The sequence below is a fragment of the Cryptomeria japonica genome, chromosome 11 (genome assembly GCF_030272615.1).
Source record: "Cryptomeria japonica chromosome 11, Sugi_1.0, whole genome shotgun sequence".
In the NCBI taxonomy this organism is placed as follows: Eukaryota; Viridiplantae; Streptophyta; class Pinopsida; order Cupressales; family Cupressaceae; genus Cryptomeria; species Cryptomeria japonica.
The window spans coordinates 249967543-250039631 of NC_081415.1; the positions used below are offsets into that span (position 1 = coordinate 249967543).

A 72089-nucleotide genomic window follows, 5' to 3' on the forward strand; every position below is an offset into this window, starting at 1 on the left:
GGAGAGATTTCAATGGGGACCAATGTTACCTTATGATTAGGCCCTGGCAGAGTTTTGGACCTTATAGGCGAGACCATGGTAGATGAGGCCAGAGATTGTAGATGCAAGGGTGACATGGGAGTACACACAATCTCATACCGCACATCTGATTCTACGGATTTCAAATCCTATCGAGCCTATACCACCTTTTGAGGATGATCAGAGATGATGATAGAGGAGGAGAGGAGGCAGGGGTGGAGGAGGAGGTGATGGTGATGGTGATGGTGATGGTGATGGTGATGGTGATGGTGGGAGAGGAGATGGGGGAGAGGGAGGTGGTGGAAGAGGTTTTGGTGGAGCAGGAGGAGGTGGAGCTGGTGGGGGTGGGGGATTTGGGGTTGGAGGTGGAGGTGGATTTGGAGGTGGAGGTGGTGGAGGAGGATGATTATAGACGAGAGGTAGAGGTGGGCAGCCGTTACGACTATCACAGGGTCCACTTATATAGGTAGCAACTAGAGCAGGAGGTAGGGATGTTGGTGGGAGAGCAGAGCTTATGAAGATGGGAGGGGGAGCTACAGGTGGAGGAGAGGATCCTATGGAGATGGGAAAGGGAGCCACAGGTGGAGGAGAGTGATATTTGTGGGATTTTATGATTGTATAGTTGCAGACTCGATTAGAGGATAGGGAGGCAGAGATCGCAGTCAAGGATGTCCAACTTTTTGCACAGGAGGCTGAGTTGAGGGCAGTGGTGTGAGAGAGAGATGATCTAGTGGACAGATTGAGGGAGGTGCAAGATAGATTCTGAGTATTGGAGGGAGCACAGGCACAGGGTCTAACTGAGGTGGTGTTGAGGGAGATGCGGCGAGCAGGTGTAGAGATTGACTATTGGCAGGGATTATATGAGCAGGTTGTGCTAGTTAGTCAGAAATCACTGAGCTATTCCCAGATGCGGCGGGCGAGATCGGCACGGTCTCAGAGGGTTTTGAGTAGTGGTGGTGTTATGGGTCCTCCTCGGTGAGATGGTGAGGGTGTGGGATGACCAGGAGGTTGTGGTGAAGCAGCATTTGGTCAGAGTGCTATTTGAGAGATTCTATGCATTTGTTACTTTGTTATTTAGAGTGTTACTTGGATGGCTCTTGGTAGCCGATACATTTTGACATCATTGTATTCTGATACATGTATTATTTTTTATTTGATATATGATGCGATATATGAGGAGATCTCATGTTTTGTGATGATATGATATGTATGTTTGTGATGGCATGTATGTTTTTATGCAGGATGATGTTTATGAGTTATGCTTAGATATATGCTATGGATGATTTAATTTTAATATGTACATGGTGATGATATGATTCTTATATGCATGCTATGGATGATTGGCTAACATGTGGATGCAAGTAGAGGATAGATGATGCTTTTGTAATGCTATTAATATGATGCAATGATGATGTATGCTAAAAAATGAGATTGTCATGCCCAAAATTTAGGGCAAAAACGGAATGATTTTTTTTTTTTTAAATACTAATCAATTAACAAGTTCGCTAACTCAACATGCATTAACATGTTTTCCATATCCATATTCGAGCTAACTCTGATACTAACTAAGTAACGAAATTAATTAAAAATTTATTTGTGGAAAACTAAATGATTTAATTTATTTTCTCAACAACATAATCAATAGTTTAATTAAAACAAACACATTAAAAACTAGAAGATGAAGATAAATTTAGTCTCCATTAAGACTATATTATCTAAAATCCATTTTTAAATCCATAATTAAAATAATCGTTTAAAGTGTCACTTAATTTAGATAATTTAATCTTATTTTAAAACTCCTCAAGCTAATAAAGTTAAAATAATTATTTACTTCTCATTACTCAATTCAAATCATTTCGTATTATTTGAGAAGTCAAATAATAACCCCATACAATTTTAACTTGATCCATTTCTACCTATTTACTTTATATAGATCATAATTATAAAATGACATGTTGTATACAAATATATATATGTATATATATGTGTATATAGACATATGTATATATATGTGTATATATACATATATATATATATATATGTGTGTGTGTGTGTATATATATATATATATACCTAGGGTTTTACCCATTCAAAACTCTATCAAAATCCAATACCTATCCTCAATCCCTTTTTCCTTTTTCTTTTTTCTTTTTTTTTTTTTTTTTTTTTTCATTTTTTGTAAATTTAAAACTTCCCTTAGGGTAATTTACTTATTTTACCCTAACCATATTTGGTTTGCCCTAACCCCAAGCTTCGGATTAGGGCATTCCATTTAATATATATATATATATATATTTTTTGAATGAACCTTACATTTTAATCTTGGTTCGGACTGTGCAGGGCCGAAACCCATCGAGCGGCGGCCATGGAGGAAGTTCGGCAGATTGGGGATGAGCGGCCGAAAAGGTGGAGGCGGGGGATAGTAAGCGGCGCCGCCAGTGGGACGACCCACTATGTGGGTCACGGCCCACACAGCGGCTGTGTCGTGGCCTGCACAGTGGCTATGGCCACTGGTGCGTCCCACGGCCCACACAGGGAACGCAGGCCCTGTGCATTCCGCAGCCCACACAGGGTCCACGTGCCCTGCGCGGCCCTTCTCAAAGAAAACCGCTTTCTTTTTTTTTTAATTTTTTTTTTTAATATATATATAAATACATATTTATATTACATGCAAATTTTATTTTTTTTTAAATACAAAGGTAATTCAATAAGTTAAATAAATCTATATAGGTATTTTTATATATATATAAATGTGTATATACAGTTTCATATGTATATGTTCATATATATATATATAATGGTATATATATTATTAGGTTTACATCATCATTTGTTTTGTAGGTAATTTTTATGATATATTTTATATATAAATATATATACATGAAATCTACATGTATATAATTATATATATTTATAAATAATTTATATTATTGTTTCATTTCTTAAAATAACCCGAAATCATGGAAGACTCTGATTTTTCAATCATAGGAAAGGAAGTATAGTATTAAATCTATTTAATGTAAGGATTTTTTTTTTTCCTGAAATATATTATACTATATTCCTTGTCTGATTTTTTTTTTCTTTTACAGAGAACAGAATTATAAAATTATTTTTAAATCTACAATATGCATGCAAATCTAGTTAATGCTTCTCCTATTTATTTTTTTTATATTTTAAGTGCCTAAAAAAATGGAATAAATTTCCTGCTAAACTATTTATCATAACACATCGGATATAATTTTTTTTTTGAAACTTAAGAAATACTAATTTAGGAATACATTATTCTTTTCTGCAATCAATACATTTACTGATTCTACAATTATTACAGCAACTAAATAACCATTTTTTTTAATTTAAAAGCTAACAGCAAATACAACTCATATTTTTTTTGCAATTAAAATGAAGATAAATTCTCAGATAAAAAGAAAAACACAGAATTAAATAAAACTGATTTTCATATTACAAAGACTATTGCATGCATTTCAAAAGTAACTCTTTTTCAAAACAGAAAATAGAAATATATCTAGCTTTTTACAACACTAAAGATATTCTGCAAAATCTACAGGATGTTTCTCTATTTAACTACAATAACAAATCTCATGTCTATATTTTAAATTTACAACTTGCCTCTCATTTCAACGAATGAGGGTGTATTTCTCCTATCAAAACTAATAACTGCAAATGAAATTAGATTTCTTCAACAATAATCTTCTGCAACTTTTCACTTGCCCTATTCTTTTCTCCCGACATTCCTGCATAATAAATCACAAATATGACCATGGAGTGCTCACCTCCCAGCCTAGGCTAACTAGTAGCCACCCCCGAGCTCGAAGAACCAAGCCCTAGACGGGTAACAAACATGCAAACACATAGAAGACAGGAAACACACAGATTTGAAACACACCCCAACTTGACTACACTGCACCACACTTTGGTGATGACCTTTTCAAGGGTGGTAGTGGACCAATACCCTGAGGAGAACTGCAAGTATGAAAAACAAGTAGCCACCTTATGGCACAACAAATATATCAAGAATTTCAACCCCTTATTCCTTATGCCCCCCAAGGAATTCTAGCCTTATATCACTCCTTATGACCCCCATTGCACAAACAGGCCATGCAGCAAGGGTCACACAAAAATCCCTTGTGATCACTCTCAAAACGAGAGTCTCTCACTCAAGGGTTGTCACTGCTACCACCCACAAGATCCTCCTCACTCCCAAGAGTAAGAGGTATTGAGAAAACTCCCAAAAACACAGACAAAACATAATGCAAAAATACCAAATGAAATTTCTAAAAAAAAAACATACAAGAAAACAGATTTCTTTCACCAACATACTTTCAAACACATGCAAAGAAAAAGAAGTCATTTTAAAGAATATTGAAACCAACCTTAATCTGCCTAAAGGTAGGATAATATTTGAGGAAGAGCTGCCCAATCCACGGATCTTCTTCTTCTACCCTTAGCCAAATTTTCTATTCAAATCTATTCTATTCTTTTCAAAAATTCTCTTGTCTCCAAAAATGGAGAGTGGGTGATTACCCTCAAATCTTCAAATTCTTGCTTAAGAAGCTCATTCTCTCAGTTCTCACAAGTTTCTAAAAACTAAAGAGGAAAGTAAGACGGAATGGGAAAAAGAACTCTCATTCGAATAGGAAAGTTTACAACTAGGTTCAAACTTCTAATTTCAATTTTCGCACAACTCAGAAAAGCCAAATTTTAAAGTGTCTAAAAGGTCACTTAGGAGTAGAAACTTGCCTAAAATTACCCCTAACCCTTAGATATACCTTATGGGCTTTAGGAAACCCTATTAAACTACCCCTAGGTGTTCATTTAACCCATTTTAAACCCCTCTGAAGTTTAGTTTCGGATCAAACATATGTTGACCTCTCCAAAGATTCTTTTCCCAAGGTATTTATGACATCACATTACATTATTTGAAAAAGCTATAGTTGAACACTCACCCACCAAGAGACAAAAATAAAACATTTAAACTTAAATCCACACGTGTCAAGTGACACAAATAAAACACTTTTAAAATTTAAAACATGAAATCGTCTCTTGTGGATTTTACACAATAACTTTAAATACCACTTAACACACATGAAGCATATACTGTTACGAATAAAATACAACACAAAAGGGGTGTTGTCTCTCCAAATAGACAACCACTGGCTTACGAACATACATAAGTCTAGGTTTGGTTCTCCGTAATTTTCCATGGTCACATGGTCAATTTCCTGCGCATCTCAATTTACACATTAGTACTTTCAAATATCCAAATATAATATAATTTCAAAAGAATAACAATACACATCATTACTTGCATACAATTTACATCTACACAGATTAAATACATCTCTTATCAAGCAATATCACATAAGCAATTTCATCCTAATTCACATAAACTTAACCATACATCATAGTTCTATTATCATAGTAAAGTCCTGCAAATTCAATAACAACATCTATCATCGCAATATCATCTTATCTAATAATCATGAAGTGTTTTATCTCATAAAGCATATAAGTAAATCATCAAAATATAGCAATGTTATCCAAATCCTGAAACCATATCAGTACTAAGTTTCAATATGCATCCAAATAAAGTATCCATGATAGTCAATAAATAAAAATCACTGAAATGCCAGACTGAGTCAAGGTGAGGCCTCACAGAGATGAATAATGTGATAATGATATTGTGATAGATAATACTTTCTTATGTTGATGATATGATTTTGATGATGTGAGTAAAGGATGCATGTTTGTAAGATGAATCTAAGTGAATCAAATTTTTATGCAAATGTTTATGTATGCAACTAGATGAATGCATTTAACTGGATGAACAAATGTTTATACAAATGTTATGTATATTTCTTAAATTAATGCACTTAATAATAAATGTACTTTAATGATTAAATGAATGCCCTTAAATGATAATGAATAATTGAACCTTAATGCAATTAAAGAATAATGAATGCATCGTAATGAATCTAGATGAAACTAAATGGGTTAAAATGCACCTACTAAATGAACTAAATGAAACTCTAATGATAATGAAATGAATGTATATTTAATGATTAAAGGAATGCAATAAGTAAATGTACATTAATGACTAATATGTAATCTAGAATGAAGATAGATGAATGAAATGATTTGAAAGGTATTTAAATGAAGTTAAACGTACTTAATGCAACTAAATGAAATGACGAGATGCAAGTAAATGATAATGAATGCACTTGATGTTTTTAAATGCACTAATGTGATGAATAGATTAATGAACTTAAATGAATATCTAAATGAATCTAAATGCAAGTAAATGATAATGAACTAAATGCATTTTATGCGACTAAATGATAATGCCATGCTTTTATGATATATGAATGCAAGTTGGTGAGAATTTGCAGATGAATGAAAAATGAGAGATGATGTATCAGAGAACTCCGTCATGATTTGTACCCAAGACAAAACTTATATTAGGTGCTTTCTCATAGAAGCTTGAATTACTTGCATGCAAACAATAGATATGAATAATGAATGAACAAATGGATGGGTGAGATGCAACGAAATGCATTATAAACAGATGAGATGAAATGATGATCCATAGAGTATTCATAGTGCTTTATTTTCCTCATCGAGCATGGTAGTATCATTCTTGGCCGAGGTAGCAGGAACCAAGTTTGAGCATTTCACCTATAAGCAAGCATCATAGACAAGGAAAAGTTACCCTCCATTTTGGTTTATGCGCAAATGGTTGAGGTATACGATGTAGTCAATAAGAATAGTAATCCATGAGTTTATTTTTGCATATGATCATGTCTCTTAGAGAACTTCCCACGTAGACACCATTAGTACATGCCCCAAAACTTCATTGGATCAATCTGCAAACAGCAAAAAAAAAAGATATTAGGAACCATCTCGACTACTCTAATCACTTGTGGATATACTGGAGTAGCATAGGAACCTGATATGAATAAATAAATAACAAACCGACCAAGTACTTATCACCTTAAAAAAAAAATTCTTGTCAAAGAAAATGGTACCATGTCTTGTCTGTGAGGAAGGATGCATCCTTGTGAAGACAATTGTGTGTAGATGTTTTGATGGGTTGGTTTATTTGATTAGTGGTATTTGTTTGAGTAACTCAAAATGTTTGTTGGGTGTCTGTTTGATGTGTATGTACAAAGAATATTATATGCGTTGCAATGTTTTTGATTTATTTTTTGATGTTTTTGGTATTTTCAGAGTTTTTTACGAATGTTTTTGGTATTATTTCCAGCCAACTTTGAATAAGGAACTCAATGAATCACAAGTAATGTAGAATCCACTTCCATCAATAGGTTAAGAGAATTGCTCCTAGTTTAGACACTATGAAAGCGGGATGCAGGACACATGAAGTACTAACCCAGATGATAGATCAATGACAAGCCATGGTTTGAATGATAGATGAATGGATGAAATGGATGTGATCGCAACAATTTTGGAAGAAAATGGAGCCATAGCCTTTACGAGTGGTGCTTGTTTGCTAGGTTTTCACCATCGCACTTACCCAAGGTTCCACCGTAGTGGTTTTCACGGTTTGGATGTATGGTTTTTCTTTACTATTTACTTGATTTTTTTTGTATTTTCTTTAGGACATTTTTCTGAATGTTTTTGATATTTTTTGATATATAGGAGGAGCCTGATTCTCTGCACAGCTTATGTATGAAACCATTTGAGGTGCACGTTGTTGATTGGATTTGCTAGCGGTTCTCCTTTTGAAGTTGCCAACTAATATGCCCCAGACCTAAATACAGCAGTGATAACATATGGACCCAGCCAATTGGATTAAAACTTGCCTTGATGTTGTTTGTTTGGTTGGTTATGAGGATTCTCCTTGAGAACAAGATCACCTACCTCTAATGTACAAGGTTTAACCTGATGATTGTAGCCTTTGCTCATTCACTGCTGATAAGCTTTTAAGTGTTTGTATGCAGCTTGTCGTCTTTCATCAAGCAGTTCCAAGTCTTGGAGACGAGAGACTCGGTATGCTTCATCATCTATGAGATTGTGTAAGGAAACTCGTAGAGATGCTATCTCAACCTCAATAGGCGAAATGGCTTCTGCTCCATAAACCAATTGACCATTGCCTTGTGCTAATAGGGGGTGGAAAAACAGCGTTGGATGTGAAACTTCTCACAGAGTTCACGGACATCCTGATTTTTGAAAGGAAGCCCATTATCTGTGATGATGGACATGGGTACACCATACTGGTAGATGATGTAATTAAGGATGAATGAGGCGATATGCTTGCCGATGACTTGGGTAAGTGGAATGGCTTTGATCCACTTTGTGAAGTATTCGGTGGCGGTAATGATAAATTTATGGCCGTTGGATGAAGATGGATGGATTTTACCCACAATGTCAATTCCCCATTGACAAAAGGGCCATGATGTTGTGATTGGTTGTAATTCTTGTGCTAGTGCATGTATCAAGTCTCTGTGAACTTGGCACTTCTTGCATTTTCTGACAAAATAATAGGAGTCCTTTTCCATGGAGGGTCAATAGTATCCAGCGCGCATGATTTTCTTGGCTAGCGAAGGACCGCTTGAGTGAGTCCCACAAATTCCTTCATGTACCTCTTCCAAGGCCTTTGTTATCTCATCTTGTTCCAGACATCGAACGAGAGTACCATCAAGACTTCGCCTATATATGGTGTCGGCAATGATGGTGTATCGAGCAGTTTAGCGGATAAAGGTTTTTTTGTTGGTTATTGGATTGGTTGGGAGGAAGTGTGTGATCACGGAGGTAAGTGAAGAACTCACCATACCATGAGGATTCGAAACCGACTAGGCGACATATCATTTCAGTTTCGGGGATATCGTACGCAGGGATCCAAAACTGTACTACCAAGAACTCGTAGCTTGTTGAATTTTGTGGAAGATCCATGAGAGATGCAATTGTAGCCATTGCATCGATAGCACAAATCTGATCTCTAAGCACTTGCTCAAATGTGATAGTTGTAAATGATTCTTTGTAACTATCCACCATCCTTTTATATGGGATGAGCTTATCATCCTTAGTTTGGTACTCATCGATGACTTGTCAGATGACTAGTTGAGAATATCCATATACCTATAGCTCTTTTATATGCCATTGTATAGCCAATCTGGGCCTTGTGATCAAGGCCTCATATTTTGCTATATTATTGGTGCATGGGAAAGTGAGCTTGTATGATTTTGAGATGTTGTCACCTTGAGGTGTGATAAAATGAATACCTTCCCCCGAGCCATGTCTAGTGTATGAGTCATCAAAACATAGCTTCCAAGGTTGTGTAGTTGTGATCACAAATATCTCTTCTTCTCAAAAGTTGGAAACAAGAGGATGGTCACCTGCGAGGGGTGCATCAGCCAACTGATCTGAAATACCTTTCCCTTTGATAGCCTTGTGGTCTACATACTCTATATCAAACTCACTCAAGATCATAACCCATTTGGCCAAGTGGCATGTTAATGTTGCCTTGCTGAGTAGGTATTTGAGTGGATCTATTTTTGCAATGAGTTGTACCTTGTGCATTAACATGTACTGCCTCAATTTGGTGGTTGTCAAGATAACTACTAGGCAAACTCGCTCAATAGGTGTATAATTGAGTTCATAGCCTATCAATGTGCGAGAGATATAGTATACAACACATTCTTTTCCTTCTACATTGTGTTGTGCTAGCGGTACTCCTAATGTCGTATTTGTAGCTGAAATATATAGCAATAGAGGTCTACTTGGATCTGGTGGGATCAGCAATGGTGTATGCATTAGGTAGTCTTTAAGCATTTGGAATACTTGTTGGCACTTTGTATCCCATTGAAAACGAATATTCTTGTGTAACAGATGCGTGAAAGGATGACACTTATGAGTCAATTGTGCAATGAATCTTCGAATTGATTGTAGTCGCCCTTGTAGTGTCCTTAACTGATTGGTGTTCTTTGGAGGTAGCATGTCCATGATTGCTTTGACTTTCGTTGGATCTACTTCAATGCCTTTGCTTGAGACAATGTATCCTAGGAGCTTCCCTGAGGTTACTCCAAAGACACATTTCTTTGGATTAAGATGGACATGATATTGCTCTAATTTGTCAAAGACTTGACCCAGTATTGCCGAATGACCCTCTCTTGTTAATGATTTAGCTAGTAAATCATCGACATAATCTTCCATTATGGTGTGCATCATATCCTTAAAGATGGTAGTCATAGCTCTTTGATAGGTTGCCCCTGCATTCTTCAAACCAAATGGCTTCACATTCCAACAGTAGGTTCCCCATGGGCATGTGAAAGCAGTTTTATGTTAATCCTCTAGAGCAATCTTGATCTGGTTGTACCCTGAAAAGCCATCCATAAGAGAAAGCATTGCATGACCCGCTGTGAGATTGAAAATCATGTCGATGTTTGGTAAGGGGAAGTCATCTTTAGGGCATGCTTTGTTCAAATATTTGAAGTCTATACAGATACAGATGCCCCCACTGATGAAACCAACATCCAAGAGCTTTTTGAGTTCCGCTTTGACAAGAACGACAATTTGTGGGTGCATCTTCCTGAGCTTTTGTTTTACCGGTTTAGCTCCTTCTGCCATGGTTAGGTGATGCATGACCAAATCAGGATCTAAGCTAGGCATGATATGTGGGAAGAATTTGATTATTAATCATTATAAGCCTTGAAGGGTTTTGGTGATTTATTTAATTAATTATTACTACTTATGAATAATAAATAATTGATTTATATATATAAGTATTAAGGTATTAAAGTAGTAAAAATACCTTGTTGATTTATTAATAAATTAATATTTTGGTTACTAATGAATTAATTAATATGAAATCTTGGTTTATATAAATACTAATAAAAGCTTTATTTTAGTAGTTAAATGAGTTGTATTTTCATGCTGAAATAAATTAAATTGTTTATTAAATTTAATGGAATTTTTAATTAAAATTAATAAAGTTTCTAAATGGGATGTTTTTGGATCTTTTTGGTGCAAGCGTGAGTTCTTGGGGAAGTTTCCATTCCTCGAGGAGATTTTTGGGGGAAAAGGGGGTTCTTAGAAGGAAAATTTTGGGCAGAGGTTAGGGTTGGATTTTGGGGAAAAAAGGGGTTCTTAGAAGGAAAATTTTGGGTAGAGGTTGGGGTTGGATTTTGGGTAAAAAAGGGGTTCTTAGAAGGAAAATTTTGGGCAGAGGTTGGGGTTGGATTTTTTGCCTTTTGGTTGTTGTGTGTTGTCGGGGCAGGAAATGAGAGGCTTCTCCTGCAGATTCATTACCAGGAGTGTGAGATAAGGTAGGGGCTTAAAATTCCTTTTGCTTTCCGAATCTTTGAAAAGAATATTGTATTTAGTTTTTGGAAAAATTGTCTGTTTACGGATAGTGTTGGAAATTTTCCTTTGAATAATATAAATAAATCTTGTTATTGTGAGTTTTCTAGAAAGTTGTTTTTAATTTGAAATCTTCTGTGCTAAATGTAGACTATGTGAATGGGGGGTTTCAATTTATAAATCTATCATATTGGTTGGAATTAAAAACTACCCTCCAGATTTTTAATCTAAAATTTTAATATGGTTAAAAAAAAGGGATTTTTCCTATTTATTTGAGGATGCCTGTGTCTAGTTAATTTTGATACATGATCTTAATCATGAGATTTTGTTAGAATTATTAATTTTATTATTTCTATTTTATCACCGGAATTTTTTTGTATTGGGAGGTTTAAATCATATTGTATTTATAAAATAAAATTTTGATTGAGGAGAACCTACACATGCAATTGCAGTCCGCCATTCACTTTGAAAATGGTTATTTATTTATTTATTAAATTAAAAAGTTTTTAAAATGTCATATATATATTCAAATAAATATATTTATTTAGATAAATGTAATTTCAATTTTTGGCATGGTTATGTTGGTTGAATGTTTTGATAAAATAAATATATTATTTAGTTATAATCTGGAAAAGCAACCCATTTGACATATATAGTTTTATGTTGATAAATGTACTATATGTTGATTAATGTTAGTCATATCTTGGTTAATATAATTATATCTTGGCTAACCATTGATGCACTCTAGGTAATAAGACATATTAGGTTAAAATAAATGTATTTAGTTTAAACAATATTGTAAGTGTAATTTGTATAAAAGGGTTTTAGTTCTTGAAGGATTGATTTGGTGTATTCTGTATCTGAGGGGGTGTTTGATTATTTGCTTTAAATATTTGTTAGGGAAGACTTATTGGAATTATGTTAAAAGGGAATGTGCATACTTTATGTTCTAAATGTTTGATTAAATAAGCTTATGATGTTAGGAAATAAACTTGTATCATACATTATGTCTTGTTGTTGTCATTCTTGGTAATTTCCTCTTTGATGAGGTTTAGTATAGTTGTGTTGACTCATTTGTTGACGAATTAACTCTAGATAGTTTATCCCTTGCAAAAGTTGAAAGTGGTCGAGTTATAGATTACTATGCATGTTGTTTCATGAGATTAAGTAACCATGTGCTTAAGTACTTAATTATGATATATAACCTTCAGAATTATAATAGATTCTAATAATTGATTATAATCATATGTTTTATGAAAGTATTTAATCCTAAAAGGATATTTATATTTGAGGAGTATAAAGGTGATGCATAAAGTTATAATTTTAGATTTTGGTTCCTTATTATCGGGTGAAATGTGTTTTGTATTTGTAAGTGATTCTTGTACTTGATTTTTGATTGGTAGAAATAGTTAGTTGAGTGTGTAAACCTTCTAATTATAGCCATGTCACCTTTTACTTAGCATTAAGTAATGCTTGTTGTTAGTTGAGTGCTAATTCTATATGTTAGAGGCTATCCCTTTAAGCAATAGCTACTCCAAATATATTCTTGTTTGAATATATAAATTTGAAATTAAGATTCTTTTGTAGATTTAAGTGTGAGTGTTTTAGTAATGCATTTCCTTGGTAGTAATCTAGTTTGAAACGTGAGATGTAAGTTATAACTAGCTCTTTATTTATTCTTAATGCTCCAAGGTACCATATCGACTTTCTTTAATGTTAGAGTCGGTGTTTTGGGACCCTTGGTGTAGTTTCATAGGGAAAACTTTTGTCAGATAACCTTTATGTCAAGTTATCTAGGGTTTTTCTCTGTTTCACCTAAGTGGTGGCAACGGACGAGAGAACTATTTGGGGTAGGAGGCTCTAGAAAGGGTTGCGTACCTACTTTAAATGTGATTGTTTTAGTCGAACTACAAAGTCTATGCACTCACGTAGACAAGGCCATTTGCGATGAGCCCTCAAGACTGTATGTCTAGCCCTTAGGTCTGGCTCTTCTGAGTTTTCTAGTCATGTCTCTCCTCCTAGGTTATATGCTAACCCTTGTGATTTCTATAGAAATATTTGTTCCAGTTATTTCCATTAAATATATATCTAACAGTTGATAGTTCTAATGTGCGCATCTAGCGATGTAGGTTTGTGTGCAGGAACGTGGGGCAGGTCGAGTCATGTACTGTACCGAGAAGAAAAATCTTAGGTATGAGTGACATGTATGTTATTTAAGTATTGCTTTAATCAAAATTCATTATGTTGCAATGCATATGATCCTAATCTTTTAGTAATATTGTAATATGCGGTTGTTTATTAAAAAAATTATTGCTACTTATAAATGTTTGCTTGTATAAAAGTGGGCATTCAAATTCTTTGAAATATGAAAATAATTATTTATACTATATTCATTTTAATATATGTAATTTCAATCTTTTACATCAATACAAGGATAAAATGGGATAAATAAGTCAAACAATTATTACAATTCCCCAAAACTAAAACAACTTATGTTTGTATGTCAAATATTTTTTTAGAAAAAAGTAGAGCATGTAGATGTAAATAAATTCACGTGTTTTAATATAGTTATTTATTTTCTACACACACGTCAATTTGAGTACATTATAATGCACTTTTATTATCTCTTCGAAAAATATGAACCTTTTTTGTTTATTTAGACACATGCCGCAAAAGAAATACCACATTTTGATTGAATGTCGGTTTTCACACATGCAAAATAACTACTAAAGTTTAAACATACACGAAGCTAGTTCACTTCACACATGGAGTTTGTTTAAACATACCAAAGTATAAATACACAAAGGTCTTCAGATGCCTAAGTTAAACATGTTTCACAAAAGTTACTTTAACGATATGTAAAGTAAACACTTAGTTCAAACATGCAAAGGTACAAAACGCATAGAATATGAATAAAAAAGTTCAAACATGCAATGTATGTGAATCTCAAAATTTGAACACTCTTCGTGTAGAGTGAAAGTTAAACCACACATGCACATGCCAAAGTACAAATATAAACAAAGTTGTTGTAAACATGTTTCACAAAAAGTTACTTCAACCACACATAAAGTAAACACTTGAGTTTAAACATGTTAAATTACAAACACACACATTTTGAATACCAAGTAAAGTTCAAACATAGCAAGGTACAAAACAATAGAATATGAAAAACAAAGTTCACACATGCAACATATGTGAATCTCAAAGTTAATACACACTTCATGTAAAGTTCAGTGAAAGTTAAAACACACATGCACATGCCAAAGTACAAATATAAACAAAGTGGTTGTAAACATGTTTCACAAAAAAATTACTTCAACTACACACAAAGTAAACACTTCGGTACATGTTAAAGTACAAACACACATTGTGAATGCCAAGTAAAGTTAGTACACTCTTCACATAGTGAAATGAAATTAAAAGTTCAAACACAAATGCACATTGCAAAGTATAAACATAAAACTAAGTGGTTGTAAAGACGTTTCACAAAAAGTCACTTCAACCACATACAAAATAAACACTTAAGTTTAAACATGTATTAACACATGCATAGAGTGTCAAACTTCAAACATCATTTAACACTAAATTTTAAAGATGCAACTTAAGTGAATGTCAAACTTGATACCATCTTCATACAAAGTAAAAGTGAGCACAAAAGCATAGTTTGTTCATACATACACTTAAGACATATACAAAGTAAATGTTAAAGTTTGAACATTAGGATGAGTAAATAATAAAGTTTACTATACTCTTTACACAAAGTGAATGTAAAAATTTCAAGAAACTTCATGCAAAGTTAGTTCTCTTTGCATGTAGTTTGTTCAAATACGCACTTAACACATAAGAAAAATCTAAAGTTAGTAAAAGTTTTACACAAAGTGAATCTATAAATTCAAATACAAACACACCACAAAAAACTAGTTCAACTACACATTAGGTAAACTTATGGTTCGACATACACAAAGTAAATGCCAAACTTTAAAAAATAGACATTACAAAAAATTAGTTCTACCATAAATGAAGTATACACAATAAACACACACAATGTGAATGTGAAAAGTTAACATGCTTCACACAAATTTTATTCAATGTTCAAACACATGCTTCAATAAATAATAAATAAATCAAATGTTAAATACAAACAGATCCAAACACACACTTCACAAGTAGTCAATGCCAAAGTGAATTACACTAAACAAACAAATTTGAAAGTCACTTTAAACAAACGTAATGATGTCAAAGCTCAAATACACACTTCATATTAACAATAAATGTAATCAAAGTGAAAGCCAGCACTACAATTCTTACAATTAGTTACTATATTACATTATAATTGAAGGATGTTGTAATACTTAAATAATTAAGCTATACTGAAAATGTCATTTCATTAAATTTGATGAAATAACAATTTTAAAAAGATGTTGAATTTTATGCAATAAAAAATAATATAAAAATTAACACATAACACTAGACTAAAAAGAATGTACATGGCCAGTGACCATTCTTCACAACCCTGGGAAGGGGGCCAATTCAACCCCTTCCAAATAAAAATTTGACATTAAACAACAAATATATGTACATATCAATTTACATAGATTTCAGTAATTGATTTACATAGTAATTGATTTAAAAATATTATGTAAGCAAGACAAGAAAAACTTTGGAAATACCAATAATATCAGTTTCTAAATGATATTCTATGGTATTGTTTTAGTATCTTGCCTGTTGGTTATTGCCGTACTTGTCCAGATTTCAATTTTGGTGGATATTAAATCTATTGTAATCATTTCAGATGTTAAAATTATAAATGTTTCATGCATGCTAAATGCATGAATAAGTTAGTCATTTGAAGTTTGTCATTTGAAGTCTACTTAAAAAAAGCCATCCTCAAACAGAATCAGTTTTTCAGATGTTAAAATTACAAATGTTAGTCATTTGAAGTCTACCTAAAAAAAGCCATCCTCAAAGAGAATCAATTTTTGAGATGTTAAAATTACAAATGTTAGTCATTTGAAGTCTACCTAAAAAAAGCCATCCTCAAACAGAATCAATTTTTCAGATGTTAAAATTACAAATGTTTCATGCATGCCAAATGCATAAATAAGCTACGTAGTCATTTGAAGTCTACCTGAAAAAAACCATCCTCAAATAGACAATCATTTTCTAGATCATTTTCTATGATATTGTTTCTAGTGATCTTGTTTGTTGGTAACCATGTATGTAAAATGCATAAATAAGTTATGCAAATTATTTGTTTAAAAAGAGATAGGTGCAAAACGCAAGGGACAGAGAAATCCGTCAGAAGTTGTAGACATGCAAACTGTAAAAATAAAATAAAAAGGGTAACACACCATTGGTGCACACAAGCCCTTTATTACACAGAGATAACAAAGTCCACATACACACAAAATGTGGAAGCATAGTCAAGGTGCAGCTCATAATGCTAATAAAAGAATAGAATAAAATAATTTCAGTGTATGCACAAAATGGAAGTATAATCAAGGTACAACTCATAATGCTTCAAAACAAAAGAAATAGAGTAAAATAATTTCAATGTATCCACAAAATGTATTTGGCGAAAAGGCTATGTTGGGAATGCAGCAGTCAATCCAAATGCACACAAAGATACCTAATCTTTGAATTTTGAAGCATGAATTATATTGAGGGTTTGGAGAATGTATAAGAATCAATTAGAATGACGATGACATGCCAATGATTTAAGCACCGAGCAACATTGAAAACACAAAAGAATAAAAAACTACTTCAAGTCATGCAAAAAGAGCATTGCAAAATAGAAAACCCAATAGATTTAAGAAAATACAAAGACCAATATAAAAACCCAATACATTTATAAGAACATGAAAGCCCATATACAAGAAACATGAAATCCACCGTGCATGGATGATAGAACCTCAACAACATGGTGACCAAGATACTGTTAAAATAGTCAAGCAGAGTCGATCACCTCTGTCTCTGCCCTGTTCAGAGAAAAATATTATATATAAAATATTATATAGTTGATATATAATGCCTTGGAGTGTTAAACTAATTAATTGTTAGATACTAAGAAGAGGATACCAAATTTCATGCTTCAAACGGAAAGTGATGTAGAGGATACCAAATTTCATGCTACCATATTCATTAAATAGTATGATATTGTGATAGATAATACTTGCTTATGTTGATGATATGATTTTGATGATGTGAGTAAAGGATGCATGTTTGTAAGATGAATCTAAGTGAATTAAATTTTTATGCAAATGTTTATGTATGCAACTAGCTGAATGCATTTAACTGGATGAACAAATGTTTATACAAATGTTATGTATATTTCTTAAATCAATGCACTTAATAATAAATGTACTTTAATGATTAAATGAATGCCCTTAAATGATAATGAATAACTGAACCTTAATGCAATTAAAGAATAATGAATGCATCGTAATGAATCTAGATGAAACTAAATGGGTTAAAATGCACCTACTAAATGAACTAAATGAAACTCTAATGATAATGAAATAAATGTATATTTGATGATTAAAGGAATGCACTAAGTAAATGTACATTAATGACTAATATGTAATCTAGAATGAAGATAGATGAATGAAATGATTTGAAAGGTATTTAAATGAAGTTAAATGCACTTAATGCAACTAAATGAAATGGCGAAACGCAAGTAAATGATAATGAATGCACTTGATGTTTTTAAATGCACTAATGTGATGAATAGATTAATGAACTTAAATGAATATCTAAATGAATCTAAATGCAAGTAAATGATAATGAACTAAATGCATTTTTTTGCAACTAAATGATAATGCCATGCTTTTATGATATATGAATGCAAGTTGGTGAGAATTTGCAGATGAATGAAAAATGAGAGATGATGTATCAGAGAACTCCGTCATGATTTGTACCCAAGACAAAACTTATATTAGGTGCTTTCTCATAGAAGCCTGAATTACTTGCATGCAAACAATAGATATGAATAATGAATGAGCAAATGGATGGGTGAGATGCAACAGAATGCATTATAAACAGATCAGATGAAATGACGATCCATAGAGTATTCATAGTGTTTTATTTTCCTCATCGAGCATGGTAGTATCATTCTTGGCCGAGGTAGCAGGAACCAAGTTTGAGCATTTCACCTATAAGCAAGCATCATAGACAAGGAAAAGTTACCCTCCATTTTGGTTTATGCGCAAATGGTTGAGGTATACGATGTAGTCAATAAGAATAGTAATCCATGAGTTTATTTTTGCATATGATCATGTAGCTTAGTGAACTTCCCACGTAGAGACCATTAGTACATGCCCCAGAACTTCATTGGATCAATCTGCAAACAGCAAACAAAAAAGATATTAGGAACCATCTCGACTACTCTAATCACTTGTGGATATACTGGAGTAACATAGGAACCCGATATGAATAAATAAATAACAAACCGACCAAGTACTTATCACCTTAAACAAAATTTTCTTGTCAAAGAAAATGGTACCATGTCTTGTCTGTGAGGAAGGATGCATCCTTGTGAAGACAATTGTGTGTAGATGTTTTGATGGGTTGGTTGATTTGATAAGTGGTATTTGTTTGAGTAACTCGAAATGTTTGTTGGGTGTCTGTTTGATGTGTATGTACAAAGAATATTATATGCGTTGCAATGTTTTTGATTTATTTTTTGATGTTTTTGGTATTGTTTCCAGCCAACTTTGAATAAGGAACTCAATGAATCACAAGTAATGTAGAATCCACTTCCATCAATAGGTTAAGAGAATTGCTCCTAGTTTAGACACTATGAAAGCGGGATGCAGGACACATGAAGTACTAACCCAGATGATAGATCAATGACAAGCCATGGTTTGAATGATAGATGAATGGATGAAATGGATGTGATCGCAACAATTTTGGAAGAAAATGGAGCCATAGCCTTTACGAGTGGTGCTTGTCTGCCAGGTTTTCACCATCGCACTTACCCAAGGTTCCATTGTAGTGGTTTTCACGGTTGGATGTATGGCTTTTCTTTACTATTTGCTTGATTTTTTTTGTATTTTCTTTAGGACATTTTTCTGAATGTTTTTGATATTTTTTGATATATAGGAGGAGCCTGATGCTCTACACAACTTATGTATGAAACCATTTGAGGTGCACGTTGTTGATTGGATTTGCTAGCGGTTCTCCTTTTGAAGTTGCCAACTCATATGCCCTAGACGCAAATACAGCAATGATAACATATGGACCCAGCCAATTGGATTAAAACTTGCCTTGATGTTCTTTGTTTGGTTGGTTATGAGGATTCTCCCTGCGAACAAGATCACCTACCTCAAATGTACAAAGTTTAACCTGATGATTGTAGCTTTTGCTCATTCATTGCTGATAAGCTTTTAAGTGGTTGTATGCAGCTTGTCGTCTTTCATCAAGCAGTTCGAAGTCTTGGAGACGAGAGACTCGGTATGCTTCATCATCTATGAGATTGTGCAAGGAAACTCGTAGAGATGGTATCTCAACCTCAATAGGCGAAATGGCTTCTGCTCCATAAACTAGTTGACCATTGCCTTGTGCTAATAGGGGGTGGAAAAACGGCGTTGGATGTGAAACTTCTCACAGAGTTCACGGACATCCTGATTTTTGAAAGGAAGCCCATTATCTGTGATGATGGACATGGGTACACCATACCGGCAGATGATGTAATTAAGGATGAATGAGGCGATATGCTTGTCGATGACTTGGGTAAGTGGAATGGCTTCGATCCACTTTGTGAAGTATTCGGTGGCGGTAATGATAAATTTATGGTCGTTGGATGAAGATGGGTGGATTTTACCCACAATGTCAATTCCCCATTGACAAAAGGGCCACGGTGTTGTGATTGGTTGTAATTCTTGTGCTAGTGCATGTATCAAGTCTCTGTGAACTTGGCACTTCTTGCATTTTATGACAAAATAATAGGAGTTGTTTTCCATGGAGGGTCAATAGTATCCAGTGCGCATGATTTTCTTGGCTAGCGAAGGACCGCTTGAGTGAGTCCCACAGATTCCTTCATGTACCTCTTCCAAGGCCTTTGTTATCTCATCTTGTTCCAGACATCGAAGGAGAGTACCATCAAGACTTCGCATGTATATGGTGTCGACAATGATGGTGTATCGAGCGGTTTGGCGGATAAAGGTTTTTTTGTTGGTTATTGGATTGGTTGGGAGGAAGTGTGTGATCACGGAGGTAAGTGAAGAACTCACCATACCATGAGGATTCGAAACCGACTAGGCGACATATCATTTCAGTTTCGGGGATATCGTACGCAGGGATCCAAAACTGTACTACCAAGAACTCGTAGCTTGTTGAATTTTGTGGAAGATCCATGAGAGATGCAATTGTAGCCATTGCATCGATAGCACAAATCTGATCTCTAAGCACTTGCTCAAATGTGATAGTTGTAAATGATTCTTTGTAACTATCCACCATCCTTTTATATGGGATGAGCTTATCATCCTTAGTTTGGTACTCATCGATGACTTGTCAGATGACTAGTTGAGAATATCCATATACCTATAGCTCTTTTATATGCCATTGTATAGCCAATCTGGGCCTTGTGATCAAGGCCTCATATTTTGCTATATTATTGGTGCATGGGAAAGTGAGCCTGTATGATTTTGAGATGTTGTCACCTTGAGGTGTGATAAAACGAATACCTTCCCCCGAGCCATGTCTAGTGTATGAGTCATCAAAACATAGCTTCCAAGGTTGTGTAGTTGTGATCACAAATATCTCTTCTTCTCAAAAGTTGGAAACAAGAGGATGGTCACCTGCGAGGGGTGCATCAGCCAACTGATCTGAAATACCTTTCCCTTTGATAGCCTTGTGGTCTACATACTCTATATCAAACTCACTCAAGATCATAACCCATTTGGCCAAGTGGCATGTTAATGTTGCCTTGTTGAGTAGGTATTTGAGTGGATCTATTTTGGCAATGAGTTGTACCTTGTGCATTAACATGTACTGCCTCAATTTGGTGGTTGTCAAGATAACTACTAGGCAAACTCGCTCAATAGGTGTATAATTGAGTTCATAGCCTACCAAAGTGGGAGAGATATAGTATACAACACATTCTTTTCCTTCTACATTGTGTTGTGCTAGCGGTACTCCTAATGTCGTTGTAGATAGGAATTTGGAAACCATGAAAGCAATATAAACATTAGCCTAGCTCAATCACGAAAACTAAATTGCAGTGATAACAATCCTAAAAACATTCAATAGAGATACATGAAAAACAAGACATTCAATTCAAATGCAAACCATCGCAAACGCGAATGTCTCTTCAAGAATTCTCCATTGTCCTTCTTTCTCCTTCAAATTGCTTTGTTTTGTGGATCTCACCTACAAGTGCCTAAGCATAATATGAAAGCAAGATTGACAAGACAACATAAAGATACTAGAAGCGTGATTGATTTGGCCCTTTTGATTGAAGAAATTCATCCAATTTATAGATAAATTAGAAAAAGACAAGATTAGCGTGAAATTGATATTAGGGGCAATTAATTTCAAAAATGCCACAATTGAGTTGAAGGAAGAAAGTTATGACACCCTCTATGTCATAAATTATGACATATTGCCAATGCAAAGGTTAGAGGACTAAAATCCTATGACATCTTGCTATGCCAATAGTATGACGCATGAGAAAGCACAAAAATAGGGAAAGACTAGAGAGGAAATGATTAGGTGGAAATTGAAATTAGGAAATTAGAAAATGAGGTAGAAATTAGGAAATTAGAAATTGATGAAATTAGAAAATTAGAAATTGATGAAATTAGAGAATTAGGTGAATTAATTAATAATTTTTCACTCATTAATTAATTCACAAAAAGAGAGGGAATTAATTAGCCAATTAAATAAATATTTAATTGTAACAAGAAGACTTAGGAAAAATAAATAAATTATTTATCCTAGAGGTAAAATGACAAACAAGATTAAATGAATAAATCATAAAACCTTAGAAGATGAATTAGAAATGCAAGGACGACAATCAGGTCTTGAGAAAAGATAATTGATGTAGGGTCGATTTGATCATGATTCTGACTTGATAAATGACCAATGCTGATAAACGATTTGATTGATAAAATATTGAGATTGGTTGACAAATTGACCAATATTGATAAAGACTAATTGATCCAATATTGATAAAGAGACCAAATTGATAGGCGCCAATTGACGAGGAACAATGACTAATTGATCCAAATTGACATGATTGAGAAGGACAACGATCGATGACAAATCGATCGCAAAACGACAAGATTGAAAATGACAACAATCGATGACAAGATTGAAAATGACAACGATCGATGACAAATCGATCGCAAGATGACAAGATTGACAAAAGGACAAACCCTAATTCGAAAGCAATAAAAATGAGGAATGCAGAAGAAGGACTCAATGCTCGCAAATGATAAAGACCAAGTTTGCGACATAGAATAAATGTTAATGCGACGCAAAAACCCTAAAATAAGGCAATGCGCAAATGTTAAAGTATGACTCCGCAAGCGTTAACCATTTTTAGATGTCTACATTTTGCCCCTCTTTGAGACAATGCGATTTCAAGCATTATTTCAAAGAACAATAATGAAAATGCCCCAGACAATGACAATGACATATGCATGCCCCCTCGAGGAATTGGTTGAAAACATCCAGAAAAGAGGCCAATTGATCGATAAGAATGATAGAAAATGATAGGATCAAATGGATTGAAAATCAAGGATCGGATACACAAATGACAAGCAGTGGAAGGTGCAAAAGACCGCGACCAGCATAAGATGGAGAGGGTGCACGTCCATCTAGGTACTGACAAAGAGCTATATAGGAGACAAAGAGAAAAGAGCTCATTTGCACTAGCCAAAGTGGAAGACTTGTTGCTCTGGAAAAGGACCCTTGCATAGAGATGGTGAACATTCCAATGGCAGATCACCTCGGAGAATGTGTACGCACCTACAGACGACCGGACGACGCGGGAGCAGCGGTATGTATCTCAAAAACCCATATTGTCAATTTCATGAATTTTGCTTGCTTGTGGGACATTGCGGGGCCCACAGGGAATGAAAAAAAAGACTTATGCGCCTGTGTGGGCGCATTCTGCGCTTGTGTAGGATGTTATGCACCTGTGTAGGGTACACAGGTGTAGCTTGATGCTGCATAGGCGTAGGACAGGGTACACACGCGCAGTTGTGCACTTAGGACCCTAATTTGACCAAAAACAGCACGCGGATGATCCCGAAAAGGGGGATAAGGGTAGGATAGGTCAAAATAGATAAGAAACACCCTGATTTGTGGATGAAACGAGCAAATGCAGCCCTTAGGATCAAACCCTAAAACTGACAAAGTGTGCCCCAATTGTGATGCAGAGTCGACAGTATCCACTGATTATGCGAGAGAACAGACCTGACTGCTTCATGTTGTGACATAGACTCAGGAGCACAGACAGAGATACATTAGCAGGACTTGGATTATACTATATCACATTCATGCCCGAGATTAGGGCAAACACAGGACTGCTGACCGCATTGGCAGAGTGATGGCATTCAGAAACCTCCTCATTCCATCTGCCGACAGGAGAGGCAACGGTGACACTAGAGGATGTATGGCGTATCCTCTGCATTCCGATTCATGGGGAGATGATAGAGTATGACCCAGCGACAGGGAGAGATGCTTTGTGCAGATTATTTGAGTGTGACACAGATGATCTGGATATCATAGAGAGGGAGATTGGCTGGGAGACCATAGCAACAGAGTATGATCAGCGATATGTAGTGATAGCTATGGTTATAGCATGCCTATTAGCTGGAGACAGACGAGGACATGGATTCCCAATTGGATGGGGAAGAGTGCTAGAGCAGATGGTGACAGAGGGGACTGTATACGCATGGGGACCATGTGTGCTTGCCATGCTATATTTTCAGTTCCATCAGATAGCATATCAGGGAGTGCAGACTTTAAGCTGTGGGGTCACACTGTCACAGGTATGGGCATTTGAGCACATAGCCATATGTCGACCGATTGCAGAGAGACAGGTAGTACCACATCGACCATATGTGTACTGCTATGGGGGTACGCTGAGACAGGGTCCTTTCGGATACATATTGTACTAGCGACATGAGCTAGACATTGAGAGAGTTCACATGGAGGCCATATTTTGATTGCCCTGGATGGTCAGATGATAGTGATGAGCTACTATATTGCAGACAGGAGAGATATCTGATTGGGCGACCAGTGAATCGCCAGAGAGTGATTGAGATGTATCTGCCAGAGAGATTCAGACGATAGTTTGGAGAGAGACAGGATGTATCGAGAGGGACTGCACACTTTGCCCGATCTTACAAAGAGACGAGTCAGTGGGGGAGGATGATTTAGCCACACATAGCATATGCCGACTTCACACAGCTACAACAGAGACAGTGGGATTGGAGATTAGATGTGGAGGATGTCGGGACGACAGAGGAGTATGAGCGATGGTTTGCACGACGACGGCCTGTGCCATTGACAGATCCTAATATTCTGGTACCTAGGAGACAGGAGGACTTCCCACTTGCTGGAGAGGAGGAGGGAGATGATGAGGACAGAGATGAGGACGAGGGAGATGACGAGGACGGAGGGGATGATGAGGAGGATGATGAGAACGGAGGGGATGATGAGGAGGATGACGAGGATGACGAGGATGAGCCAGATTCAACCGATCAGGAGTCATTGCAGGATATACCCATAGAGCCGGAGATAGCTAGCATAGAGGAAATGTTGATATGTAGGGCCACCATAGCGAGTCAGCATGATCACATTATGACATTAGAGAGATAGAATGCTATCTTGAGGATAGAGCAGGATCAATTCAGAGCAGATATAGCCAAACTGACAGTGGCTCGAGATACAGCAATAGCGCAGGCACAGCAAGCAGAGCAGAGAGTGACTGAGTATATTGGGTCGATTAGGGATGTCAGTGCACATGAGATGGCACAGATCTGCGCCTGTGTCAAGGGACGTGCGCCTATGTCAAGGCATTCTGCGCTTGTGTCAAAGGGATCTACGCCTGTGTCAAGGGTTCTGCGCCTGTGTCAAGACATTCTGCACCTGTGTAAAGCCAAAAACAGAGGTGAAAATCAGTGTTTTTACTTGCAAATTACTTTGTTTTGCATTCTGTTCTTATATTCTGGTTTTTTTGGTATTGATTCTCTGTGCAGCACCTTGGCATTACATGTGACAAAGACTAAGAATGAAACTACTAACAAATCTTATGCAGGATGCGGTCAAAGACTTTTGTTAAAAACATTTTGCATGTGATTTTTAAAGTAGTTGCACATTTAGTTTCCTAAAGGTTAATGAACACCATGCATGTTTTGATTGCTTTTAGTTTGATTGCGTGTTTTAACCCTTAGAATTGGGCCTGCCTCCCGATTTGCCTGGCACATCGCACAAGCATTAGAGAGAGAGAACGACCCTAAGTGGTGACGGGCTAAAACCAAGCTCTTCCAAACCACTCTAAATAACTGTGGATGCAACAAAAGTTGTAGACAACGGGTGTTGGAATGGTATTGTGATGATTTATTCGTCGGATCAATACCCACCCAAACAAATGCCTTTACTAGAAACTCTTGTTTAGATGCCAAAAACCTTCTATCTGTTGTGATACGCACATGCCGAAGACACCTCTCATGTACTCCTTAGTTAGAGATAGCAAGTTCTTGGGAAGTGATGTTGATGCCCCTTGAACTTGATGCTTGGTATGCCCGAGAAGTGAGTGCACTGTAAGGGGGAGCCAGTGCTACCAAGCGTCTAGCTATCCGGCTAAGTGTTGTATTTCGGGTAGAGGATTCAATAGATATTGCCCTTGCCAACCATAGGACTTGTTGTAAATGTGCTTGAAAGTCAAACAAACATTTTGTCTTCTATGATTGTCAAAGGTTAAATCAAAAAAACAAGTCTTCAAAAAGTGCTCATAATCAACTTGGATTTTAGGAATCAACAACATTCAACTCAAAACACAATCCAAACAAAGGTCCAAGTTTGTCTAAGTATTCATCCAACATTTAAACATGGTCGTCAACACATTAAATGTCTTTGTTTCAAAACTCATGTCACTTTAGGCTAGGTCTTGCATAGTCCCACTTAGGTCCTAGGGCATATTGTCATCTCCTTTCATTTTAGTCCTTTTCATTGCAAAGCATCCTCATTTTGCACTTAGGTCCAAGATCATTTTCCCTAGGTTTGCATTTTATTGTCATATTCAAGTCATACTTCCATTTAGGTTGCATAGGTTGCATTTCTTATATTCCAAGTCATTGGTTTTCATATATCCTTATCATTGCATTGTCATATCATATCCTTCGATCATTTTCATATCATATCCTAAGTCATTGTCATAATCATTGTTTTCTTGTGTGTAGTCTCAAAAACTAGGTTTTGTCATACTTGAGTAATCCAAATCTTTGAATAAACCCTAAGTCATTGCTAGGAAGTCTAGACCTTATCAAACTTTTGTCTTTTTGTCATCCATGTCATTTGGTCAAACCTAGCTTAGTATCCAAGGATATAGGGGAGACATTGTCATTTTGTCCTTTTGTCACTTGGTCCTTTTGTCCTTTGAGGTTTAGACGTCATTTCAATTTCCTAAGGGTCTCTTTCTTAGATTTGCATTCCAAAAAGTTTGTCAAAATCTTGAAAAACAACAAAAACATAGGTTGCATTCTTGCCATAGATTGCATTTTCATCTATTTAGTTTGCATATCATACATCATCCTTTAAAAGTTCCATTTGCATAGTGACATGCCTGTTGAAACAAGGTCAAAATCTAAGAAGATGGGCGAACCAACATATCAACCCATTGACGACATATCAAACTCACAATTGCAACCTAGTCAATCATTACAAATTGAAGGTTCGTCAAACACATCGTTACCACCATATGGAATGGTTCAACTTGGACCACCTCCATTATATGAACCGGTGTTTGTACCCATGAAACTAGGATATGGGAGTGTTCCACCAACACCAAGAGGAAATACACCTTTTGATTGGAATCAACCAAACCTGCAACATGAAATTCAAACATTACATGAGGAACAAACTCTTTCACAAGGATTTGGTTCACATCAAGGCATTCAACAAGAAAAAAATCTGAATATTTTACCAGATTCTTCATCAGATTCTGATGCTTCCAAGGATGTTGATATGTTCCTTAAAGATTTGAAGTTGACAAAAAAGATGGATAAATTCTTGAACAAGGTCTTTAAGATGTTCCCACAAAAATACCTTGACATGATGAGTAATGTGACCTCCTCAAGTGAGCAAATCAATGTGCAAAAACAACAAGGCAGTGAATTGTTAAGTTTCTCTCCCCATCCAAACGAAGAAAATGTGCAACAAGAAACTCAACACACCTTGATGAGTAAACGTGTTTCAAAAACATTGACAGTGACTATTCCTCAAAAGTCACCATTCGAAACAATAAACAATCTGTTATTTAATACAACACCTGTAACACAAGATCAAATGATGGCCACTCAAATATTGACAGTTGTCCCTCAACAAGAAATGGCTCCTCGCATGCATAAAATTGGATCAAAATCTAAGACGCAAGAAAGCTTTACGACTGGAATGCCCGATCTCACCAATGTCCAAAACAATTCCACAATGCAACAAAGTTCCTATGTCCCATTAAGTTCAATATATTTGCCAAATCCTCAAGTACCTGTTATGCAAAATATTGTGACAGATCCTTCGATAATGGCAACACAAAGAGCTACAAATAGTGGTGTGCACCAACAACAAATGTTGCAACAATTGAGGAATGCACAAAAGGCACACTCGAATGCGCAAACAATTAATGCACAACAACAACAATATCGCATTCAACAACAAGTTGCAGCATCTTCTGCACCCTTACAAGTTAATTCAAACTTGCAAACACCACAGTGGACTGGACAAACAACACAGCAAGTTAATGCAAGTACCATACCCCATCTACAGGAGAAACAACAAAAACCTCCCAAACAAAGTTTTTTGCAAATGATGGGATTTACATCACGTCAACAACAATTGGCACAAAGTCAACAAATTCCGATTCGTCAGCATCAACAACAACATGTGCCTCCATATGTGCCAGGTAAAACAAGTTATCATACTTCACAACCACAATTGATGTCTGTGCAATATCAACAACACCCTCAATTGCAATATCAACCTAGGCTACAAACGATGATTCCACCACAAGAAGCATAGCAACAAGGTCAATATCAAGGCATGACACAACCACAGCAACAAGAGTTGTACCAAGAACATTATATGCCAGAGACACCAAAGACAGCAATTTCTGAGCATCAACAGCCAATGGAGAACACGATGTATCGACAAAGAGTACCCACCAGGATCAATGATGAACTTCCAAAATCTTCACTACCTAACGCATTTGCACAACAGCTTGAGAAGTTGCAACGACAAGTCGACGCATTGGAAACTAAAGGAACAAAGAAATTGTACACAGATCAAGATTTATGTCCTAATCCATTTGACAAGAGCTTGTACATGCCTCCCTTCCCTAACCATTTTGAGGCACCTAATTTTGAGAAATATAAAGGAATGGCAATCCAAAAGACCACATTCGAGCATTTTTCGCAGCATGTACTGAAGTGAGTTATGAGGAAACATATTTAATGCACTTATTTGCACAAAGTCTCACAGGACAAGCCATGGATTGGTATTCGCATTTGCCAGGGAATATAAAGACTTGGTCAGAATTGGCTCAAAAGTTTATATCTCACTTCGCATTCAATATCGACAATGAAGTGACTATGTCAGATTTATGCAACACCAAGCAAAAGCAAGGTGAACCATTAGTGATTTTCTTGCAACGATGGCGAAGCTTGTATAGTCGTTCTTCCCTAGATATACCTGAAGAACAACAAGTGAATTTATTTATTCAAAATTTGGTCCCAGAAATGATGTATGAACTTAAATTGAAAAGTCCCAGTACCATTGAGAAACTCATTAAGAAAGGGATGAACATTGAAACTGCTCTTGTAGCTAAGGGAATCATTAAGCTTAACAAAGACAGTGACAACACAAACAATTCAGGGGACAGAAATAGATTTTGGTACAAAAACAAGAATGTCACTAATGATGGAGTTGTTGACGCAAGAGCAGTAAATGCAAATCAACCCACGTTCACAATAAAGAAATTGAGTGCTCCTAATATGTCAACTATGGAACAAAATCAAACACCAGCGAGAAATGTTACTCAACAACCGCCATATCAACAATATACTCAACAATATAATCAACAACAAGGTCAGCAACAAAACCAGCAACGGAAACCTTTCCGATCAAGGGATGGGCCTCCTCGACAGTTTACACCATTAGGAGAGCCTATTGAGTCAGTAATGAAACAATTAATACAAGCAAAGTTTATCAAGTTACCAGATATCAAGGCAGAACTATTGGTAAAGCCGCATTGGTGGAATGATAATGCATATTGTGAATACCATCGGTCGAAAGGACATAAAACTGCATCATGTTTTCAATTGAAACATATGATTCAAGACTTGTTAGATCAAGGAGTAATTGAGATAGATCCGCCCAACGCGACCTCTAACACTGATCATACGATTTTCAAAACTCCTTTGCTTGATCATGACAAGGGTAAAGCATCTTCTTCAAACTCTACCCAAACAGCAAATTATGCAAATACTGGTTATAACAATGTCATCAATTGTTTTCGAGCGTCAAATGAGTATGTTTCCACCCTAAGAATAAAGGGACAAGATCCTTCTTGCGCAGTCACCACTCGTCGATCCAAAATAGTCCTGAAAGGAGCTCCTGCAGTTCCTCCCAAATCAACTCCTGCGAGTCAGTATAATCTCCTCAATCATCTAGGAAAGACACCTGCACAAATATCAATCCTTGAGTTGTTGAAAATGTCCCCTATGCATCGCGCAGTCCTAGATAAAGCTTTAATTGAGTCCACTATCTCGACAGACATTGATGTTGGCCAGTTTCAAGCCCGAATTGGACATCTAGCTGTTTCCCAACACGTTGCCTTTTCTGATAACGATATTTCACCTGATAAGCTCCCTCATAATGATCCTTTACATCTTAAAGTCTTTGTCCATAATTGCAAGATCCGACGAGTCTTGATAGATGGCGAAGCAGGTCTTAACATTTGTACCTTAAGGGTAGTCATTGGCCTTGGTTATACAGAAAATGACATTGATTCTTCCAAAAGAATTACAATCAAAGCATATGATGATGTTGAGCGTCCATCTAAAGGGGTCATTTCATTCCCTATCAAAGTTGGTCCAATGACAGAAAACACTTTCCTGCAGGTCTTAGACCTTGATTTTCCTTACAATATGATTCTTGGCCGATCGTGGATCTATGCAATGAAAGCAGTTCCATCTACTTATCATCAGTGTTTAAAATATCCTTACAATGGGACTGAGATAACAATTCCAGGAGATCGTAATCCATTTCAATTTTGTGCTAATTTAAAGGATTCTCCTAAGCAACAAGTCCCAATCAATAGGGAGGCCCACCCACATAATTATGTGGATCCTAATGAATTGTTAGATGCTGTCAAAGGAAAATTGAAGATACAGGACCAAGGATGCGAAGAGTATTCAATGGCTCAAACATTCCTCATTGGGAATTTACCAATATCTCCAAAATCACATGGCAAACCACATTTGTTGCAAAAGGAACCCAAGATAGTCATTCAATATCAGCCCCCCACTACATTTACCAGATGGGGTGAACTTGACAAGGAAACTTTAGATGATGATGTCATAGATTGGCTTTATAAGGATCCAACTGAGACACCACTTGTCAGGTTGCCGGTGGAGCGGTATGGCAAAGGGTTTACTATGCTGCAAAAAAAGGCATATGATGGTTGTAGTGGCTTGGGCCCTGACAAGAAAGGAAGACTAGAACCCATTATACCCAAGATGTGACCTCCAACTTTAGGGTTAGGTTTTGTACCATTGCGAATTGGACCCTCGTTTACGAAAGTGACTACATGTAAAAAGGGGCGTGACTCTGATGATGAAACAACACCTGATGATACCCAACCTGAAACTGATTCCAACGAATGGGAGTGGAGTTCCTTTTCTTCTAGCTCCTATGCCCTTGACAATGTTTTCCTTGACCCTGATGATTTGCCCATGGAAGACAAACATGAAATAGCTCCCCCCCCAAAACGTGTCCTAACACTTGGATAGAGTCATTCTGGGACCCAAGCTCCGAATCAGATACGAGCGGTTCAGACAGTGATACCACGGATATTTACATCTTTACCATCTCAGCCCTTTCTCTCCTTAAAACTGATGATGACATGCCCCTTGTCTATCCACAGCTTATCCAACATGACCAAAAAGAACCACTCACATTGGATTGTTTTCAAAATGACGAAGCAATTGCAGAATTCCTTGGACTACGAGAAGGCATACCACAAGGTGATCATAAGGCAGGATTTACAATTGATTTAGATTCCACTGCATATTTTGGGGAGTCAACTCCATCTTCTAGTGATAAAAATGAAAAAGAAAAAGTACAAAATCAAAAAGATAAGTCTTTGAGTGAAAACCGTAAGGTGCTCTCTGACCATGAAAAAGTAAAAATAAAAGACGTACCTGCGGGTGAAAACCTCTCTGAGGCGCCCAAAGGTGGAAGATTGGACATACCCCTATCAAGTCAGGATAAATCAACATTGCTTGTGGAAATGACCGAAGAGATAAATTTGGGTACACCTGACAACCCTAAGGTCATTCATTTCGCTACTTCTTTATCAAAATAGGAAAAGATAGATTTTGTCAATTTCTTTCTTGAGAAAAAGATCAGTTTTGCATGGTCCTATGCAGATATGCCCAACCTTGATCCAGAATTAGTCCTTCATCACTTGCCATTAAAATCAGATGCTAAGCCTATCAAACAGAAACTCAGAAAGATGCATCCCCAGGTGGCTCTCTTGGTTAAGGTAGAACTAAAAAAACTATTAGATGTGGGCTTTATCAGACCCATTGATTATGTAGACTGGATTTCAAATTTCGTACCAGTTAGCAAAGTAACTGAGGGCATCAGAATCTGTATGGATTTTAGGGATCTCAATAAAGCATGCCCTAAAGATGACTTTCTACTGCCAAATATCGACATCATAGTTGACATGACTGTCTGATATGAGATGCTATCATTGATGGATGGTTTTTCTAGATATAATCAAATTCGCATTGCTCCTGAAGATCAACATAAGAGTGCATTCACATGTGCTTGGGGTACTTACTGCTAGAATGTGATGCCCTTTGGTCTTAAAAATGGTGACGCAACATATCAAAGAGCTATGACGACAATTTTCCATGATTTTATGCATGCTTTGATGGAAGACTATGTTGATGACCTATTATGCAAATCTGTCAAAAGAGATAGTCATTTAGCCATCCTTGTCCCAATCTTTGACCGAATGGAAACTTACAAGCTCAGACTCAATCCAAAGAAGTGTGTCTTTGGTGTCACAGCCGACAAATTATTAGGGTACATTGTTTCTCACAGAGGCATCGAAGTCGACCCTGCCAAGGTTAAAGCAATAATGGATATGCCTCCTTCCAATCTTCGTCAACTAAGAAGTCTGCAAGGAAAGCTACAATCAATCCACCGATTTATAGCTCAATTGGCAGACAAATGTCATCCCTTCCAGCATTTATTGCATAAAGGTGTCGCTTTTAAATGGACTGAGCAATGTCAATCAGCATTTCAAACTCTTAAGGATTATATGTTGTAGCCACCTATTCTAATGCCTCCTATAGAAGGGAAGTCATTCATATTGTATATTTTTGCAACTGAAACGGCACTGAGAGTTCTCTTAGCCCAACAAGATGAGAACGACAAAGAACGAGCTATTTATTATATCAGTCGGACCCTAGTAGGCTATGAGCTGAATTATTTAACTATTGAACGGGCATGTTTAGCAGTGGTCTTTGCAACACAGAAGCTTCGACACTATATGTTAAATCATCAGACATTGCTAGTTGCAAAAATTGATCCCTTGAAATACCTGCTTAGTAGAGCAGTTTTGACAGGTCGCCTAGCAAAGTGGGTTATGATCCTCAGTGAGTTTGATATTGAGTACATTGAGCGCAAGGCAATAAAAGGACAAATCATAGCGGACCAACATGCAGAGGCACCTCTTCCTGATGATCATCCAATGTTGACGGATTTTTTGGATGAGTCAGTCTTTGCTCTCACATCTTCTAATGAATGGAAGTTATATTTTGATGGATCCCATACCAAATTCGGGTCCGGAGCAGGTATATTGTTTGTCACCCCTCAAGGTGATGCTATTCCCAAATCCTACAAAATAACTTTCCATTGTACCAATAACATTGCCGAATATGAAGCTCTGGTCACAGGACTTCGAGTAGCGATCCACTGGAATATCACACATTTGCAAGTCTATGGAGATTCTCAGTTAGTCATCTGTCAAGTGAATGATGACTATGAAACAAAAGATGAAAAGCTTATTCCTTACAAGCATATGGTAGATTTCTTCAAGACAAAATTTACGGCTATCCATTTCAGTCAAGTTCCCAGAATTCAAAACAAGTTGGCAGATGCGATTGCCACTATTGCTTCCATGATAAATACGCCCCATAATATGGACAGATGTGAATTTTTGGTCGAACAGTTGCTTATCCCTTCTTTTGAAATTTCGACAGCTGATGTGATGTGCGTTCTTGTTGGTCCTAATTCCCTGTGGTACAATGACATCTATAAATATTTGAAAGCCCAAACCTTACCACCTAACCTTTCTTTTAACCAATGTCGAGCCTTCATCCGCCAGACCCCCAAATATGTCATCATCACAGACACCCTTTACTGTCGTTCCTTTGACCACACCCTCCTCAGGTGTTTGGATTTTGACGAGGCACAAACGGCTTTACACGAGGTTCATGATGGTATATGTGGGGGCCATTTCAATGGTCTGAGTCTAGCTATAAAGTTGATTCATGTTGGGTATTATTGGCCCACTATGGAAAATGATGTTCATGATTTTGTCAAGAAGTGTTACAAATGCCAAATCCATGGAAATTACATTCATGCGTCAGCCCAAGAGCTTCATTCTGTCATATCTCCATGGCCCTTTTCTCAATGGGGATTGGATCTTATTGGCAAGATTCACCCGACATCTGCAAATGGACACAAGTTTATCATTACAGCCACAAAGTACTTTACAAAATGGATCGAGGCTATCCCTATGACCTATATCACCGGTGTGCAAATTTCAAAATTCCTACTGAATTATATTATATGCAGATATGGGGTTCCTCTTGCAATAGTCACAGATAATGGTCGTCCATTCAAGAATAAAGATGTCAAGGAACTCTGTGAAAAGTTTCACATCCAACACCGTTTCTCCAGTCCTTACTATCCACAGGGTAATGGTCAAGCCGAAGCATCAAATAAAACCATTATTAAGATCTTGAAAAAGGTTGTCAATGACGTTGGTCGAGATTGGCATGTACAGTTGAATCCAGCACTATGGACTTATCGTACTTCTATTCACACACCTACTAGCGCAACACCTTATTCCTTAGTGTATGGTGCGGAAGCCATTTTACCCTTGGAAGTGGAGATTTCCTTTTTGCGTGTTTCCTTGCAACATTTGATTGATGATGAGACGCACAAAGTCTTTCGATTGCATCAGTTTGAGATGTTGGATGAGAAACGTCAGACAGCCTTGACACATTTGCAAGCATATCAAAACCGTCTTCGTTGCTCTTATAATAAGAAGGTCTAAGGGCGACACTTCGAAGTGGGAGATTTGGTCTTAAAGGCAAACCCAAAAGAATGCACAATCTAATGACATCGTCAAAGGAAAGTTTGAGCCTAATTGGGTTGGACCTTTCATAGTTACTGCAGCCTATGGCTTGGGGGCATATCAACTTGCCACCCCAGAAGGTGAACCTCTGTCTGATCCTGTAAATAGCATGCACCTTTGCAAGTACTGGACATAGTTTTCTGTCAACAGTTCTTCAAATATGATCCTGAAGAAAATACAAAAAATTCAAAAAGTGAAAGAAAAAAATCAAATAAATCAAATAAAAGTGAAAAGTTGAAAAGAACAAAAGTAAAGAAAAATAATTCACCCTCTAGTGAAAACCTGTCAAACAAGTGCTTTGGGCAAGTACTATGGTGAAAACCTGCCAAACAAGCGCCATGTGTAAAAGATTATCGCTTTGTCATCTATCCTGACCCCTAGCTATACTTTCCCTCCGCAGTTTTATCACGCTTATCTTTGTTCTGACCCAATGTTCTTTTCCAAGCCTGTGATTGGTCAACATCATTGTCTTGCATACTCAGGTTCCAGTCCTTGTGCATATTTTTCAGTCCTGGTCGTTGTATATATTTTTCAAATGCTCATTGGGTGCACGCCCCTTGTCATGATCAATTACTGGAGCTTTCAAAATTGCAAAATGTCCTGAAAAAAAAAAAAATTGTAAAATGTCCTTAAAAAATCATAAAAATTGCAAAATGCCTGAAAAAATAATAAAAATTGAAAAATGTCCTGAAATTTTTTTTAAAAAAAGTCAAATAAAGTCCTGAAAAAAACGAACAAAAACATTGTAAAACCTCGAAAAAAAAACAAAACAACAATATCCCCTTTGTGCATAGACAGATTGCTGAGCATACATCCAACGACAATCAATCACACACTGTGCTTTACTAAAATCATGCATTAACAGATGAACTTTTCAATCAAACCAGACATTCAAACTGATCAAAATTGTCATATCAATCAACATCAATATCATTTGTCCTTGTCACTACTATCATGGGTCTTATACAGGGTGTGGTATACTCGAAACTAGATTGTGTCCTGTCTTAGACGAGGTCCCGCAATCCTTGAAACCAGACAGCATGATCATTCTTGTTTTCCACCTTTGACAATGACGATCACAATGTTTATTTGACTTGATCGAATTTGTGAGTCTTATATTTTTACTCATTTATCTTTGGCTTCGATCATGTTCCTATGTTGCTCGATAATGTCACTGAGTGATTTAGAGTGACCGGGATGGTTCATGATTCGTTTCCTTTTTTGTTGTGTTTGCTGTTTGTGGAATGTTTGTCACAAGCTGGAGCAACTATATCATTGGGTGTCTGTGATAAGTACGTTCGCTTTGTGAACGTCGCACATACCTCGACCCTTGATGTATGCACCCTATGATGCTTCACTCATTCCTTGTGTGTGATGTGTCTGTCTTTTGCAAAAGGGGTTGCGTTCCAGCTCTGGCCTTCAATGCCATGATGCTTTGCATCCACTTTGCTACAATAAATAAAGGTTCTCACCTACTTATGTGCATTTGTGAAAGCAAGTTTTTTCTTCATCTCTAACTGTCCTCTGTCTAATTTCTTCTTACTAACATTTCTTTCGTCAGTTTGGGCAGTCAGTTCGATCTAGTTCTCCGATCTCCAAAAACATAAGCTGCATCTTGCATTCATTGATTAGTGCGTTTGCATTATATCACACCTATATCAAGCATTTTATCCATTTCATATTTGCATCAAAACCACATAAAAATATATTCATACATGTTCCACAAGGGTACATAAACAGTGCATAAGTTATCCATACATGGAAAGTAAACATATGTCATAACACATTTCATCCCATGATATAGATGCATATCATATCATATATAAAACAAAACAATATCGGAGTACAAAATTGGACTGTTTGTCCTAAGTATGGCCCGCAGGCTGAGAACATAATGTCAAGCTATATATGTCTTTGTCATAAGGAGCATGTGCTTCTGTCACTAGGTGCTCCCTCTATCCTCCTCATCCCTGCCATGTCTCAAGGATGATGTCCCTCCTGTCCCTGGTCTTGGCTGTGGTGGTCTCCTAGGTCCACTTACCCCCATGCTGCTCATTGACCTCCGAGAACGTGGCCTGCTCTCTGTCCTCGATCGTGCCCGATATGACGCTGCTCTCTGCTCTGGTGGAACTGCACTCTCATATAGTGTCCTCCAATGGCGTATCACCTCTCCGGTCTCTACCAACATCTATGCCATCTCACGTGCACTGACATCCCTAATCCACCCAATATACTCAGTCACTCTCTGCTTTGCTTGTTGTGCCTGCGCTATTGTTGTATCTTGAGCCGCTGTCAGTCTGGCTATCTTTGCTCTGAACTGATCCTGCTCTGTCCTCAAGATAGCATTCTGTCTCTCTAATGTCGCAATGTGATCATGCTGACTCACTATGGTGGCCCTACATATCTCCATTTCCTCTATGCTAGCTGTCTCTCACTCTATGGGTATATCCTGCAATGACTCCTGATCGGCTGAATCTGGCTCATCCTCCTCGTCCTCGTCATCCTCCTCATCATCCCCTCCGTCCTAGTCATCCTCCTCGTCATCCCCTCCGTCCTCGTCATCTCCCTCGTCCTCATCTCTGTCCTCATCATCTCCCTCCTCCTCTCCAGCAAGTGGGAAGTCCTCCTGTCTCCTAGGTACCGGAATATCAAGATCTGTCAATGGCACAGGCCGTCGTCATGCAAACCATCGCTCATACTCCTTTGTCGTCCCGACCTCCTCCACATCTGATCTCCAATCCCACTGTCTCTGTTGTAGCTGTGTGAAGTCGGCATATGCTATGTGTGGCTGAATCATCCTCCCCCACTGTCTCGTCTCTTTGTGAGATCGGGCAAAGTGTACAGTCCCTCTCGGTACATCCTATCTCTCTCCAAACTGTCGTCTGACTCTCTCTAGTAGATACATCTCAATCACTCTCTGGCAATTCACTGGTCACCCAATCAGGTATCTCTCCTGTCTGCAATACGGTAGCTCATCACTATCATCTGACCATCCAGGGCAATCAAGATATGGCCTCCATGTGAACTCTCTCAATGTCTAGCTCATGTCGTCAGTACAATATGTATCCGAAAGGACTCTGTCTCAGTGTACCCCCATAGCAGTACACATATGGTCGATGTGGTACTACTTGTCTCTCTGCAATCGGTCGACATATGGCTATGTGCTCAAATGCCCATACCTGTAACAGTGTGACCCCACAGCTCAAAGTCTGCACTGCCTGATATGTTATCTGATGCAACTGAAAATATAGCATGGCGAGTACACATGGTCCCCATGCGTATACACTCCCCTCTGTCGCCATCTGCTCTAGCACTCTTCCCCATCCAATAGGGAATCCATGTCCTCGTCTATCTCCTGCCAATAGGCATGCTATAACCACGACTATCACTACATATCGCTGATCATACTCTGTTGCCATGGTCTCCCAACCAATCTCCCTCTCTACGATATCCAGATCATCTGCGTCGCACTCAAATAATCTACACAAAGCATCTCTCCCTGTCACTGGGTCATACTCTATCATCTCCCCATGAATCGGAATGCGGAGGATACACCATACATCCTCTAGTGTCACCGTCGCCTCTCCTATCGACAGATGGAATGAGGAGGTTTCTGAATGTCGTCGCTCTACCAATGCGGTAAGCACAGGATTAGGGCAAACACAAGACTGCTGACCGCATTGGTAGAGCGACGGCATTCAGAAACCTCCTCATTCCATCTGTCGACAGGAGAGGCGACGGTGACACTAGAGGATGTATGGTGTATCCTCTGCATTCTGATTCATGGGGAGATGATAGAGTATGACCCAGTGATAGGGAGAGACGCTTTGTGCAGATTATTTGAGTGTGACGCAGATGATCTGGATATCATAGAGAGGGAGATTGGCTGGGAGACCATGGCAACAGAGTATGATCAGCGATATGTAGTGATAGTCGTGGTTATAGCATGCCTATTAGCAGGAGACAGACGAGGACATAGATTCCCTATTGGATGGGGAAGAGTGCTAGAGCGGATGGCGACAGAGGGGACTATATACGCATGGGGACCATGTGTACTTGCCATGCTATATTTTCAGTTGCATCAGATAGCATATCAGAGAGTGCAGACTTTGAGCTGTGGGGTCACACTGTTACAAGTATGGGCATTTGAGCACATAGCCATATGTCGACCGATTGCAGAGAGACAAGTAGTACCACATTGACCATATGTGTACTGCTATGGGGGTACGCTGAGACAGGGTCCTTTTGGATACATATTGTACTGGCGACATGAGCTAGACATTGAGAGAGTTCACATGGAGGCCATATCTTGATTGCCCTGGATGGTCAGATAATAGTGATGAGCTACCGTATTGCAGACAGGAGAGATACCTGATTAGGCGACCAGTGAATCGCCAAAGAGTGATTGAGATGTATCTACCAGAGAGAGTCAGATGACAGTTTGGAGAAAGACAGGATGTACCGAGAGGGACTGCACACTTTGCCCGATCTCACAGAGAGACGAGACAGTGGGGGAGGATGATTCAGCCACACATAGCATATGCCGACTTCACACAACTACAACAGAGACAGTGGGATTGGAGATCAGATGTGGAGGACGCCGGGATGACAAAGGAGTATGAGCGATGGTTTGCATGACGATGGCCTGTGCCATTGACAGATCTTGATATTCCGATACCTAGGAGACAGGAGGACTTCCCACTTGCTGGAGAGGAGGGAGATGATGAGGACAGAGATGAGGACGAGGGAGATGACGAGGACGGAGGGGATGATGAGGAGGATGTCTAGGACGGAGGGGATGATGAGGAGGATGACGAGGACGAGGAGGATGAGCCAGATTCAGCCGATCAGGAGTCATTGCAGGATATACCCATAGAGTGAGAGACAGCTAGCATAGAGGAAATGGAGATATGTAGGGCCACCATAGCGAGTCAGCATGATCACATTGCGAGTCAGCATGATCACATTGCGACATTAGAGAGACAGAATGCTATCTTGAGGACAGAGCAGGATCAGTTCAGAGCAAAGATAGCCAGACTGACAGCGGCTCGAGATACAACAATAGCGCAGGCACAGCAAGCAAAGCATAGAGTGACTGAGTATATTGGGTGGATAAGGGATGTCAGTGCACGTGAGATGGCACAGATGTTGGTAAAGACCGGAGAGGTGATACGCCATTGGAGGACACTATATGAGAGTGCAGTTCCACCAGAGCAGAGAGCAGCATCATATCGGGTACGATCGAGGACAGAGAGCAGGCCACGTTCTCGGAGGTCAATGAGCAGCATGGGGGTGAGTGGACCTAGGAGACCACCACAGCCAAGACCAGGGACAGGAGGGACATCATCCTTGAGACATGGCAGGGATGAGGAGGACAGAGGGAGCACCTAGTGACAAAAGCACATGCTCCTTACGACAGAGACATATAGTTTGACATTATGTTCTCAGCCTACGGGCCATATTTAGGACAGACAGTCCAATTTTGTACTCCGATATTGTTTTTTTTTATATATGATATGATATGTATCTATATGATGGGATGAAATGTGTTATGGCATATGTTTACTTTCCATGTATGGATAACTTATGCACTGTTTATGTACCCTTGTGGAACATGTATGAATATATTTTTATGTGGTTTTGATGCAAATGTGAAATGGATAAAATGCTTGATATAAGTGTGATATAATGCAAACACACTAATCAATGAATGCAAGATGCAGCTTATGTTTTTGGAGATCGAAGAACTAGACCGAACTGACTGCCCAAACTGACGGAAGAAATGTTAGTAAGAAGAAATTAGACAGAGGACAGTTAGAGATGAAGAAAAAACTTGCTTTCACAAATACACATAAGTAGGTGAGAACCTTTATTTATTGTAGCAAAGCGGATGCAAAGCATCATGGCATTGAAGGCCAGAGCTGGAACGCAACCCCTTTTGCAAAAGACAGACACATCGCACACAAGGAATGAGTGAAGCATCCTAGGGTGCATACATCAAGGGTCGAGGTATGTGTGGCGTTCACAAAGCGAACGTACTTATCACAGACACCCAATGATATAGTTGCCCCAGTTTGTGACAAACATTCCACAAACAGCAAACACAACAAAAAAGGAAACGGATCATGAACCATCCCAGTCACTCTAAATCACTCAGTGACATCATCGAGCAACATAGGAACATGATCGAAGCCAAAGATAAATGAGTAAAAATAGAAGACTCACAAATTCGACCAAGTCAAATAAACATTGTGATCGTCATTGTCAAAGGTGAAAAACAAGAATGATCATGCTGTCTGGTTTCAGGGAATGCGGTACCCCGTCTAAGACAGGACATAATCTAATTTCGAGTATACCACACCCTGTATAAGACCCATGATAGTAGTGACAAGGACAAATGATATTGATGTTGATTGATATAACAATTTTGATCAATTTGAATGTCTGGTTTGATTGAAAAGTTCATCTGTTAATGCATGATTTTAGTAAAGCGCAGTGTGTGATTGATTGTCGTTGGATGTATGCTCAGCAATCTGTCTATGCACAAAGGGGATATTGTTGTTTTGTTTTTTTTTTTCGAGGTTTTACAATGTTTTTGTTAGTTTTTTTCAAGACTTTATTTGACTTTTTTTAAAAAAAAATTCAGGACATTTTTCAATTTTTATGATTTTTTCAAGACATTTTTCAATTTTTATGATTTTTTAAGGACATTTTGCAATTTTGAAAGCTCCAGTAATTGATCATGACAAGGGGCGCGCACCCAATGAACATTTGAAAAATATATACAATGACCAGGACCGAAAAATATGCACAAGAACTGGAACCTGAGTATGCAAGACAATGATGTTGACTAATCACAGGCCTGGAAAAGAACATTGGGTTAGAACAAAGATAAGCGTGATAAAACTGCGGAGGGAAAGTATAGCTAGGGGTCATGATAGATGACAGAGTAATAATCTTTTACACATGGCGCCTGTTTGCCAGGTTTTCACCATAGTACTTGCCCAAAGCGCCTGTTTGACAGGTTTTCACTAGAGGGTGAATTATTTTTCTTTACTTTTGTTCTTTTCAACTTTTCACTTTTATTTGATTTTTTTGATTTTTTTCTTTCACTTTTTGATTTTTTTGTATTTTCTTCAGGATCATATTTGAAGAACTGCTGACAGAAAACTATGTCCAATACTTGCGAAGGTGCATGTTATTTACAGGATCGGACAGAGGTTCACCTTCTGGGGTGGCAAGCTGATATGCCCCCAAACCATAGGCTGCAGTAACTATGAAAGGTCCAACCCAATTAGGCTCAAACTTTCCTTTGATGATGTCATTAGATTGTGCATTCTTTGGGTTCGCCTTTAAGACCAAATCTCCCACTTCGAAGTGTCGCCCTTAAACCTTCTTATTATAAGAGCAACGAAGACGGTTTTGATATGCTTGCAAATGTGTCAAGGTTGTCTGACGTTTCTCATCCAACATCTCAAGCTGATGCAACCGAAGGACTCTGTGCGTCTCATCATCAATCAAATGTTGCAAGGAAACACGCAAAGAGGAAATCTCCATTTCCAAGGGTAAAATGGCTTCCGCACCATACACTAAGGAATAAGGTGTTGCGTCAGTAGGTGTGTGAATAGAAGTACGATAAGCCCATAGTGCTGGATTCAACTGTACATGCCAATCTCGACCAACGTCATTGACAACCTTTTTCAGGATCTTAATAATGGTTTTATTTGATGCTTCGGCTTGACCATTACCCTGTGGATAGTAAGGACTGAAGAAACGGTGTTGGATGTGAAACTTTTCACAGAATTCCTTGACATCTTTATTTTTGAATGGACGGCCATTATCTGTGACTATTGCAAGAGGAACCCCATATCTGCATTTAATATAATTCAATTGGAATTTTGAAATTTGCACACCGGTGATATAGGTCATAGGGATAGCCTCGATCCATTTTGTAAAGTATTTTGTAGCTGTAATGATAAACTTGTGTCCATTTGCAGATGTCGGGTGAATCTTGCCAATAAGATCCAATCCCCATTGAGAAAAGGGCCATGGAGATATGATAGAATGAAGCTCTTGGGCTGGCGCATGAATGTAATTTCCATGGATTTGGCATTTGTAGCACTTCTTGACAAAATCATGAACATCATTTTCCATAGTGGGCCAATAATATTTGTAGCTAAAATATATAGCAATAGAGGTCTACTTGGATCTGGTGGGATCAACAATGGTGTATGCATTAGGTAGTCTTTAAGCATTTGGAATACTTGCTAGCACTTTGTATCCCATTGAAAACGAATATTATTAGTGATGTAGAATACTTGCTAGCACTTTGTATCCCATTGAAAACGAATATTATTAGTGATGTAGAGGATACCAAATTTCATGCTACCATATTCATTAACTCAATTTAGATAATTTAGCTTAAATAGTTATTTCAGATCTACCTAAAAAAAGCCATCTTCAAACAGACAATCATTATCTACACATTTATTTCTGTCTTCCTGCATTTCAGATCTTTGTTTGTAATTTGTCCAGCTAATCCCTGAGCTATGAATTAACAGTGCCATCTACTCTTCTATCCATTAATGCCTCCACTAAAAGTTCAAATTTATCTTAGATAAAGATTGAAGTCATTTATATCCTACTAAAATGGTTGAAAGTTCAAAAGTCTATAATGCGAGGTTGTTTGGAAATTCCAATGTTTAAAGTACGAATAACTTTAGACCCCAACTACTCTTTTTGGATCATCTACTTAAAGAATTTAGATCTAAATTGGCAGCTATATATTCTAGATCTGCCTCCAAACTCAGAAATAAGATATAAGATATTTTCATTGAGATCTTAGGGTTATTTGTGTGACGAATCTTGAGATTGACACTTTCTAGGGAATCTATTTTTAATTTTTTTGGTCAAATGGAATAAACCTTCAGTAATAAAATAAAATCAAGATGTGCAGATCAAACAGAAAAATAGAATTAGTAATTACTGTTAGGTGGATTTGATAGCTGTAAGGATTTTCAAGAGAAAGCATTTCTATAGTTTCAAAATTAATGAAATTATCATTAATAAGTTTAATAATAAAAGAAATTCAATCTATAGATCCAAATCAAATCAAACAGTCAGCATTCTGCCATCCATAGGGATACTAATTAATCTGGTATAAAAGTTATATCTACCTCAAATCTATATTTAGATATTAAATAGAATGACACATCAAATCTAGTTGACTGGATTGAGAATTCCAAGCTAACCAGATTTAAGATGAGACTATTTAAACGTATTACAGTTAAATCTATTAGAAATATGATCAAAATAGTAAAGGGAAAATTAGTACTTTTCAATAGATCTAGGCAGAGTTATAACAATAAATTAGTACTTTTCAATAGATCTAGGCAGAGTTATAAAAATACCAAATCCTGGACTCTGTAAAAACTAAATGTATTAATAGTAAAAACTAAATGTATTAATAGTAAAAACTAAAAACTAAATCATTTTCTGGATGATTTTCTATGATATTGTTTCTAGTGATCTTGCCTGTTGGTAACTATGTATGTAAAATGCATAAATAAGTTATGCAAACTATTTGTTTAAAAAGAGATAGGTGCAAAACGCAAGGGCAGAGAAATCTGTCAAAAGTTGTATACATGCAAATTGTAAAAATAAAATAAAAAGGGTAACAAACCATTCGTGCACACAAGCCCTCAATAGAATAAAATAATTTCAGTGTATGCACAAAATCGAAGTATAGTCAAGGTAAAACTCATAATGCTTCAAACCAAATGAAATAGAGTAAAATAATTTCAGTGTATGGATTTGGTGAAAAAGCTATGTTGGGAACGCAGCAGCAGTTCCAAAAGCACACAAAGATAGCTTAATCTTGAATTTTGAAGCATGAATTATGTTGAGGGTTTTGAGAATATATAAGAATCAATTACAATGACGATGACATGCCAGTGATTTAAGCACTGAGCAACATTGAAAACACAAAAGAATAAAAATCTACCTAAGTCATGGAAAAAGAACATTGCAAAATAGAGACTAATATAAAAACCCAATAGATTTAAGAAAACACAGAGACCAATATAAAAACCCAATACATTTTATTAGTACATGGAAGCCCATATACAAGAAACATGAAATCTCACCGTGCATATGGAAGCCCATCGACAACATGGTGACCAAGATATTGTTAAAATGATCAAGCAGAGTCAATCACCTCTAGCTCTGCCCTGTTCAGAGAAAAATATTATATAGTTGATATAATATTATACATTTTATTAGTACATGGAAGCCCATATACAAGAAAAATGAAATCTCACTGTGCATATGGAAGCCCATCGACAACATGGTGACCAAGATATTGTTAAAATGATCAAGCAGAGTCAATCACCTCTAGCTCTGCCCTGTTCAGAGTCAATCACCTCTAGCTCTGCCCTGTTCAGAGAAAAATATCATATAGTTGATATATAATGCCTTTTGAGTGTTAATCTATTTGATTGTTAGATACTAAGAAGAGGATACCAAATTTCATGCTTCAAATGGAAAGTGATGTAGAGGATGCCACCATATCTGACTAGAATTACTAATTCAATTTAGATAATTTAGTTTAATACTTCAGTTCTACCTAAAAAACCATCCTCAAACAAACAATCATTATCTCTACACATTTATTTCTGTCTTCCTGCATTTCAGATCTTTGTTTGTAATTTGTCTAGCTAATTCCTGAGCTATGAATTAACATCTACGCTTCTATCCATTGATGCTTCCGCTAAAAGTTCAAATTGATCTTAGATAAACATTAAAGTCATTACGAATAACTTTAGACCTCAACTACTCTTTCTGGATCATCTACTTAAGGAATTTAGATCTAAATTGGCAGCTATTTATTCAACATCCGCCTCCAAACTCAGAAATATGAAATGCATCTAAGATATTTTCATTGAGGTCTCAGGGTTACTTGTGTGCTACGAATCTTGAGATTGACACTTTCTAGGGAATCTATTATTTAATTTTTTTTATCAAATGGAATAAACTTTCAGTAATAAAATAAAATTAAGCTGTGCAGATCAAGCAGAAAAATAGAATTAGTAATTACTGTTGGGTGGATTTGATAGCTGTAAGGAATTTCAAGTGAAAGCATTTCTATAGTTTCAAAATTAATGAAATTATCATTAATAAGTTTAATAATAAAAGAAATTCGATCTATAGATCCAAATCAAATCAAACAGTCAGCATTCTGCCATCCATAGGGATACTAATTAATCAAATCAAACAGTCAGCATTCTGCCATCCATAGGGATACTAATTAATCTAATTAATTTGGTATAAAAGTTATATCTAACTCAAATCTATATTTAGATACTGTTATACCAGATTAAATAGTATGACACATCAAATCTAGTTGACTGGATTGAGAATTCCAAGCTAACCAGATTTAATATGAGACTATTTAATCGCATTACAGTTAAATCTATTAGAAATATGGAAAAATTAGTACTTCTCAATAGATCTAAGCAGAGTTATAACAATACAAAATGCTGGACTCTCTAAAAACTAAATGTATTAATAGTAAAAACTAAATGCATTAATAAAAGAGAAAAAACCAGGAAAAGAAACATGTGTTCTGCATATGGTGATGCTGCATTTGTTAAGGTTATCTACCTTCCAAAAATCCCAACATATTGTTGAAAATTTCAAATGTTTTGGCTGCAAAAGGTTTTAGAATGAGGATTTGGAAGCAGATAACTCCAGGTACTACAATGCAGGATAAGAGACTCTGCCTTTGCATTCTCACTTCAATTATGTAGAAATCTCACAATTGTGACTGATGAGAAGGAAAGAGAAATCTCTTTCAGGTGACAGGGAAACAGCAGTTGTTCTGTACCGGCTTTTGGGTAAGGATGTCTATCTTAGAAAACAGAGGAAATATATTATAGTTAGCTGATAGGCTATATCTTGATTTAATTATTTAGGCCTCTAATCTCAACTCAACTCTTAGTTTTATGAGAGGATACGTTGTCAACATAGCAGTTGAAAGCATACATACTTATAACTTATAGGGATTTTCAGATATGCAGGTTCAAATTAATAAATTTAAATTGCTGATGTTTCAAACAGAATAAGCATATATTTGAATCTCCTTATACATACATGTAATTAAAGATACATATATTAAGCGAACAGAAGTGAGCGTAAGAGAATATTTCGCTTATACCTGTACTTATGAAATACTTTAAAATTTCGTGAGGTTGACTGGTGAGCATTTTCTCTCATGTTCTGAGAACATGTATAATATGTTTTTTGCATATGCATAAACATGAAAGGGTATTCTTTGCCTTATTTGACTACTATAAAACTACATGTTTCCATTTTTTTTCATTCTATAATAGACCCATGAAATTCAAGGAAGAAGTCCATCGTTAGCTGCGGGAGATATAATTTGAGGTAATACTTTATTTTATTTAAGAGATTTGATTTGATTTGTTGCATATTTGATTTTCTTCTGTGTGTTGTTCACCGAGACGTTAAGTCCAATAACGTTCTACTCTATTCCCACTTCAATGCGAAGTTGGAAGATTTTGGATTGGAAGATAATGAATGCTTTCCTCAACTATAGCAGGAACACAGTGCGCCCTCTCAGGAATTTCCAGTGCAGAATTAAATGTGTTCTGTATCTGATTGTCTCAATTGATTTTACTTTTCCATTCGCCAGTTTCTTCATCGCTGACATTTCTTTACTTATTCCACAGGACAGAAATGACAGATTGTAATATCTATTTAGATTTTATTTTAATTGCCAAATCTAATTTGATTTTGCTAAGCGTCCTATATATCTCTTTAAATGCAAATCTGATTTGGTTTTTTTTTGCTATATTACAACAAAAAGCACTGTTCTATGGCGTTTCATCTTCATCCAAAGAAAAATGGGAAAAAATTTCCCAAATGATCCAGCAGCAGTTTTACCTTCACACAGTTTTACAAAGATTGATTTTGGTTCATCTCATTTTTTTTTTAAATTTTGTGGTAGGGTTTCTTAAATTCTTTGTAAACTTATTTTATTTTTCCAAATCTGTTTGTAGCTGAATCATTTTTTTGATTTAGTTCTTTCTAAAAAAAATTTGTTATTAGCATGCATTTTAGGAAGGTTGTCTCATACAGAGAACAAAATATCAAGAAGTTATACCTAGGTCTAGATCTAGATATACCTATATATAACCAGTGAGCAATGGTGGTTCTATAGTGTTCGTTGGAGAAGCTTGAATTGACTCTGGCACTGATCCATTCATAGGGCCGCTTGATTATCATATTCAACCCAATTAATTGGGGTGGGTAGGAGATATAGGCAACCTTCTATATATACGGCAATAGGATGAGGAGGTCAAGTTTTTATATCAATGTTTTGGATCACACTCCATGATCCATCATCACGATAAAACAATGCTAAGAGAGTCAATATATGATAAAAAAACTTGAACAAGTCTAAAACAAGAAGACAACATCATGAACTGTGGAAATATTATATCATTAAAAATGTTGTGTCAAGATTGCCTAATCAAACAAATAATAAATAAGATGTCTCCTTAACAAGTTAACTTAAATATACTTTCCTATTGGTATAACCCTTGCACCCCTTCTGGTGCAAGTGCTTGTATTAATACATGTAATGTATTTGCAGAGAATTTTTTTGTGTTGGTGAATTTTTTTACAAAGACCCAATTTATTATCCATTTTGCTTTCGCCACAAACATGGCCATGAAACGTATTTATAATTTTAAGCATGTAACAGTCTAAAAATAAGCATTCTGACCACAATTTTGTCCACTGAATTCCTTCCATACCAGTGCCAGCAAGGAAATGCAGCTATTCCTCTTTTAGGTATTGAATATCAACCAAAACCAAAACAGTACTCATTATCTAAAAATAAGCATTCTGACCACAATTTTGTCCACTGAATTCCTTCCATACCAGTGCCAGCAAGGAAATGCAGCTATTCCTCTTTTAGGTATTGAATATCAACCAAAACCAAAACAGTACTCATTAACAAGAGAAGAAGAGTTTGATCATACATCCAGTGCATCCATCAAATAGAATAGCAAGGTTGCCAAGTCCCTGCAAAATAACCTCAGCAAGGGCCACACAAAACCTAGTGTCATCTTTGCAGAAATAGAACAAGTCAGACAGACACAAACAAGAAGACTGAGGAAAAATAGAGATCAGGGGAGATAAACCTTGAACTGAAAAAGAAAGAGAGAAGCCCCTACTCATAAAGTAGATGAGCGAGAACTCAAAATATCCAAACAAGGAAGACTAAGGACCAAATGGAGACCGAGGGAGATACAACTTGCACTGAACAAGAAACAGAGGAAACCCCTACGCATAATGCACCGTGCAAATCACTGACACCTTCAACAAAACATGGGAACAATTAGCAGAATTGATTGAGGTCCACATCGAGAACCTCGAATTCAACTTGCCCTAGAGCTCATTGGCTTAGTCACTAGACGAAACAATGGCTTCCTACCACTCTGATTGCCTTTAGAAAACATAACAACTGTAGCCTCGATATAAATGATCAGGGAGACTACACAGTCAGAACACAAGACATTAGTATACATTTGAGTCCTAGGTTCTGCAATCCCTTCAACCCTTCCATTAGGAAACCCATCAGATTCGTTTTTCAATTATTCAAATGAAAACCATCTTAGCTGGAAATTTAGAAGTAAAATTTCACATAAATTAGTGAACAACATCGAATCTGGTAATATTATTATAATTACTACTCTCATAAGCACAAAAAATTGCTCTAAAATCTCAATGGTGTTATTCTAAGAGGTAACTGAAGTCTTAACAAGCGTTTTTAAATTTATGAACCCTTTTCTCACAAAGCAAACTAACAAGAAAACCTACTTAAAACATATAAATTCTTCGAAATGAAAGAAAAAACGAGAGCAGAGTAAAAGATGTACTCACTATTTTCTGGCCACATCTCCAATCAGCCACTCCAGAATGTAGAGTTCTTGCTGTCGACTACTCCGTGCCCATTAAAAACTGACAACCCACAGAAAAAAGAAGATACACGAAATACCAAAAAACTATAAAAATTGGAAACCAAAACTCAGGAAAGAAAAATTCAAAATAGGCATGGCCACGCCAAAAACACACAATGGAAACATATCAAACCAAAAAGAAAACAGAACGGGAAATCTGTCCTGCTTCTCAAGTATACCGCCCATTTATAAGAAATTTAATCCTTCCTTTTTTCAACGGTCACTGTTTTTTACAACGGCCATTGCACTATAATTTGAGCGCCGTTAGGGAATGTTTTGAATTGAATCTGGACACGCTCCTTTGGGTGCCGTTAGGGAATGTTCTGAATTGAATCTGGACACCCTCCTTTAACGTTTGGAAAAGTGTTCAAATCGACTCCAAATGGAATCTGCACAACATCCTTTACGGCCATGCACATGACTTTTTAAAAGATGGAGGCATTTGCTGCATTCTAGAAGAAAAAAATTGAGGGATTTAGTAAACTTTTAAAGAAATAAAGTTTCTTAAATTTATATTTATATTATATATAAAAATATACTTTAAGAGATTTAAAATTTTTAAATTAACAAAAAAATTCAACATTTTTTTCTAATTATCAAAACATGAAATATAGAGTTTACCAATGAAAGAACTACAAATTAACCAAACACATCTTTGTTAAAATGTGACCTCTTTATTTGCGTATTCTCATCATATTAGCCTTGATTTACCAAGAGACTTAAAGATTTCCTAAAAAACTTATGTTTTGACCTTGGTCCTTTTCCTTATTTCTCAACTCACATCTTTCCTTGGTATATTTACAAGTGAACGATATTTCATAAGGCTATTTTAGAGTCGTTCCACCTCGAATCCTTTAAGAAACTAGTGACAAACAACTACCTTTCAAATTAATATCCAAATCTCTCTCTCTCTCTCTCTCTCTCTCTCTCTCTCTCTCTCTCTCTCTCTCTCTCTCTCTCTCTCTCTCTCTCTCTCTCTCTCTCTCTCTCTCACACACACACACACATATTCAAATTTATGAAATTGATGTATACATTTAAAATATTATGCATGATTGATGCATGTTTAAGATTGATGTGCGTGTACATTTACATATTGATGCATGCATGTTATGTTCTCATGTGCACGATGTATTCAGTTTTTTAGATCTACTGCTAGATAATATGAAATTGATTGCAACATTTATGATCTTGTGAAAGCTAATTTTATATTTTATTTGAGATCGAGCTAGAAATTTGTAAGCGTAAGTACATTTAGAATTTATTAAATTGAATTTTAGTACATGTACATATAACTATTATCTTAGAATTAGTTTGAATGTATCGAGCGATTGTCTAGGGCTTGACATTAAATTATCCTTTAGGTGTACCTATCTATATTATCTAGATATCATGGTAGATAAGGCAATTCAACCACAGGAACTGTTTTCATGAACAAACATTGAGAGAGAGAAATTGAGAGCCTCGATAAATAGTAGTAGTAACACAAGTGTTTATAAGAACATTTTTCAGAGTATTCTTGACAGCCTTGTGAAAATTAGGGATGACATTTAGGGCACTAGTGCTTATTTTGTAGATGCTATACAGGCTATTCTTGTCAAGAAGTGACAAGAGGTTTGTAGGGGTTTGTCCCTTTTTCAAGTTTAGGTTTTAGTGTCTAAAAAAACTCTAAAAGAATGTTATTTTTTGTCATATTGGGGAAAAAATGTGGTGAAGGGATATCGGGTCACTAGATGCAAGGATGTTGCAATGGCTGCCAAAATATACCCATGCTTCCTTGCTGCACATGGTCGTTATCCAAGTAATGACCAGATTCCACTCTATTTTGCACAACAATTGTTTGATGAGGTTCATTGCAACATAATGTTAACTACATTGATTTGACATCATATCTAGGTTAGGGTCGTGGTAGGCTTGCTAAGAAGGACCCTTATCATCGAGTTGGTCAATAGATTCCAACACATAAGGTTGTTGTTGGTCAGAGGGCACCCGCTATTGCACCTTTATTAGTGCCCACCTCTGGGAGGCCATTGATAGAGTTGGTGACATTGCAGCTATGACCACTTCAATATCTAGTGATAGAATCGACCAATATTTGATGAGTCATTGACGCTATAGATCTTCATGTGCAGCACACCCTGGCGGTAGCTCAGATGATCCTTATGGTGGAGCGAGCATCCCTTTGCTTGCTAACCTGGAGGATCATACAGGAGACATGGTATGTGTTACTCTTATTAGTTTAGTTGAGGATCTTTTGGATGCATATGCATTCATTGCATTAGAGCATCATATCCCTATAGCATAGGTCAGAGGTCGTGTGGGTTCTATCTATCATGAGCCACATTCAGGGTCTCATCAGTCTTTTCAGCTAGGTGGCCCCAACATTAGTGCACATTAGGATCCACCTATAGACCATTTTGTTGTTGACACAAAGGGAGAGGCACAGGGTACAAATCCTTTAGAGAGTGCAACACATCGTACGTCTAATCTTGGCTTGGAGGATGTTGACTTCAGCATGATGACGACAGGTTATATGGATTTGTTGGCACGTTCAGAGTCGATGTTGATGCCATCTCAGTTGCATAGTCCCCTGCATTCATCATTATTGGGACACGTGATGGCCACACATGATGTAGATGTATATTTGAGCCTGGATGAGACTACGCAACATCTTGATATTTTAGTGGACACGATCATGGCTAAAGGGTTCGAGTACTATCATCTGCCACCTTCTACACAAGTAAATTTTATTTAACATCATGTTCATGAGCTACAAATTTCTAATTTATAATTTAAATAAGTCTTAACTAAATTCAAATTTGAATCATGTAGATCTATATATTTTTGCAAGTGGAGATATCTCTTGTTACTCCTACCTTGAAGTTTGATCGTGTACGTCAGCGAGACTCAGTTGATGATGCGACCACCAATGGACATGTGAGTTTTAAATTTAGACACATACATACATTCTTTTAAATGATTATAATTTATGAATTTAATGTATATTTTATTTAACATTTGTGTATATTTATTGCTTTATCTGCAGGGATCGGTTCATCCTCAAGAGCAAGATAGTCATTCATAGGATCACACCACAAGGAGTCGTCATGATGACCAAGGTGCCAGTCGTCTAGCTAGGCATTTGATGATCTTAACTTTATATGTTTGACATATTGTTTGATACATTACATACATTTGATGATATAGTTTATATACATTTGACATGTTTGATGATCTAGATATACATTTGATGATCTTTGCTTTATATGTTTGACATGTTGTTTGATGTTATACATGTACATTTGATGATCTACTTTATATGTTTTACATGTTTGATGATCTATATACATTTGATGATCTAATGTATATCTTTGACATGTTGTTTGATGTAAATACATACATTGATGATTGAATATGTACATTTATACATATATACATGTATGTACATGCATGCATTTAAATAGATTAAACATACATGCATATATTTGATGAAACATTAAATGATGATCTTAAATTATCCCCTTAAGACATGTCCTAATTATATCCCCTTGAGTTCCATTTTAAATTTTAGTGCTTTAAATAGTCAAGAGCTATATTTGATACAATTTTGAAATAGATGAACAATATATTAAATTTAATTGCACAATGAAAATTTCATAAAACTTCATTATTAAAAATGTCATGCTTAAGAATTTAAATCATCCCCTTGAGCCATTTAAAAATCATGTCTAGGTAATGACATCCCCAAGATGTACATGATTATAATTTTGAAACAGATGAACAACCTATTAATTTCATAAAACTTCATTTTTAACAATATCATGCATAAGAATTTAAATCATCCCCTTAAGACATTTATAAATCATTTATAGGTAATGGCATCCCCTTATTCAAGGTCCATTAAATAACAACAATGAAAATTTCATAAAAATTTAAACAATATCACATACATGCAACATAAGAGTTTAAAGCATTCCCCTGAGTCATGTCCTAACTACATCCCCTTAAGGCATTTATAAATGTCAAATTGTTCAACCTTCACAGAAGTTGCAAACATATATACATTATTTTTAGGTCATGTCAAGTGGTTCAACCCGCTCTTAGATAACATGTAATATTCTCTCATGATCATCAGTAACTAGCCTCCACTTTCGAATGCCATGTCTTGCAACTGGATGAAGAGTTAGGATGCTAAGAATTACAAGGTGGCTATATGGATAGACCTTGTGTTGAACAACTAAGAGGGGGGTGAATCAGTTCTTAACAGATTATGAAAATTTAAGTACACAAAACCTTTTACCGGAATGCATAAACCAAATACCGGAATAACAATAATATCAATTAAGAACCAACATAAACCATAAGCCAAACACCATGCATCCACAACACATAACACCAAGATTTGTACGTGGAAAACCTGGTAAAGGGAAAAACCACGGTGGGAAGCCTACCCACTGTCATATAATACTTCTACAGTAAGTATGTGATTACAATAAGGGGCCTACACATGTAGGAAGGCCAACAACCTAGAGCGCACTACTCATTACAAAAGGAGCCTCACTGACTACAAAAGATATCCAGACTAAAATATGAAAATAAGAATGAACTGGAAGAATAACATCTTCTATGCCTGAGTATAGTTCTGGTTAAGGTCAATGTTGGAGGTCTTAAACCTCTTACACAAACCCAATTCGATCACCTATGATCGACCAAATCCTTTGCATATGATTACAAATTTATCCGCACATTGATAATCCCATAACCATAATCTCATGCCACGCATATGATCTACAAAGAGATCTTACATCATATTTATACCAACTCGAGACCTAAACAATTAGGTTGATCACCTAAAAGATAATACAATAAACCCGCAAACCAATGATAAACCAAGTCGGCCTAAGACTGAAACAACATTAACCAAATAATAAATCCAACCAATAACACATCGGGAGCATCCACCAACACGTTACATAAACTAGTCCATAGCAGAATAAGATCAGACCTAAAATAGGTCGCCATAAGCCAAATGAGATACCACCAATCAAATGGAAAATTTCTAGAAGTTGCACCAACACCACTTATCGAATTCATCAAAATATCTTCAACCAAACACTACCGGTAAAACCCTTAACAGTAACCAAAAGGCTTACTAGAACATATGACATATTCTAGATCACCAAATCCTAAACCAACTGAATGTGACATGCATCTGAACCACATGAATAACCGAACCAAACCAATTTCACCAATTGGAACATACCGGAGACAAATCTCCTGATCATCATCAAAGTCCAACCACTCTACCGGAATCCGGTAGACAACCAAATAAGATAGTGTTGACATCAATGACAAACATCAATGCAACACATAATCAATTCCTCCAAATTTTCAACAATCTCTCCCTTTGGTATTGATGACAACACTAGATGTGAAAAACATCTAAGTGCCAATCAAATGCCAAACAAGTCTCCCCCAATGGAAGACATCCAACAAATGATATATCAATGAAGTTCTAAACCAAATAAGCAAACCAAATACCAAACTCCTCGTGTGACTGATATATCTATTAAGATTTGTTTTTCACATGTATATCTCTCCCCCTTTGACATCAATGTTGGAAATCTAACATAAACATCAAAGAAAAACCATAAAACCTCTGAACCATACAACTAACTACTCCCCCTGAGTAGTATCACCATCTCATCAATACAGAATGAATAATAGCTCTGATAAATGCATACTAGACTGATGCCAATCAACATCACTCAAGTATTTATCGGAGGGGTAGAGACCCCCAATCTGTCTCTAAAATACTCAAATGATTCCTTGGGCAAAGGTTTAGTGAAGATATCTACAATCTTCTCTTTAGTGTTCACATAAACCAATCTGACTTCATTTGCTTCCACCTTCTCCTTCAAAAAGTTTTTTTTTTTTAATAGATAAAAAACTGCAGAGGGGCAGTACCCATTTCTATTATCTATTAAAAAATTTACAACCTAGTTCAAAAAGGAGCGATAGGGGGAAAGAACTAGGGGAAGAAAAGCCCCTACCATAACTCCAGAAAAGCCAACATACTTGAAAGTTGGATCAAATTTTTAATATTGAGCACGACTCGTGGCCTTCAGCCTTCCGCTATGCTAATACAAAAGTATCTATATTATTTACAAGAAGGAAGGGGGATAGTAGGCCAATGGCCATGTTCCTAATCTAAATTTTTCATATTCTTCATATTATAACATGGTGGTAGTCGCAGAGGGAGTTATAGACCCTTATTTTAACAAAAATAAATTAGAGGGTCTAAAATCTAGCCTGGAGCGAGATCAAGAAGCCTCGCCCTAAGTACTTCTTAGACCTCCAGTGTCGGGGGTTGCTTCCTCGTCTGAGCTCGAGTCAAGGGAACTGTGCTCCTCTACTAGAGTAGCATCCAAGATGATGGAGCACTCTTTCCCACATGTAGCGTGTGCTGTCAACTGAGCTTTATCTCTGGGATGTCTGTCATCGTCTGGAAGCCACTCGTCTCCACTGATGAAACCCCAGAAATTAGTGTCCTCAATGTCCCCATTTTCTAGAATACCAATGTCCCTTCTCCCAACTAGGGCTTCATCATGCACATACTTGCATCTCCAAACTGAAGAGAAACCAGTTTGCAAGCCAGCTGCTTTCAGAAGGAAGGAGATGTTCCTCTTCTTTTCAGGCCAAATCAATTTTAAAGTATAGAAATCTAGAGAGTTCACTATAACATATTTTCTACCTTTGCTCCATTCCCAAGGGACATATAGAAATTTTGTGGCAAATGGGTTATGAGATTACCATCCACATTGTCCAGCGCTGCATCTATAGCTCCTAACCACTTGTGTTTGAAGGTCATCTCAGTGATCTTCTTCACCAATTGCTTTGATACACCCTTGTAGAGAAGCATTGCTAAAAATAACGCAGCAATATCAACATTTGTTTTATATCTATGGTATGCCTTAAGAAATTCTTCACCTAGGACTTTTTTAACGCTATATAGAATCAGAGGATGCTTAGAGTTGAGAACCTCCAACAATCTCTTATACATAACTTCCCCTAGGAAGGCCATCTGCCTACAGGTAGCTTCCAACAGGATAGGTGTTTCCATGTCTTTGCATAGAAAGAAACAAGAGATGAGGTGTTTGAATGAGGGATTTTACCTCTATTTAATGTGACATCCCATCCATTATCTCAAAAATCGAGAACAATCTTACTCGTGTCGCACAAAGTATTCCTAGATTTTGATAGAATGCATCATTATTAATACATCACGCCGTCATAAACCTTATTTTTGAGTCATTACTTAGTGAGGTAGTTTGTGTCACTTGATGATGAGATTATCACGATCCTTAGATGTCGTGACCATCACATAATGTCAATTTAGATAGTCTATCCGCTTCTACATTACCCTCCATGTATACGTGGCTAATACGGAACTCCTCCACTTTCACCAGTAGTGCCAAGATCGGTCATAGCCACTGATTGAGGTGCCAACTTGGCATCGATTTCTGATGAATGGCATTAACGATATTCAAAGAGTTGCCTTCCAGATGTATTCTTTGAATACCTAATTCCACCCCCAATTGCAGGTTGCGCAACACTGCTCTGAATTCTGTTTTGTTGTGTGTTGCCACGCCTATGTCTTCTGCAATTTCATTGATGCATATTCCCTTGGAATATCTCACTATACAACCAATACCACTCTGGCCTGGATTTCCAGAAGACACACCATCAAAGTTAATTTTGAGCCACCCATCCTCAGGAGGTTCCCACTTAACATACAGCCTTAGATTACTAGCTGCCTGTTGATTCCCATTTCCAAAAAGGGTCGAAATTATAAGGCCTAGTAGGGTAATTCTTAATTTTGAATCCTAGTCCGTGAACATATTCTATTTCAGAGTTTTATACTTAGAAGCTTCATTCATTAGTTCTATAAGACTCTTTTCAATTTTCCCGCATAAGGAAACTAATGTCATTTCTTTGTCATGGAAAATTCTTCGATTACGCTCCTTCCAAGTTTCCCATATTATTAATGAGGGAAGGATGTTATAAATATCTCCAAATAGTGCTTTTTGTTTTTGTTTTGGGCCTTATCTGGAACCATTCATCTAAACCTCTTGGGAATTGGCATTGCAGCTTTAGCTTCCCCATGAAATACCACCAACATTTGTTGGTATATTCGCAATGCAGAAGGAGATGATCCATATTTTCCTTCTCTTGACGACATAAGATGCATCTGCTTGGACCCAAGATTCCATTTTTTGTCAATCTATCCCCTGTTAAGATATTTTTTTGGTAGGCCAACCAAGCAAAGGACCCTGCTTTTGGGAGTAGGTGTTTATGCCAAAAGAGATTTACCGGCCATTCTTTTCTGTCTATTGCACCTTCTTTAAACTTGTAACCGAAGCAAACCTTATATTTGCCACCATCTTATAATGTCATCTTCAGGAGATGGACAAATTATTCTTTCCTTGATGATTTAATTGAATAAGTCTTTCTGATCTTGATCAAGGTTTAAAGGATCTACAGACTTCCAATTCCATTTGTTAAAACCATTCTCATTAGAGATAAAACCATAGTCACGGACCTTGTGGCCCCAGAGGTTACATGTTTCTCTCATTACCGTCTACAATGTTGGATTTAGGCTTAAGATATTCATACCACCCCAAGAATCATGCCAAAAGGATGTACTTTTTCCATTCCTGATTTCCTAGGAGGTCTAATCATTGATAATATCTCTACAATCTAGCAAAAAATTCCAAATAGTCGATCCTCGAGTTGGATTAGCAATTGTGATTATCCTTTTGGGTTCCATTGAGTCTAGGTATTTCATTTTGAGAATCCTCACCCATTTCTGGCTTCCACCCTTACAAATCTCCCAGACTAATTTGGCTCCCATGGCAAGGTTCATTGTAGACACTTGTCTGATACCAGCTCCCCCTACTGATTTCGGTTGTGAGATCTTTTTCCAAGCAATTAAAGGGAATTTTCCTTTTTCCTCCGAGTCATTCCATAAGAAATTCCTCATGATCTTAGTCAGCTCATCTTCTATAATTGAGGGTAACCTTAGACATGCCATTGAAAAAACCGGAAGTGCTGACAACAAATTTTATCATCATAAGCCTTCCAACTGATGATAAGCATTTTCCTTTCCATATTTCAAGTTTAGACTTGCATTTTTCTATTAAATGCTTCCAATAGTCTATCATGTTGCTTCCTATAAATAGGGGTGTTCCAAGAAATTTCCCTGGAAAATTTGCAACTCTGAGATTCAAAATTCTCAAGAGTACACCTTGTAGGGTCGGATTAGAATTGATAAAGAAGACTTCTGATTTACTCCAGTTGATTTTTTGGCCTGAGGATTTGCAGTAATCATCCAGGCATGTTTTAATTGTTATTGCCTCCCTTCTACTTCCTTCTCCAAAAAGGATCGTGTCATCAGCAAATTGTAAATGTGTTGATTTTTCAATCCCATTCGCCACCTTGACACCTTTCCAGTGATCCTCCAGTTGAAGGGCTCTAATTGATCTTCTAAGAGCTTCAACCATGATTATAAACAGAAATGGAGACGTTGGGTCACCTTGGCAAATTGTTTTTGATGCATGGAAAAAGCCATGTGATGAACCATTTATTAGCATCGAGAATTTAGAGGAAGCTAAACAGTTCTTAACCCATGCAATCCAATCATTGCAAAAGCCAAACTTTTTTAAAACATCCGTTAAAAATTCTCGATCTACCATATCATATGCCTTTAAAATGTCCAACTTAAGTATCATGCAGGAAGCCTTTGTTTTTCTTGCCGTGTGTAAACTTTCATGGGCAGTAATTATTCCATCTACAATCGACCTACCCGGAGCAAAACCACTTTGTTCCATTGAGATGACCTGATTTAAGATTGGCTTCAATCTATTGGCAATAATCTTTGTCACAATCTTGTAGACTGTGTTGCAAAGAGAGATTGGTCTGAAGTCGCTCATTTTATCAAGGTTTTTCTTTTTTGGGATAAGAGCCAAGAAAGTATGATTAATTTCTCCAAGCATAGTAATCTTTTTCCGAGATTCCTCTACTGCTCGAAATAGGTCCAGTTTAATAATGTCCCAAAAATTTTGAAAAAAGGCTACAGAGAAGCCATATGGGCCCAAAGTCTTATCCGGATTAAGTTGGAAGGTTGCTTTTTTGACCTCCTCCTCAAAGATTACTTTGAAAAGTTCTTTATTTTGGCTCTCCTTGATCAATGAAGGTATTGAGTTTAGGATTCTATTTTTTTCTTCTTGGTCAGTCTGACTAACTCCATTCATGAGGTTTTCAAAATAGTTTATTGCTTCCTGGGAAATTTCTTCTTGATTATTAGTAGTTCTCCCATCCAATCTTTTTATCTCAAAAATTTTGTTTCTGTTTCGATTGGCTATAACAGACCTATGGGAAAAACTTGTGTTTCTGTCTCCATCTTTAAGCCATAGTTCCCTAGATTTTTGTCTCCAATGAATTTCCTCTCTTTGAAGGATCCAATTTAGATCTGATTTTAGACTATTCTCCTTTTGGAATAAAGTCTCATCCATTCCAAGGTTAATGACAAAGTTAGTCACATCTTCTAATTTTCTCGTGATTCTGATTTTTTCCTTATGGATATCCTTGAATTGATCTAGATTCCATTCTTTGACCTTTGTCTTTATATACCTGAGTTTCTGATTTAGCTTGAAGAGCCTAGAATGATTACCAAGTTCAAGCTCATTTCACCACAACGAAATGAGATCCTGGAGAGATGGATCTCTAAACCACATCTTTTCAAACCTAAACGAGGCACCTCCCACTAATTGCCCCCTCGAGATCGTCAAGCTTATGAGATAATGGTCAGAGTCGACCAAAGACAGAATTGATGATTCTATCAGCCTGTTTTGCCCCAACCAATTTCCACCCATCAAGAACCTATCCAATCTCTCTGCAATATTTGTGAAACCTATTCTCCTATTAGTCCAAGTAAAGGAACCATTCTTGGGAATAATATCCATCAAGTGGTTTAGGTCCACAAAGTTTTGAAAATCTTTTTGAGTAGTGCCAAGCCTCTTTATGCCTCCTTTTTTTTTCGATTTAACCAGAATAGCATTAAAATCCCCGACCAAAATACAAAGTCCATCATTGATATATTATTTGTCTTAGAGTGAAATATCAGATTCTTTGATATGTCAATAGTAATAGAGTTATAATAGTGAATAACTACCGGTTCATTACAATCTATCCTAATATCCTTCAACATTTGCTTTATCCATAGAACTTGTGTACAGTTAGTAGCAACAACAACATACTCAGCTTCAACAGTAGATAAAGAAGTACATGATTGTTTCTTGTTGGTTCATGAAACAGGTTTCTTTCCAAGAAAGAAAGCTTCACCGGATGTTCTTTTTTAGTCACCTATATCTCCAGCCCAATCTGCATTTGTATATGCACATAGTGTAAAGTCATCATTTTTAGGATACCATAAACCATATTCAGTTGTTCCCTGTAATATATCGAAAATCCTTTTCACTACACTCTCATGATTCTCTCTAGGATCACTTTGATATCTTGATACAATACAAACTACATTCATTATATCTGGTCTAGTCTAAGTCAAATATAACAAACCTTCAATCATAGACTTATACCTTGTAGGATTTACCAGAGTTGATACATCTTTCTTTGTCAATTTCTCACTAGTAACCATAGGAGTACCAACCGGTTTAGAATTTTTTATACCAAATTTCTTCAACAACTCTCTAGCATACTTAGTTTGACAGATGAAAATACCTTTATCAGTCTGAGTAATCTTCAAACCTAAGTAAAATCTCATTTCTCCAATTATACACATCGCAAATTTATTCTTCATATTATCGAAGAATTGCATACATAACTTATCCTCACCTCCAAAAATGATATCATCAACAAAGATCTCAACACTCAATATGTCATCATCAGTGATCTTATAATATAAGTTATTGCCAACATTACATTTAGTGAAACCAAGCTTCAAAAGATATCTATCAATCTAGCATACCAAGCTCTAGGGGCTTGCTTCAAACCATATAAAGATTTCCTCAATCTACAAACCATGTTTTTGTCATCTGAAAGTGAAAAAACATCATGTTTCTCAATGTAGATTTCCTCTTCATGATCTTCATTCAGAAATGCACACTTAACATCCATATGATAAACCTTGTATTTCTTATGGGCATCATAAGCAATAAATAATCTCATAGCTTCAATCCTAGCTACTAGAGCAAAAGTTTCATCATAATCAATTCCTTTCTTCTGAGAATATCCTTTACAGGCCAATCTAGCCTTGTTCCTCACAACTTGTCCATCTTCATTCAATCTATTCCTAAAGACCCATTTAGTTCCAATAACATTCTTATTTTTTAGGTCGGGGAACTAAAGTCCATGTGTTGTTCTTTTCTATCTGATCCAATTCCTCTTCCATAGCTTTTATCCAACATTCATCTTTACATGCTTCATCTACTGACGCCAGTTCAATTTGAGAAATTAAACACACCTCTTCAGCTGCCAACCTTCTTGTCATTACTTATTTTCTCTTATCTCCAATGATTTGATCTTCTGAATGATTCAACCTTACATACCTAGGAGTCTTCTAACTTTCTGTTTCTCTTCTCTGATTTTGTTATGGTACATGTGCTACTAGTTTAGTTATAACCATTTCCACTTTCGGTTCTCTCCTAAGTTCCGATTTGACCTTTGTACTGCTCATCCACCTTGACATTAGCGCTCTCCACAATTCTCTGCAATCTTTTGTTATAACATCTATATGGTTTTCTTTCATTAGAATTGCCAAAAAATATTCTGTCATCCCATCTAGGATAAAACTTTCCAATGGACTCATCTCTTTTGATATAGCATTTACTACCAAAGATTTTGAAGTACTTAATTGTAGGTGTATGACCAAACCATAACTCATAAGGTGTCTTATCGGTGTCTCCTTTGATATGAACTCTATTGAATGTGTATACCATCATTCTCACAACTTCTCTCCAATACATATGAGGCAAATTAGCTTCCATCATCATAGATCTAGCTGTATCCAGGATTTTTTTCTTTCTTTCCACAACACTTTTTTGTTGAGGTGTTCAAGATGCAGACAATTGCCTCCTTATCCCATGTTTCTCACAATAACTGTTAAATTCATCGGATGTAAATTCACCACCCTGATCGGATCTTAAGCATTTGATTTTCAATCTTGTCTTTGTCTCAACCATAACTTTAAAGATCTTGAACTTTTCAAGGGCTTCAAATTTCTCCTTTAGAAAAGTAACCCACATCATTCTAGAATAGTCATCAATTATTAGCATGAAATATCTATCACCCTAAAAACTTCTTATTCTAGTAGGACCACACGAATCAGTATGAATAAGATCGAGAACATCATTAGGTTTGTCTTGTATACTCTTAAAAGAAGTTTTGACTTGATTACCCATTTGACATTCCTTACATATCGGATTAAGAGGCTTCACAATATACGGTATATCTCTAACTACCTTAGTTGAACTGATTTTTACAATGCAATCAAAATTCACATGACACGACCTCTTATTCCATATCCAACTCTCATCAATATGTGCAATCAAACATGTCTTCTCATCGAAGTTCAAATGAAAGATGTTATCTTTAGTTTGAGTATCGGTTGCAATCTCCAATCCAGATCTGTTAATGATTTTGCATTTTGCATTTTCCATCCTTGAGCTGTAATTAAAATCCCTTATCCACCAACTATCCTACACTCAAAAGATTATGCCTTAAACCTTCAACATAATAGACATTATGAGTGTTATGCTTACCATCCAATGACATAGTTCCTCTTTCTCTTCTCATGCATGCTTTGTCATCTCCATATCTGACCAGACCACCATCAAGTTCTTGCAAAGATAGAAACTTCCTTTTATCTCCAGTCATATGATGTGAACATCCACTATCTATCACCCATTCATCCTTGTCTTCAAATTTAGCAGCAAGGGCCTTCTCTTCATTATGAATGATAGGTTTTGGAGTATCTTCCTTGATAACCAAGAATACCCATTCCTTTCCATTGTCGGATCCACTAGTTGAACCTTTTGTCAGTTTATCATCAGAATCATTAGTTACACCTTCCTCCAACATAGTAGCATGATTTATCTTTGTTCCTTCTATACTTATGCTTGTTCTGATATTCATGGTTAGGCCTAAAAGATATTCTAGCTTTCTCTTCAAATCTTGAATTCCTCTCAGGACATCTAGATGCAAAATGACCTATCTTATTACATGCAAAACATTTGAAAGGTGATTTTCCTTCATAATTACTTCCTGCTAGACCCTTAGGTACTCTTTTAGCAAATAGGGCTTCAAGTTGCTCAAACTCTTCATCTTATTTCTTCATATCCTCCAGTTCCTTCGCATATAATGCTTTCCATTCACTCTTGCTGGTTGATGATGTAGATGCCTTGAATGCAGAATATGTCTTTGCAACTCCTTGAGGACCAAATTCTTCAAGCTCAAAAGCATATAACTTTCCAACCAGTGTATCCATGTTAACATAAGTGTTAGACATAGTTCTCAACTCATTAATTGCAGTAGCCTTCATCTTGTAAGCCAGAGGCAAAGCTCTCAATACTTTAGAAACAATCTCATCTTCACTTAGAGATCCACCATAGCATTGAATTCCCAAGACAATTTCATTAACTCTTTCCATAAAAGTTGTAATTCTTTCATCTTCCTCCATTCTCAGGTTCTCATACCTTACCCGGTAACCATCAAGTTTAGCAATTTTAATAGTGGGGTCACCTTCATTCAGAGTCTCCATCTTATCCCATATAGCCTTTGTAGATGATTTGTCCGTTAATCCCATTACCTGCTGATCTGAAAGGGCGCTCAAAAGGGCTTCTCTAGCTCTACAGTCATTTTCAATGCTCTTATCCAATTCTTTCAAAGGAGGGTTGCCAGATGCTGAATTATAAGGGGTATATCCTTTTTTAGTGATCTCCCAAATCTCCTTGCTAAGACATCTCAGATGAGTCTCCATCTGAAGCTTCCATACTCTGTAATTTGTTCCTTCAATTCTAGGGTTGTCCTTTCAGTAAGCAATTGAAGTTGAATGATTACTCTCCATAAGATCTTCTTCAAGTAGTTAAGCTTTTGCAGAGAGGACCAAGCTCTGATACCAATTGTTAGGATAACCGGTGAACAACTAAGAGGGGGGTGAATCAGTTGTTAACAGATTATGAAACTTTAAGCATACAAAACCTTTTACCAGAATGCATAAACCAAATACTGAAATAACAAATATATCAATTAAGCACCAACATAAACCATAAACCATGCATCCACAACACATAACACCAATATTTGTACGTGGAAAACCTGGTAAAGGGAAAAACCATGGTGGGAAGCCTACCCATAGTCAGATAATACTTATGCAGTAAGTATGTGATTATAATAAGGGGCATGCACATGCATGAAGGCCAACAACCTAAAGCACACAACTCATCACAAAAGGAGCCTCACTAACTATAAAAGTTATCTAGCCTACAATCCGAAAATAAGAATGAACTGCAAGAATAACATCTCCTATGCCTGAGTACAATTCTAGTTAAGCTCAATGCCAGAGGTCTTAAACCTCTTACACAAACCCAATTCGCTCACCTATGATCAACCAAATCCTTTGCATGTGGTTTGGTGATGCATGAATTATAGGTACAAGGTACTGACTTCACTTGGTTCCACAGGTCTGAGCATCCCTAAATAATTCAATGGAAGTGGAGGAGATAGTCTTAAGGCCCTAAGTTTCACCCTTAGCCTTGCTAATCACTGAGAATTGTCAGTCGTCGATCAACCTTCCCTTTGTTGGTATGTGGGTCGTGTCTCTACTTTGTTTTTTTGTTTTGTGTGTTATGCGATCATGAATTTAAATTATTATTTCTTATGATTTTTAATGAGTAATTAATTATTAATACCTTATGGTTATTAATAATTAATAAATATTGTGTTTGCAAAATTAATTTGAAAATAAATGATTAAGTGTATTTTTATATTTTAATAGATCAATCGTTATTTTAATTTGGATTAGTTAAAATCGAATTGTTGATTTATTTATGAAATGTTATATTATGTTTTTCAATTGTAAAAAAAAAAGGGAATAAAGTTATTTTTACCTTTATGAAAAGTTAATGTTTAAATTGATTTTTCATTTTTGGGAAAAAAAAATGAAATGAATTCAAATTAGAAATTTAAATGAAAAGGTATTATTTTGGAAAGAAATGGATTTTTCATTCTCTTTATTAAAAAAAATAAAAATGACATAAAAGATATTTGTGGAAAGGAAATTCTTTATAATGTGAAATTATTCTTCAAAAATTTTCATCTAGCATTTGGGGGAAACATATTTTCAAGAATTCTAGCTTACTAGGTTGGTGTTTTAAAATCTTCATTTTTGTAAAATCTCGTTGAAAGTTAAACCTTTGTAGTTGATTGTGTGTGGTGTTTTAAAAAAATTTAATTTTTCCATTGTTTATAAATGGGGGGGTTATGCTGTCAAAATTTTCTTATTTTGCGCAACTTAAGGAATTTGTTGTGGTTTTGAAAATTGTTGGGTGTTTGATGGAAAAATTAGGGAGAAGAAAAAAAATGGTTACCTTGTATGTTTTTACAAAACCAGGTGTTTTTAAAAAAAAAATGTTGTAAAAAGGAAAAATTAACTGTTTTTAATGTTGTTGGGATTTCATTTTTATTTTGTATTATGGCAGGGTTGTTGGGCACCACAACCCCATGGGTGGGGAGTCGTGGCTTCCCCACTCCATGGGTGTGTGTGTGTGTGTGTGTGTGTGTGTGTGTCTATATATATTTATGTATACATTTTTATATGAGGAAGATTAGTTTTGAAATTTTTTTTTTTAAAAGTGATTTTCAATTTAAAAATGATCATATTTATTATATAATGATTTATTTTATATTTATATATATGTGTGTGTGTGTGTGTGTGTGTGTAATTATATATATTTGTATTTATGATTCATTGTTATTAAGATAATTTGTTTTAATTCGAAATGGATGAAGCAAATACTGATTTGAATTTTTAATTGTATTTTTGAGATGACTATTAATAAATGATGTATTTTGGAAACATAGAAAAGTTAGAAAACTTGGTCAATTGTGTCTTAGGAAAGAAAACTAAATTGTTTATTCTAAATTAGCGAAGGTATTTGTTTCATTTTGACTATCTTCGCATTTAAGTTTTATTGTAAGTCCTTAGTGTTGAATGGAATTAGACTTTTCTATGTTGTCTTTTCCTTTAGTCATGTCTTGTGAGTAGACTGTGTTTGACTAGTTGATTTAATCTATGTGCAAGGGCTTGTATGACAAAATGTTTCTCTGTTGTCTTGAACTCCTTTGTGTATATTGGGTTTGGTATTTTGTGTTGGATTTCTTTTGGGGATTTTTGTTTAGTGTCATAAGGAAGAGTGGCTTTCGAGTGGGGGTCGTGTCCAAAGAGGTTAGCGGGATCACCCCTCGAAAGTTGGTTAGGTAAGTGATAACCTAATAATATATTAGGGGGTTGGGTAGCTAAAAGGTAAGATAATTGTACCCCACTCATGGTTGAGTGCTAGTACAGACTCAGGATGCAGTGGGAAGGCCTAGAATGACAAACCAACAACCTTGTCCTCATGAAAGGATTGTTTGGGTCCACATGAGACTTGGATGGGGCCAAGGGTTTGGGAGAGGTTACCAAGATAACCCAAGATGGGGGTCGGGACCTATGGAGGCCTTCCAGGATAACCATTCCAAGCTATGTGATGACACTCTTCCCTTATGGTCACTAGTATGTAGCCATGTTGGTATCACCCGTGTTTTGTTGTGGAGTCATGTTCTGTGAGTATATGTTTTATGTGATTTTTTTGATGTCATGTTTAGACCATGTGTGCATATCTTGTAGGTTACTAGTGGGTCTTATTTCTATCTCCTAGCATAGTGGGTTGGTTCTTTTTGAGCCACATGGTCGTTTGGTAGTTCCACTTTCCATCGGGTGTGTTTGTTCCTTCTTGCGAGAGTTGTCTTCACGAGTGTTCCAGTTGCTCTTTGGATTCGAGCATCTTGTATTTTCAGTTGGATCCTATCTATCATCTTGGATCATTCTTTGTATATCTTAGACCTTATATGGTCAATTGTATTATTTGATGTGTATGCCTTCATGGCAAGATGTAATTTTAATGTAAACATTATATGTTCTTATGAGACTTAATGATTTAGTGCAATGTAATATTATTTCAATCATGTGATGTAAAAGAAATGTATTGATGAAAAATCAAATGGTGAAATGTCTATCTTTTATTAGTATCTCTGATGAAATGTAATGGAAAAAATCATCATGAACGAAACTTAGACATGCTAATGATATCTCATACTATTGAATGAAATAATCATTGATTAGTGTAATTATGTCTTTATGATTAAATAATCTTAATTGTATTAATTAACATTAAGCAATGTTTAGTTTAATCATGTAAACCATGTTGGGAAACCCTTAAGTGTTAATTTAAGTCTTTCATTGTGTAATTTAAATGTAATGTTAACTTAATGCATCATTTAACTTATTAAAGTTTTTTTTAAAAATTATTTACACTCTTTTCAAGTGTTTTAGTTTAATCCCTTCGGGGTTTCCTAGAGGAGCATTACATCCACTCTCAAAGAAACTCCAAACAAGTGGTATCTTTTGGATTTGATGATATCTATATAGTGCATAAAATGACTTGATGATTTGAATTGTGTAGCAAATCCATCTAACCAAACAAAATGCTTTTCAATTTTATGCCCTTATTTTCCAAATATCCAAAAAAAATCTTAAACCAATGTTCCACAAAATGTGTGTCATGCTCCTTATAATCACTAACATAAAAGTGATATTCTTTCTTAATTACCTATGCTTCAAATGCAATTTCAACACCATCCACATCTAATTGTGCATGTTGATAATACACCTGGACCATAATAATGATCTTCTCTGAAAAGGAGTATTTTGATTGAAACTATTTTTTATGAATAAAGAAGTATTTTTTTGCAAATCCGACAACTAATAAAATTGTTTTAGATGGGAAAGTGTCTCTCAGTGTTTTGAATTGTTGTGCTTTCCACTTAGCAAAAAAAGCATGACATATATAGGTTTGAATGAATTTGCGAAAATTATCCACAAAGGTTCCAATAGGTATCTCCTCTTCAACATATTCTAACCTTGTGAATTATTTCCCAAAGTTTGTTTTAGACTTTATGTACTTGTAACTCTTACATTTTATCATCCTTGTCATGTCGGTATCTTCATTTCTCAAAGGGAATTTAGACAAATAACCACAAGTTTCATATTTTTCGTTTATGCAATCTATTTGACCTATTGGATTATCATCTGATTTGTCACATAAAATTGATGCTATGAATTGACTTGGTTGTTTAGGGGGAGCATTTTGAAAACCAACACTTTCTTCTATCATATTTCAAAACACTTGATAGTAAAGATCAAATTCAATATGATAACGACAACAACAAGTTTCAAAAGCTTTGTTTATCTTCACAAAATGTGGCTTTAATCTTTCAAACATTGTTTGTCCAATCTTTATGTTTGGATTTGAATTACAAAATGAAAAATACAATTCATGTTACTTGGTGTCCAACAAATGTTTTGTATATAGCACATATTCATTAGACCCAATCCTATGTTTGATGACATCTCTACTATTTGATGAAGGGTGAGTATGATCATTCCAAAATGTAGTGATCAAGCTCCTAACTCCATCTTCAATCTTGTTAGAACGAGGAGCTCTACACATTATCTCAATTGTCTTCTAGTGTACTATCATCCAGATTCATTCTTCTTTTCACATAATGTGATATCGTCTTCCTACTATATCCAATCTCAAATGAAAGTGAGGAGATATGTCTTTTTTGGGACATGTTTTTATTTGAAATAGATTTCAATAGCACTCTTCTTGAAATGGCCTTATCCATAGATCTAGACTATTTCCCAATTGAACCCAAACCAACCTTAATATTTTCAACAATATCTTTTTGTAGGTTAGAAAATTTCCTCTTATTCAATGTTGTATCTATGCCCAATAATTTTAATGGCTCTTTTAACTCGTTATTAAGAAGGTGAATTGATAATAGTTGGCCTTTTTCAAGTGTATCAAGATTCTCAAAGTGGACAATTATTTTCTTTGACTTTTTATTCAATGTCCTCATATTAGTATGTTTAGATTATTTAGCATATCTCAATTTCTCCACATCCATTTTAATTAAAATGATTTAAGTTTTTGTAATTAATGTTTCTCTTTACACATTGAGTTAGATCCATATTCTCATTCATACCAGTAGAAGGAAGCAATATTGACCCTTCTCCAATTTCCATTGCTTGAAATTGGGTTGCCCCTTGTCCAACATTCGCTTGGGCGTCTTCGTGTTGAGCACAAGCAATGCACAAAACAAAAAAAAAATATTTTAATCTACATAGCATAAATTTAATTATACTGACTAAAGGGGATAGATGGAGAGAGAGATAGATCTAGAGAGAGAGCTCGAGAAGTAAACATGCATACTTGTTTGAGCTTGGGCTGACCCTTCTCCAACTTTTTTAGCTTGAGTTTCTACTTGATCTTTTGCTTGACCTATAAAGAGAGTATGAGAGAGAGAGAGAGAGAGAGAGAGAGAGAGAGAGAGAGAGAGAGAGAGAGAGAGCGAAACATATTTAATCACCTAAGAAGACTAAAAGGATCTAGAGAGAGAGAGAGAGATCGTAAAAATATTTAATTACCTTTAAGAAGACCAAAAGGAGAGAGATAGAGAGATGAATACTTTTTTGAGCTTGGGTTGACCCTTCTCCAACTTTTGTACCTTTAGCTTCTACTTGATCGTGTGCGTGAACTATAAAGAGAGTAGGAGAGTAAGAGAGAGAGAGAGGTCCTATAAATATTTAATCACATAAGACTTGAATAAAAGGGGAGAGAGAGAGAGAGAGAGAGAGAGAGAGAGAGAGATCCTAAAAATATATAATAGCCTTTAAGAAGACTAAAAGGATCTATAGAGAAAGAGAGAGTCTTAAGGGGAGAGACTAAAACTACTTGATCACTTAAGAAGACTAAAGACAGAGAAAGAAAGATAGAGTCTTAAGGGGAGATACTATAAAGACCTATAAAGAGAGTAGGAGAGTAAGAGAGAGAAAGATCCTAAAAGTCCTTAATAATCACCTAGATTGAAGACTTGAAAAAGGAAGGAGGGAGAGAGAGAGAGAGAGAGAGAGAGAGAGAGAGAGAGAGAGAGAGTAAAAATATTTAATAATCACCTAAGAAGACTAAAAGGGAGGCAGAGAGAGTACTTTTTATTTTTAATCACCTTCTATTTCTATTATATTTTATAATTTCATTAATTTAAGTAGGTTGGTGAATTATAAATTGTGAAGATGCATACCTCTTTTCTTCCTATGGTATCTTTCCAATTCTTGTTCACAGCGTCTTCATTCCATTTCAAGTGAATACTTTGGTGTAGTCTTATTTACCCTTGTCTTTTTATTTTCCATCTCCTTCCTTTGAAAAAATACCTTTTAAAAATTCCACAACAAGAAAATTCACTTCAATATGCCTTCTTTGTGAAAAATGTGAATTAAATTTTAAATTTGATATGTAAAAAATAAAAATAAAGCATCTATATTTATATGAAATAGTTCATAGCCAAAAAGAATTAAAATTGGTTGACAGGGGTTTGTATTGAACATCGACAGTTAAAAAGGCCATGTT

At 36.3% G+C, this 72089-nt stretch overlaps 1 long non-coding RNA gene across 4 annotated transcripts; it reads right to left on the reverse strand.

Annotated features, from left to right (window-relative positions):
- Nucleotides 1-17022: 17022 nt before the first annotated feature.
- LOC131069666 (uncharacterized) lies at nucleotides 17023-50617 on the reverse strand. Of its 4 annotated transcripts, none has more exons than XR_009359438.1 (3): nucleotides 50210-50617; nucleotides 45385-45642; nucleotides 17023-17330 (listed from the first exon to the last, which is right to left on the reverse strand). It is a non-coding gene; the product is annotated as an uncharacterized LOC131069666 (long non-coding RNA). The 4 variants fall into 4 exon arrangements; XR_009359437.1 differs by having other exon boundaries at nucleotides 45385-45673; XR_009359440.1 differs by lacking the exon at nucleotides 17023-17330 and adding an exon at nucleotides 18476-18691 and having other exon boundaries at nucleotides 45385-45673.
- Nucleotides 50618-72089: the final 21472 nt, after the last annotated feature.